The sequence below is a fragment of the Mercenaria mercenaria genome, unplaced genomic scaffold, assembly GCF_021730395.1.
Source record: "Mercenaria mercenaria strain notata unplaced genomic scaffold, MADL_Memer_1 contig_4344, whole genome shotgun sequence".
NCBI classification, from domain to species: Eukaryota; Metazoa; Mollusca; class Bivalvia; order Venerida; family Veneridae; genus Mercenaria; species Mercenaria mercenaria.
Window position 1 is genome coordinate 343 of NW_026462564.1, and position 72,089 is coordinate 72,431.

At 34.3% G+C, this 72,089-nt stretch overlaps 4 protein-coding genes across 8 annotated transcripts in view; all 4 read right to left on the reverse strand.

Moving 5' to 3' along the window:
• Positions 1-2,133: 2,133 nt before the first annotated feature.
• On the reverse strand, positions 2,134-9,045 carry LOC123554389 (uncharacterized; the record flags this gene model as incomplete). The annotated part of the gene is made up of 4 exons (XM_053534996.1): positions 8,876-9,045; positions 4,305-4,453; positions 3,116-3,344; positions 2,134-2,559 (listed from the first exon to the last, which is right to left on the reverse strand). Coding segments are annotated over exons 1-4 (847 nt in total), but the record flags the coding sequence as incomplete, so codon positions are not given.
• A 2,391-nt stretch (positions 9,046-11,436) lies between these two features.
• LOC128553807 (histidine-rich glycoprotein-like) lies at positions 11,437-13,175 on the reverse strand. The gene is made up of 2 exons (XM_053534997.1): positions 13,089-13,175; positions 11,437-12,609 (listed from the first exon to the last, which is right to left on the reverse strand). The coding sequence occupies exons 1-2, from the start codon at positions 13,173-13,175 to the stop codon at positions 11,437-11,439; spliced, it is 1,260 nt and encodes a 419-aa protein (XP_053390972.1).
• A 7,206-nt stretch (positions 13,176-20,381) lies between these two features.
• LOC123554391 (uncharacterized) lies at positions 20,382-29,419 on the reverse strand. The gene is made up of 7 exons (XM_053534990.1): positions 29,266-29,419; positions 26,279-26,329; positions 25,752-25,892; positions 24,898-24,972; positions 24,364-24,450; positions 23,687-23,797; positions 20,382-23,462 (listed from the first exon to the last, which is right to left on the reverse strand). Exons 3-7 carry the CDS (start codon positions 25,870-25,872, stop codon positions 23,446-23,448), a joined length of 411 nt encoding a protein of 136 aa, XP_053390965.1. The 5' UTR covers positions 25,873-25,892; positions 26,279-26,329; positions 29,266-29,419; the 3' UTR covers positions 20,382-23,445.
• A 14,082-nt stretch (positions 29,420-43,501) lies between these two features.
• Positions 43,502-72,089, reverse strand: part of LOC123543595 (uncharacterized) — a 29,733-nt gene continuing 1,145 nt past the window's right edge. The window contains exons 1-7 of one of the 5 annotated variants that reach the window (XM_053534991.1): positions 66,710-66,768; positions 61,168-61,363; positions 58,962-59,060; positions 58,686-58,760; positions 58,375-58,461; positions 51,899-52,018; positions 43,502-51,702 (exon numbers count right to left, since the gene is read on the reverse strand). In XM_053534991.1, the coding sequence (XP_053390966.1) occupies positions 51,686-51,702; positions 51,899-52,018; positions 58,375-58,461; positions 58,686-58,760; positions 58,962-59,060; positions 61,168-61,288 (519 nt within the window). In that variant the 5' untranslated portion in view covers positions 61,289-61,363; positions 66,710-66,768 and the 3' untranslated portion in view covers positions 43,502-51,685. Of the gene's footprint in view, positions 51,703-51,898; positions 52,019-58,374; positions 58,462-58,685; positions 58,761-58,961; positions 59,061-61,167; positions 61,364-65,431; positions 65,490-66,709; positions 66,769-72,089 lie in introns of those variants that run through there. The other 4 variants (XM_053534994.1, XM_053534992.1, XM_053534995.1 and 1 more) reach the window with 4 other exon arrangements.

The following is a 72,089-nucleotide window of genomic DNA, read 5'->3' on the forward strand; positions in this document are numbered from 1 at the left end:
CAGACTGTTCGTACGTACGAACAAATGATAGTGAGAAATGAAAAAGACTTTTTAAAGCAGTTTGGAATTTTGTTCGTACGTCCGAACAAATCTGGGCTGTTTGAACAGAATATCAGAATTGAAAAAAAATATGGACAGGATTTGTTCGTACGTACGAACAAAATTCCAAATTGCATTTTTTTAAGAATAAATTCTTTTTCAGTTCTCTCATTTGTTCGTACGTACGAACAAATGATAGTGAGAATTGAAATGAAAAAGAATTTTTAAAGCAGTTTGGAATTTTGTTCGTACGTCCGAACAAATCTGGGCTGTTTGAACAGAATATCAGAATTGAAAAATAATATGGACAGGATTTGTTCGTACGTACGAACAAAATTCTAAATTGCATTTTTTTAAGAATAAATTCTTTTTCGGTTCTCTCATTTGTTCGTACGTACGAACAAATCCAGGCTGTTCATACGTATGAACAAATGATAGTGAGAAATGAAAAAGAAATTTTAAAGCTATTTTGGAATTTTGTTCGGACGTCCGAACAAATCTGGGCTGTTTGAACAGAATATCAGAATTGAAAAAAAATATGGACAGGATTTGTTCGTACGTACAAACAAAATTCCAAATTGCATTTTTTTCAGAATAAATTCTTTTTCAGTTCTCTCATTTGTTCGTACGTACGAACAAATCCAGGCTGTTCATACGTATGAACAAATGATAGTGAGAAATGAAAAAGAAATTTTAAAGCTATTTTGGAATTTTGTTCGGACGTACGAACAAATCTGAGCTGTTTGAACAGCATGTCAGAACTGAAAAATAATACGGAATATGGATTATTGTTCGTACGTACGAACAGCCAGGATTTGTTCGTACGTACGAACAAAATTCCAAATTGCATTTAAAAATGTGAGAAATGAACAAGAATTTGTGAATTTTATTCGGAATTTTGTTCGTACGTACGAACAAATTTTGATTTTCTGTTGCTGTGGTCTGCACTTTCTTCAATTTTTGCTGTGATTTTCACCAGTAAAAACTCCGTATAGCGGCAAAAAAGAGGGACAGACCGGAAGATCCTCTTTTATTCCGGAAGCAGATGATAGATTATTTTCCTTGCATACCATATTCTTTAATTACCATCAGAAGTAGAATAAAACAAAGGTTTTCTCTTAAAGCACCTTTTTATTATAAAAGCGTATGATTTTACGCATTCGTTCAGGAATTACAGCACAGCCAGTGTGTGAGTCAGACGAGTTTTTCTTGCATACCGTGTTTTCGTCGGTGCTGAAAAGAAATTGCCTTACACCCTGGAGTGCAAGATGTCTCTCTTGAGAGTCTCATAACTGCTGAAACAGCTACTTCGGACCAGATATGCACCTTCAACCGGCAAATACAAAACGTAATTTCATGTATGTATGCGTGTTTGTGTATGTGATATGTAGGATGTGTAGGAGAGATGATCATACGGCATACTAAGATATTTTACGGATTAAAACATTATTTTTACTTTCAGATAAGTAAGGGGTAGAAAAGGTATATGATGTATGCTTAGAAATAACATACAGCTACATTCGAAAGTAAAAAAACAGGTGAGAGATGTAAACGGTGCAGCGAAAGGAGAAATACTTATTAATAAAAGAAGTAGCATAGGGTAGTGAGAGAAAAAGCGACGGGATGACTATAAAAGGGATACGAGGATATACGTTGAAGAAGTATGCATAGGAATGGTTTCAAACAATGGTGAACAGACCAGAGGAAGGATAACAAATAAAAGGTAGAATAGAGTAGTTATCATCAGTGATTTTCACTATTGTGCCCCTAATTAATTTAAGTTGTCTTTCTCTTCATTAGATCCATCCGGATGTAAAGTTTGATAATGTTAAGAATACTTATGAAGTAACTATCGCCATCAAACTTTATCTAAATATCTGTACTACGATAACTTGAGCCGAAAGTTTCGAATCATAATGTGATGATAAAAGAGAGAATAACTATAGAATGACTGGATATGTCTTTTGTATTTTAAGGTAGCTAAATCTGGAATGTTTAGCCTTTATATTTCTTTTGGCAATTCTAAACATTACTGCAAAAATATCCCAATTTTGCTAATATGATGCATGGGCTATGACTATTATGGCATTTTACCTTTTAAAGAAATCCAAACCATTGCTGGTGAGTCCCGTGCACCGTTTGCGTGTATGTCCGTCAATCTGATATATGACGTCATCCCTGGTGGCATAATTAGTGTTTGCTGGGAATTGCCACTGCTTTCATAAAAAAAGTTATCTGCGTAATGCTTATCTGACTCCACGCACTTTTCACTTCGCACGTATGAAGAAAAGAAGGCTGAAGAGCAATCGGCAGACGTTTGATTTTCTCGTTTGTAATGGCTTTCCAGTCGGACGTCTAAGGTTGTAAATATAACATTCTGTTGTTCTCCAAAATTGCTGACATTGCACCGACATTCTTTGCTGGCCTTTAAAGGATCAAAGTTCTCCACGGATCCGTCAAACATAATCTCAGCGTAGCTGGTTATAGAAGATCCGCCACATAATGGTATTTTTGATGATACTGAGGAATGAAGAAGAAAGTTTATTTTAGTTCTAAAACAACGTGCAATATACCCTAGCATTTAATTGTCTTTGATTATGTCGGAATACGGAACTTTATTGTAAGATTTGTGTTGGCTTTGTGTGTAAGCGCGTGTATGTGTATGTGTGTGTGTGTTTGTGGTGTGCGCGTCTGCGTGCTGTGGGCTTCGTTTTGGGGAGGCTGCGTTTTTGGTACGTGGCATTCCCTGTTTGATATTTGTCTTTGTTTTTTTTTTGGACGGATCGGTATAGAATCGGAAACGGTATTCCGAGGCCCCAGGGTCCGCATCCCGGTCTGGCTACTGACACGTAATCACTAAATCTGAGTGTGATCGTATACTCCACTACTTGACTTTTGTAGTATTATTGCTTTAAGTTGTGAGAAGGTTAAAAGTGTCTTCAGGATAACGAGAAATTTATCATTGCTGACCGCTGCTGATGTATGTATACGGGTCAATGCAGAAGATAAAGATACAGAAAATATAACTTAGCGAGCGAACGAACAATCCAATAAAGAAAACATAAAAATAATGTACCTTCTTGACAGTCATATTCCAGATGAACAAACGACGAATAAATGGTGAAACCATTAACGGTTGTTTGGAGCTGTTGCCAGGGGGGATGGATTGCCGTACAGCCCTGTCTACCAGAACAGTTCGTATATGTATTGTATGTATTCTCTAGATTAAAATCTTCTCTTATCTCGGTTCCTCCCAAGGCACAACAAATTGAGGAAGACGAGCAGTGTTGTTCGGTGCCACATATCTGTAATACGATGGCACAAGTTGATTAATTATATTCATGTGACAAATATCGCAATAATGCATTTCCTTTTACAGTCATATGCAATACATCATGTGTTAAGTATCGTTCTGAAAATCAAATATCGCGATATCTGTCGAGGCTGAAAAAGTTGTAAAAGCACAGCACTGTCATTGGTCGTTATATATCTACGTTTTCGACTGAAATTCATTTGAACAACGAAATTGTATTTTTCTCTATGTTGGTTTTTATCTTCAAAGATTATAGCTTACCGAACATATTTGATAATAGGCAACGTCAATGCAGACATGTACCAGATACGTATCAAAAGATTAAGCATTAATTGCAATGTAATGTAGTCTGGAAAAAATGATAATCCTCGAACCTACCGGCTTTTGGCTAGAACTGGTTCAGGGTCATTTTTCACGAACGTTGAACTTATGAGTGTATAATAATATATATTTCATACATTCCTTACATCTGAATTTTATAGTAATATAGTGCCTGCTTATTATATCTTTCAGATTGTTCTTATACTAGACAAAAGTGAGATGTCGAAAATAAAGGTCGTGATACTTTATTTAATAAGTAAACCATTTAAAAAAGTAATAACCATCAAAAAGCGATAACGTACAAAACAGTAAGCCTTCATGAAAATAGAACTAGACACACTGTGTCTTTTGTACATTTGATGATTTTGTAACTGAACGACGACAGAAATAATTGATAAGATGTCATATAGGTCTTCCGTATGCATTTACTTAGCATACAGTTTTAAACAGAGACGTCAGACATTTTACCTAAATGGCTAACCATAGTGTTTTACTTCATGGTCCTGTGTAAAAGAATATTAAAAGTTCAAATATAACACATACTTAACGGACTGATGACTATTCATTCCAAGAAGATCTTTTGAAAGCAGTTTTTGTACACAAAATTTAAAAAGAGAGATAAATTACTTACTGGGTAAACAGTGGTATTTTTATATCCAACAAACAAGTTGCGTATTCTGATGACTTGTTGCGACGCACATTGCATCGTGTAAAAGTCACAGCTTGGATCTGTGCCGTAGCATGCTGATGAAGCAACTCCGTAAATGACATGGACAGCAACTGATAAAACAAGACAATGTTGTGATAAAGCGAATGCATATTAACTTAATATCTATCTTGTTTTACTTTGATTTTGAATTAATTTCAGGCTAGTATTATTTACTAAGCTGAAGGAAAAAAACGAAAATAAAGCCAACATACTTGTTATGAATTATCCTGACGAAGGCGTTAGCCGCAACGTTGGTGCGATAAATTACTTTACACAACACTTACATACGTGTTGAAATACCGACCGCATTACTTAGTTGAAGAATTACTTCACAAGACTGCATTTTTAAGACTATATTTTTGAATGATGCACAAGAAGAGCAAGCATCAGAAATGTAGATAGTAAGGAAAATATCACATCTCCGTGTGTTAAAATAAGGTTTATAAATATTAAACAGTCGTTACTTGGTTTACTTCCAAGCAGTCATTATAAGATATCACGTATACCACGTGTTTTTGCTTTAACTGGCCGAATCTTTTAACAAATATGGTCCCTAGTGGTATTTGAATTATTTCTATTTGTGAAAAAAAAGTTAGGAGAACGTAAAAGTTTGAAGCAATTCGCTAAGACTAAAAAGGTATGTGGAAAACAACAAGAGAGAGAAAGGGAGAGAGGGAGAGAGAGATTGTTCTGTAAAACTAGATGATATCATATGTTTCAAACTGAACTGTAGATAAAAGTATGAAATGCATAAGACCTGGAAAAAAATGGCTAAACTGGCCGAGAGGTTCGAGTAGTCGAATTCGAGTCACGTGCCCATCATTTGTGGGTTCTAGAAAAAAGGACTTCAAATTGTATTTCATTCGACATAATTTTAACTCTGTTTTGACATTTCTTGAAAAATTATATTTTAAAGTATACAACTTCATGAAATGTTTGTTAGCATAATAATAGCAAGAACAAGTGCAAATGAATATTTAACCTAAGATTCCACCAGTAAGAGAAATGCAATGGATAAAAACAGATTAATAATTTTTGCGTCTGAAATTTTAAACAACAAAATATAAGTTGTAACAAAATACGAAAATGTCCGACCACAGTTGCCATAATTCAACGAAAACGATGAGATGAGTATAATGAGTCACTGTACCTGGTTTCGCACACTTTTTACACACTTCTTGAAATAAACTGAAATATGTGGAAGCAATTTTTAATTCTGCATTTTCAGGCAGGAGAATATATACATGGCTCTTTATTTATGCACTAGGTTATTCTTCATGTGATAACTGCTCACCACTGGTAGCTCTCCAATATAGGCAGAAAAGTACCCATTATTCGGACATATTTGTACCCGGTTTCGCACACCGTGACGAAAAATTCTCTAATTCTTTGTACAATAGGGATATTGGTTGAATCAAAATTGCACAACACTGAAACTTCGGTAGAAACTGTATTTTTAGCTGTCGTTATCATAATGATGTCGCTAGAACATGCACAAACGAGGTACTCTCAGTGGTTTCTAATTTTATGCTGACTCGGTGATATTTTTACTACACTTTTATATATCATCGTCTTTTATCAGAATGTCTGCTTGTCGTTAAGAAAACTATAGGAACATTCAAAAGGAGACCTGGTCCCTTGATTTCACCAGTTTAAATTTCTCCTGGCAAGTATTTCATTACAAGAAACGAAAAATTCTTTGGTGTGCGAAACCGTGAGAACTGTGCGAAACCCGGGTACACTTACTCTACTACTGTTTTGAACTCTCTACTTTAAGCCGCACTCTAAAGAATAGCTTAATAAGTAATATGAAATTAGGCACTGCCTATCTGACGGGAAAACCTAGTCATAAAGAATCTACTTTCTGCATTCATTTATCTTTTTGATATTTTCAGTTTTGACAGAAAGCCTGACGGTTTTGCTCTTCAGCCTTTTGTAATGAAAATTATGAACAAAGGCAAATGTTTTAAAATGCTTGGTTTAAATGAATAAGATCAGATCATTTCTTCAAATGTGTCAAGACTACTAGATAGATGACGGAAAAATAGTTGGGTGCACCGAGTCTAGTCCCAAAATGCACCAGAGGCCACTAGTCCAGTATATACAGTTGGCGCTATGGGCCAAAACGATCATGCTTTGCTGTCGATTCGTTTCTCTAATACAATAATTTTCTGAATCCGGGAATGAAAAGTTTCTTTAAGTTCATGTACACGTAACAATAGTTTAAAAAAATACACATTAATCCTGTGTAACGCCACATTCAACTTCATAGTATCAGCTCATTTAGATTATGTGGGCATCATCAAGTCAGACGTGACAGTATTCATACATAATAGAAAACTTAGAAAAAATCTGGTATTACAGATTCTTTTTATGAAGTTTGATGTTCTATTAAGTTATCAAAACAATGTCAATTGCTTGCACTAATGATAATCCATAATTCCTGAATATCTAATATCAGTTTGTTATAATTCTTAGACTACAATGAAATTAAAACTCAACTCCGGACCTGGCTCATGCAAAGCAAGAATGGTAACCACCGGACCACGGGGGACTATGACACATTTTTGATAAAATTGTATATATAAATACTTTTTGTTACGCAAGTGTGTCTGGAATCGTTTTACATTGGCATTTTTTTTTTGAAACTACCGGCTTTTCTATATAAAAAATTAAACTGGCGGTGATTTTGTTCTTCAAAAATTATTGCACATTATTATTCAATATTGAAACTATACAGTAAGCTTGAATCATAAAAAAAACGTTCCACAAAGAGACCCGAATAAAACCGATTCTAATACCGCGAATTTTCAACTCGTTAGAATACGACAGAATAAGAATAATTTGTTTTCTTTCGGCGCCGTTAAGTCTGCTGACGATTGTTCAAAAGAAACTTTATTTTGTCAAATGGCGTCCTGAAAATTATTCACCGCGGCGCAGCAGTTCCGGGAATTACGGGATAGAAAGGACAGCCGGTGAAGGTAAAGAAAATATTCCCAAGTTGAACGGTATGTAGGTTTACTTCGGCATATATACACGTACACAATATCTATAGACGGAAAAAACCTTCGGTTTCCCGTATTATTCTTAGGATGCACAGGAGTATTATTTTGAAATGTATCATTTAATTATTCTCTTCCCTTGAAAACAATGTATCCGCACATAGAACAAATACTCACACAGGCATTCAAGTTCAAACTCAATATCGTCGAAAAGATATTTTGAAGTTGACTGTATTTACATTTTACTGTTTCGTTATGAATACAGTCATTGTTAGATTTCACATTCGACTGCTTTTAAGTACTCTCAAATGATTATTTTGTACTTAGAAATTACGCATTTCGCATTTAATGTTATGGTAAGAACAGTACGAACAGCTTCGGAATATTGATATACCCTTAAAACATTGCAAAAAGCATTGCACAGTTTTTGTGAAATCTATCAACGTATTTTGTTGATATTCGGGGATGTATTGTACGTGTATATATACTCTCATCCACAAAATATACTACTTAACTTTGGGTTAATGGTCGTATCGCATTAATTTTTGTTGGAACTAATTATTTATGGTATCAGTTACGTTTGGGAAATTGCCGTATGTGCATTGTTTTCGTTGAATTTAATGTCGTATGAGCACTAGTCCACGTTGAATAAATTGTCGTTATTATGTGTGTATAAGTTTTCCTTGGACTAATTGTCGTATGTGTATTAGTTTGCGTTGAATAAATTGCCTAATGTGTGGGAGTTCGCGTTAGATAAATTGCCGTTATACTATATGTTTTTGTTGTCGTTGGATCAATTTTCGCATGTGCATTCTTTTCGTTGCATTAACTGCCGTATGTGCATTCGTTTTTGTTGGATTAGTTGTCGTATTTTTTAATAAGATTAGTTTTGATGCGTGAAGGGGGACATTGAATTAGATGCTCAATATCAGCAAATGTAAAAAAGATTTATTCTTAACGTTGTACTGGTTTCGTAGCCTATGCCGACTATATGTCCGAAATAGATAAACTAAATATTTCTTGGGTTAAGCCAAACCTGAAGAAAAAATATGAAAATTCTTTTCTGATACTATGTAAAAAAAGAAAGAAAAAAGACGGTAAGGATAGAACACATATTGAATGGCACTCGGACCTCCGGACTTTGTTGGCAATAGTTTTGTCTTATGAGCTGCAATCATTCGAAAACTGTATATGCCATGCATGTATTTTTTTCATTTTGCAAGTAAAATCATATCATTGGAATCTTAATTTTCTATATTGAAGAGCTAGTTTTGATATTGTACATAAGCAATAGTTAATAATATGCTTTATATATTCAGAGAAACATGTTCAACTTGATGTATCCTATGTCCAGTATAAGTGGTAGATATTTTTCACAGGAACGACAGGGCTTTTCAGTTCAGGTAGCGAAAAAACATGAATAATAATGATATTGAGAGTAATTGTGATGATGAAATATCAAGAACAAAAACAATAGGGATAAATGCATACCTGTCATCATTGTAGTTAATATCACCAATAATTTAAAAACCATTTTGGGTGTCCTTTATAATGTCTTTACGACAAACACATTAGTTTATGAAATTTAATAGCCACAATAAGTATTAATTGAATTCTCAAGTTTTATAAAGCACCAACTACGTATGGTTCTCTAATCATTCGTAAACAAATGTCATTGTTAGTTCGCAGGATAACACTAAAGTTATTCAACTGACACGTCTGTAAAATATTGTAAAACTATTTTAATGCTTAAACATTCGAAAATAAATTTACTTCCTATTGGTACAGTGTCTCTTTGTGATTAAGATTTATGAAATATGACTCGGGGAAAGTCTTAATTTAAACATCAGGAAGTAATGACATATATCAAATGAGATCGAAAGAGTGTCAGTTACAATATGTGATATACTGGCAAAAAAGTACAGTTATGATCATGCTTGTCACATAACTTTGAGTGAAACAATGTGTATATTGTGTTGCACATTCTGATGTTGCTCAGACTTGCCAAGGTAAAGTACTGTCTGTGAGACCTGGTCGAGTGTAGCTATGTGAATATTGTGTTGCAAATTTTGATGTGGCTCAAACTTGCCCAGATAGACCACTGTCTTTGAGGTCTGGTCGAGTGTAGCAATGTGTATATTGTGTTGCACATTGTGATGTTGTTCAGACTTGCCAGGGTAGACTTCTGTCTTTGAGGTCTGGTCGAGTGTAACAAGGTGTATATTGTGTTGCACTTTGGGATGTTGTTCAGACTTGCCCAGATAAACCACTGTCTTTGAGTTCTGGTCGAGTGTAGCAAGGTGTAAATTGTGTTGCACATTGTGATGTTGTTCAAACTTGACATGGTAAACTACTGTCTTTGAGTTCTGGTCGAGTGTAGCAAGATATATATTGTGTTGGAAATTGTGATGTTGTTCAGACTTGCATGATAAACTTCTGTCTTTGAGGTCTGGCCGAGTGTAGCAAGGTGTATATTGTGTTGCACATCGTGAGGTTCTTCAAACTTGCCATGGTAAACTTCTGTCTTTGAGTTCTGGTCGAGTGTAGCAAGGTGTATATGGTGTTGCACATTGTGATGTTCTTCCGACTTGCCATGGTAAACTTCTGTCTTTGAGGTCTGGTCGAGTGTAGCAAGGCGTATATTGTGTTGCACATTGTGATGTTGTTCAGACTTGCCATGGTAAACTTCTGTCTTTGAGGTCTGGTCGAGTGTAGCAAGGTGTATATTGTGTTGCACATTGTGATGTTGTTCAGACTTGCCATGGTAAACTGCTGTCTTTGAGGTGTGGTCAAGTGTAGTGTAGCAAGGTGTATATTGTGTTGCACAATGTGATGTTGTTCAGACTTGCAATGGTAAACTTCTGTCTTTTAGTTCTGGCCGAGTGTAGCAAGGTGTATATTGTGTTGCTCATTGTGATGTTGTTCAGACTTTCCATGGTAAACTTCTGTCTTTGAGGTCTGGTCGAGTGTAGCAAGGTGTATATTGTGTTGCACATTGTGATGTTGTTCAGACTTGCCATGGTAAACTGCTGTCTTTGAGGTGTGGTCAAGTGTAGTGTAGCAAGGTGTATATTGTGTTGCACAATGTGATGTTGTTCAGACTTGCAATGGTAAACTTCTGTCTTTTAGTTCTGGCCGAGTGTAGCAAGGTGTATATTGTGTTGCTCATTGTGATGTTGTTCAGACTTGTCATGGTAAACTTCTGTCTTTGAGGTCTTGTCGAGTGTAGCAAGGTGTATATTGTGTTGCACATTGAGACGTTGTTCAGACTTGCCCAGATAAACCACTTTCTTTGAGTTCTGGTCGAGTGTAGCAAGGTGTATATGGTGTTGCATATTGTGATGTGGTTCAGAATTGCCAACTTGGTAAACTTCTGTCTTTGAGTTCTGGTCAAGTGTAGCAATGTGTATATTAAGTTGCACATTGTGACGATGTTCAGACTTGCTATGGTAAACGTCTGTCTTTGAGGTCTGGTCGAGTGAAGCAAGGTGTATATTGTGTTGCATACTGTGATGTTGTTCAGACTTGCCATAGTAAACTTCTGTCTTTGAGGTCTGGTCGAGTGTAGCAAGGTGTACATTGTGTTGCACATTGTGATGTTGTTCAGACTTGTCATGGTAAACTTCTGTCTTTGAGCTCTGGGCGAGTGTAGCAAGTTCTATATTGTGTTGCACATTGTGATGTTGTTCAGACTTGCCATGGTAAACTTCTGTCTTTGAGGTCTGGTCGAGTGTAGCAAGGCGTATATTGTGTTGCACATTGTGGTGTTGTTCAGACTTGCCATGGTAAACTTCTGTCTTTGAGGTCTGGTCGAGTGTAGCAAGGTGTATATTGTGTTGCATATTGTGATGTTGTTCAAATTTGCCATGGTAAACTTCTGTCTTTGACTTCTCGTCGAGTGTAACAAGGTGTATATAGTGTTGCACATTGTGATGTTGTTCAGACTTCCCATGGTAAACTTCTGTCTTTGAGGTCTGGTCGAGTGTAACAAGGTGTATATTGTGTGGCACAAAGTGATGTTTTTCAGACTTGCCATGATAAACTTCTGTCTTTTAGTTCTGGTCTAGTGTAGCAAAGTGTTGCACATTGTGATGTTGTTCAGACTTGCCATGGTAAACTTCTGTCTTTGAGGTCTGGTCGAGTGAAGCAAGGTGTATATTGTGTGGCACAATGTGATGTTGTTCAGACTTGCCCAGATAAACAACTTTTTTTGAGTTCTGGTCGAATGTAGCAAGGTGTATATTGTGTTGCACATTGTGATATTGTTCAGACTTGCCCAGATAAACTACTTTCTTTGAGTTCTGGTCGAGTGTAGCAAGGTGTATATCGTGTTGCACATTGTGGTGTTGTTCAGATTTGCCATGGTAAACTTCTGTCTTTGAGTTCTGGTCGATTGTAGCAATGTGTATATTAAGTTGCACATTGTGATGATGTTCAGACTTGCCGTGGTAAACTTCTGTCTTTGAGGTCTGGTCGAGTGTAGCAAGGTGTATATTGTGTGGCACAATGTGATTTTGTTCAAACTTGCCCAGATAAACCACTTTTTTTGAGTTCTGGTCGAATGTAGCAAGGTGTATATTGTGTTGCACATTGTGATGTTGTTCAGATTTGCCCAGATAAACCACTTTCTTTGAGTTCTGGTCGAGTGTAGCAAGGTGTATATCGTGTTGCACATTGTGGTGTTGTTCAGACTTGCCATGGTAAACTTCTGTCTTTGAGTTCTGGTCGATTGTGGCAATGTGTATATTAAGTTGCACATTGTGATGATGTTCAGACTTGCCATGGTAAATGTCTGTCTTTGAGGTTTGTTCGAATATAGCAAGGTGTATATTGTATTGCACATTGTGATGTTGTTCAGACTTGCCATGGTTTACTTCTGTCTTTGAGGTCTGGTCGAGTGTAGCAAGGTGTATATTGTAAGGCACAATGTGATGTTGTTCAGACTTGCCCAGATAAATCACTTTTTTTGGCTTCTGGTCAAATGTAGCAAGGTGTATATTGTGTTGCACATTGTGATGTTGTTCAGACTTGCCCAGATAAACCACTTTCGTTGAATTCTGGTCGAATGTAGCAAGGTGTATATCGTGCTGCACATTGTGGTGTTGTTCAGACTTGCCATGGTAAACTTCTGTCTTTGAGTTCTGGTCGAGTGTAGCAATGTGTATATTAAGTTGCACATGGTGATGATGTTCAGACTTGCTATGGTAAACGTCTGTCTTTGAGGTCTGCTCGAATATAGCAAGGTGTATATTGTGTTGCACATTGTGATGCTGTTCAGACTTGCCATGGTAAACTTCTGTCTTTGAGTTCTGGCCGAGTGTAGCAAGGCGTATATTGTGTTGCACATTGTGATGTTGTTCAGACTAGCCCAGATAAACCACATCATTTGAGTTCTGGTCGAGTGTAGCAACGTTTATATTGTGTTGCACATTGTGATGTTGTTCAGACTTGCCATGGTAAACTTCTGTCTTTTAGTTCTGGTCGAGTGTAGCAACGTGTATATTGTGTTGCACATTGTGATGATGTTCAGACTTGCCATGGAAAACTTCTGTCTTTGAAGTCTGGTCGAGTGTAGCAAGGTGTATATTGTGTTGCACATTGTGATGTTGTTCAGACTTGCCATGGTAAACTTCTGTCTTTGAGGTCTGGTCGAGTGTAACAAGGTTTATATTGTGTTGCACATTATGATGTTGTTCAGACTTGCCATAGTAGACTTCTGTCTTTGAGTTCTGGTCGAGTGTAGCAAGGTGTATATTGTGTTGCGCATTGTGATGTTGTTCAGACTTGCCATGTTAATCTTCTGTCTTTGAGTTCTGGTCGAGTGTAGCAACGTGTATATTGTATTGCACACTGTGATGTTGTTTAGACTTGCCATGGTAAACTTCTGTCTTTGAGTTCTGGTCAAGTGTAACAAGGTGTATATTGTGTTGCACATTGTGGTGTTGTTCAGACTTGCCCAGATAAACCACTTTCTTTGAGTTCTGGTCGATTGTAGCAATGTATATATTGTGTTGCACATTGTGATGTTGTTCAGACTTGCCATGGTAAACTTCTGTCTTTGAGTTCTGGTTGAGTGTAACAAGGTGTATATTGTGTTGCACATTATGATGTTGTTCAGACTTGCCATGGTAAACTTCTGTCTTTGAGGTCTGGTTGAGCGTAGCAATGTGTATATTGTGTTGCACATTGTGGTGTTGTTCATACATGCCCAGATAAACCACTTTCTTTGAGTTCTGGTCGAATGTAGGAAGGTGTATATTGTGTTGCTCATTATGATGTTGTTCAGACTTGCCATGGTAAACTTCTGTCTTTGAGGTCTGGTTGAGTGTAGCAAGGTGTATATTGTGTTGCACATTGTGATGATGTTCAGACTTGACATGGTAAACTTCTGTCTTTGAGTTCTGGTCGAGTGTAACAAGGTGTATATTGTGTTGCACATTGTGGTGTTGTTCAGACTTGCCCAGATAAACCACTTTCTTTGAGTTCTGGTCGAGTGTAGCAAGGTGTATATTGTGTTGCACATTATGATGTTGTTCAGACTTGCCATGGTAAACTTCTGTCCTTGAGGTCTGGTTGAGTGTAGCAATGTGTATATTACGTTGCACATTGTGATGATGTTCAGACTTGCCATGGTAAACTTCTGTCTTTGAGTTCTGGTCGAGTGTAACAAGGTGTATATTGTGTTGCACATTGTGGTGTTGTTCAGACTTGCCCAGATAAACCGATTTCTTTGAGTTCTGGTCGAGTGTAGCAAGGTGTATATTGTGTTGCACATTGTGATGATGTTCAGACTTGCCATGGTAAACTTCTGTCTTTGAGTTCTGGCCGAGTGTAACAAGGTGTATATTGTGTTGCACATTGTGGTGTTGTTCAGACTTGCCCAGATAAACCACTTGCTTTGAGTTCTGGTCGAGTTTAGGAAGGTGTATATTGTGTTGCACATTGTGATGTGGTTCAGACTTGCCCTGGTAAACTTCTGTCTTGAGTTCTGGTCGAGTGTAGCAATGTGTATATTATGTTGCACATTGTGATGTTGTTCAGACTTGCCATGGTAAACTTCTGTCTTTGAGTTCTGATCGAGTGTAGCAAGGTGTATATTGTGTTGCATATTGTGATGTTGTTCAGACTTGCCATGGTAAACTTCTGTCTTTGAGGTCTGGTCGAGTGTAGCAAGGTGGATATCGTGTTGCACATTGTGATGTTATTCAGACTTGCCATGGTAAACTTCTGTCTTTGAGGTCTGGTCGAGTGTAGCAAGGTGTATATTGTGTTGCACATTGTGATGTTGCTAAGACTTGCAATGATAAAATACTGTCTAATATTTATTTCATGGATCACCAATTACCAATCTTGAATCAAATGAGTATGGATTTTTCATAGAAAAATACAAACATTCAGTGTTAGGGCAAGGGGCTTATTTTACAGAGGATCCCGTCAAAACCGACCAGTACACAGGTATTATATACATCATACATGTTTATACAGAGTGCAACATTGTGCTTCAAAAACTGAATGTCGGAAACTTGTTGGATCAACCTGTTTGAAACATCATATAAACCTTACATATTATGTTTCAGTTAGTTAGAATATTTGCCAACATATTTGAAAGCGTGAGGAGGTTGTCGTTTCTGTTTAATTGTAGACATTTCAAAGACAAAATATATTAAAATGAATCTGTTTTTCAGGTAAAGGCGATGATGTTAAAGACCCACTATGTTGTATGATACTATGCAGAGTGCTGATCGGAGATGGTGTTATACAGGGACGTAATGTGAAGCTCCCTACAATGACGTCAGGTGCTACATCCGCCCCGTGTAAAACATGTTTAAAACCCAAACCAGACTGCCAATGTAGAAAATCTACAAAATTTGACTCTGTGATATTTGATGGGTTGTTATTCAGAGAGTTCAGAGAGTTCGTTGTCTACGAAACTTGTTCCTGCTTTCCTGCATTTGCTATTATATACAAGAGAGTAAAAAGTAACGTCTATCCTATGATTATCGGGTAGATACATCATTTTCTTACTTTTAATCGCATTATATAGCACTCTTCACGTATAATTATGTAGACGTTCAAAGCGCTTAACAGAATATATTCCGAAATAACAAACGAATATAAATCTAAAAGTACCTTATATGACTTTAACTAGACTTAATCTGAGATTTGACAAAACATGATACTCAGATATACATATAAACAAAAAGACCTAGAAGATATTGTTTTAAACTTGTTATGAAAAGATTACTCAATTATATCGCTAGAAATGTGTTTTACATACTTCTTACTAAACAGGGAGGTATGTCCATTACTATGGTTACAAATCTACAAAATTGACTCTGTGATATATACAAGTAATGGTATGTTAATTCAGAGAGTTGTCAATGCCAATTTGCTCATGCTTAATTTGTTGTATTATACAAGAGTGTTAAAGGTAACGTCTATCCTTTGCTAACAGGTTAGGTGCATTATTACTGTTATTACCGTGGATACTAATAAAATCAGTAAGAAAATCCGTTGGATGCAAAGAATGCAACCAAGCAAAGCAATAGCAGACTCGTTTTGACTGATCTGTTCATTAGAGGAAATGGAAACTGCAACATTCTTCACGCCCCCTAGCACCGGCTAAAGCGGAATTCTTTTACATAGGTATTGAGTGGACTCCATTTATATAGTACTCTTTTCATGTACATATGCACGTTCGAAGTATTTTACGAATAGATTCCAAAACGATCCAGTTGTTATACATAAAGGTTCAAATCTTTGGAACAACTATATAACGATACTGGGTTTTGTGATATGTTCCTACCTACCCTGATTACTCCCACCCCATATCCCTGTAATGTAGACTAGGGAATCGCATTAAGACACTTATAATTAATATGCATATTTTCTTACACTGTAAAACATACAAAAGGTAGAGACGAGTTTCTCAAGTATGTAAGCTATAGATGCGAATATGGAATATTAAATACATCAAATATGTAACAGATGTTGCATAGATAATAAGCCATTACATCTTACTAAGAAGCTAAGAATAAATGCACTTCAATTTCAAAATTTATGATAAGTGCAAACTGGACATGCTTGCGTTTGACACCAACACGTGAGGTTTTCATATTACGTCAACGTCTTTTACGTTGGAATTTTACCAATGCACGACTTAAAAAATATTCCACATTCCTTTTCGAAGAATGCATTTCTGCATATCCGAACAAACCTTATCGAAATAATATAATCAGGCTCCGCTTAGAACAAAAATACCACCGAAATTCCCTGATTATGGATATTTCATAATTGCGAAAATCTTCTTGGATCTTCTTTATTTGAAAATGTATAGCTTGGGCGTTTTCATAAACTCTTCAGTGTATAGTCCAATAGAACCGTTCTTCTGAATTTGAATACTGGGATCGTATTAGCTAAGTTCACAACAGTTGACATTGCATGCCGGTGTAATGAAGTATTTCGACCCCCATAGAATAATGACCCCCCGGTCATTATTCTATAGAAAAAGTGACCCCCCGGTCATAGTATTATGACCTCCAGATCATTGTACTATGACTCCCACACGTGAAGTAAACTGAACCTCATGAAGAATATTGACTCCCATAAAAAAACGACCCCCGATCATTTGGTCAAATTTAGTGATAACTCATGTATCTAAGGCCTAATTGCACTCGGTGGAGGGGAACATAATTATAGATTTGCCCTTGTCCGCCCGTCCGTCCTTCCGTTTGACCATTAGCCCAGATACCATCACTTGACACAGAAATCAGAGCATTCCGCAACGGGAAAAGGGATTCTATTTCTAGACGCTGTATCTTGGTGTATACATTTTTTTCAGGAAAATAACAATTCACAATACGTTCACAAAACACATCAGTGTCAATAATCCCTGCAAACTTCGGTATGAAGTAATTCTTCAGAAGAAAACTGCACAAGAAACTGCTAGCATAGAACTTAGTATTTGTAGAAGTTGCAATACTTAGCAGTGGCAGTAAAGTACGATAGCGGCAACAAAAGAAAGTAGTAATAGTAGTAGTAATAGTAGTAGTAGTAGTAGTAGTAGTAGTAGTAGTAGTAGTAGTAGTAGTGGCAGTGGTAGTGGCAGTTGCAGTAGCAGTAGCAGCAGCAGGAGCAGAGGAATAAGTGACAGCAACAACAACAGCAGGAGAAGAAGAGGTAGATGTACAAGACGTATTAGTTGAAGCAGGTATAATAGTATCAGTAGTAGCAGTTGTAGTAGTAGTAGTAGTAGAAGTAGTAGTAGTAGTAGTAGTAGTAGAAAAAGTACATGTAGTAATAGCAATAGAAGTAGCGGCACCAGTAGTAGTAGTACAATCAAAATGTTAACTATTGGCAATGGAGGGTATTAGAGTTGTAGATCTAGTAAAATTGTCCGTTAGGTTTGGTGGGGATCACTTTTTAATAGATATTATCGTCGAAAGTCTTTTTAGGAGCCGGTGTTTTACACGGAAAGAGTAACTTTTTTAAATACAATAATGTCCGGGAATCGATATTGTATGAGAGTTCGAATGTAGTAATTTCGGCAGTGAGTATTTTACATGGAAGGAGTCACTTTTTCTATAGAATAATAACCGGGGTCGTTATTCTATGAGGTGCGAAGGGAGTCATCTTTAAGGAGTTAGTATTTTACTTGGAGGGGTCAGTTTTTCTATAGAATAATGACCGGGGGGTCGTTATTCTATGGGGGTCGAAATACTTCATTACACCTGTGTCCATCTCTTGTACTCCATTACACATTTTATCTACTTTGTGCCTACATTCGAATCTAAATATTAAGGGTTTTTTCTTTCTTTTGCCCACGGAAAATCTTTCCAAATGGAACATAGTCCATGGGAAACCATTCCCATAAGAAATAATTCCAATGGGATAGCTGGAAGTCCCATCGTAAACAAATCCTTGTTTTACCAGTTACTTTTTTACATTCTTACGCGAACTGAATCTGAATACGTTTATGTATAAGTGCTCTTCAATTTTGCACCGATGTACAAAGTGTGTAATATGGTAGTATTCAGTAGTGCAAACACGACAAACCAAATGTGTATGATGGTTAGATTTATTCAACATAAATGAGTCGTATTTCCATAAAAGCAAAGTATATAGAAGGCAAAAATACAAACATTTCAACTAAGGTCATTTTGAAGACGCATGGTCCAGATTTATGTAACGTTTTTGAAATTCTAAAGGTTCTATCATTTAGATATTATAAATAAAGATATAAGTGATTCAATTCGTTCGTACTGTTATAAACTTTAAAAAGAGCACACACCAGTATCATATGCGGCTTTTCGTGCAAAAAAGATAAAAAAAATTGTTGTTTACATCAACCTAAAATATGAAATAAGGTTGAGATATGACGGATACTGCTTTCTGTTTTAAAAAATGTTCATACCATGTTATACTTGCCCTTTTGAATTTTAAACTCTCATTCTAATCGTTTTAATTCCTGTAATAAGTAATGATATGTGCAAAGCTGCGACATTTAGCGTAAAAGGAAAGTTTTCGGCAGACACGTTATCAATATCTAATTATCTTTAAATTTAGTCTGCTGAAAACAAGTATGAAATGCCTTACCTGAGCTACATATTCGTGGTCAGTGAATCTGTTAAGATTTAAATACTATTGCAAGTAAACTTCCAATGTTGGATTTAATCTGTTTGAGCAAACAGTCACGTCGACATTTCAAATAAACTAATAAATTTCTTAGCATTATTTGATAAATTCTTTGTGTACATGGAAGGATATGAAAAACGCAAAAATTCAATCAAAGATTTACCCAAAAATGTAAGAATCGTCGAACAAACAGATAAAATACTAAAATCACATATTTGACTGATATTACATAAAATACTGTGTATAAAAGTATAATAAAATACTAGTATATGTATAACAACAAATGAGAATGAATATATACAGTCTAGTGACTGTGTCTCCGAATTACACTATGGACTAAGCATGTATATCTGGCAGAGTGCTTAGTACAAAACTATGGAAAGATTTATAATCTGAAAGCGAGCAAAAAATAACACGATAACATACAGAACGATATGTGATGCATCAATTCTCTTTCGGTTGTCCTTCTTATTTAAATTGGACATACCTTATATCCGAACGATATAAAGAATAGCTGTTTTGTTTTATATATTTGTCAGACTATACGTGTGTTTTATAAAGAAAGCCGACTCAAATCACAGAATAACCTAATTACAAGTGAAAGCAATTCATGATTTTTGAAAACGATAACTGAAATCCGAAAACGTGCCCCTTTCCAGTAACAATAGACATAGCATCGGTGTATCTTTCATAAAAACCACTAGTAATCAGAAGAAAGAATAGTTTTCAAATAATTACAGGCTGATATCTATTTTTGTTTCATTTCCAGAGCTCATGCATTTAAAGTTTTTAAACTATCACGAAATAGACCTAAATCTAGCACATTTAAATATGCTGTCAAAATTTACATATACTGACTTTTTACAATACCGTCTCTGCAATAATTACAGTGGCAATATAATACAAATAAAGAATAAGTTGAAATTTGTGAAACAGTGCACATATTCTAAATTTCGGTATGGAACAACCTGTTCAGACCTAGTATTGATTCATAATATTGATTTACATAGTATTACATAATATATGATACTGTATAACAAATAAGTTTATGTATCTACCCAGTAAAAATACATGGTTTGCTAACAAAAACGCCTCGTAGTAGACAATCAAAGCCCATTTGTGAACAGTGCTTGCTTATGTGTTCGCTATTCACCGTGAAACTATCTGTTACCAACAAGCTTTTGAATTTGGGCAATTATCTCCTAGAAGTATCTAAATATATACATTGTCTAAAGAAGGCGATGTGTCTAGCTGTCATTCATACTAAATAGTTAAAAAAAGTCTACAAAGCTATCTGAGGTATTGTTTGCTTTCTGGGTTTTCTTTTAGAACTGATTTTTTTTTCAATAATAAAATTCTGTGTAATTTTAAATGTATGTAAAAAAGTGTAAATATATTTTAGCACTATTGGATTTTTGATTGCCTACAAATTTTACAACACCCCTGGCCAGTGAATAATCAGAAACTGTGTATGACGTTAAAACTATCTATGCACATACTAAGATAGTACGACAGAATTTCCAGAAAACAAACCTCTTCTTTCGCTCCCCAACTAAGATTATTACACCGTCAAGTGGAGAAAAAATACTATCCATTACCCTTTACTTTCACTTTACCCTTTTGTACTTACCGAGTTTTTATAATCAAGAGCAGCAGAAACGTTAAAAGAGGAAATAAACATTTAATGATTGAAATCAATCCTTGTTTCCCTATACATACATATTTAAGAAGATAAAAAATATATTTAATAAAGCCCTCTTTACCATACGACAAAACAGTAAAAAACAGAAACAACTAAAATATTTAAACATCATGGCTTCTTTTTGCTATGTTTAAATGCTCCAACTACAATCATCGCAGTATGACCAGCTTGTAGAGAGCGAGCATCTACTCAAAGTAGTTGAATTAAACATTTTTACAAACATACCTTCAAATATTTTGCAATACTGGTACAGGGATTTGACAAAAATATCCCTGTCTGGGGGTAGTATACGCAATTTAGAGGGTACTTATTTTTACCAAAAAACGGAGGACTCTTTTGAAAGTGATTAAATCTGTCAATATATTTAGAAAATGTGACATGGATTAATCCATGCTCAAGTAAAAGAACACACTAAAACATGCTGTTTTTCATTTAAAATCATCAGTTCATAACAATATTAGTATAATAGTTAAAATCTTTCAAAATAAACTTTTTTTTTTTTTAAAATAGAACTACAATTGAACATACTAAAACATATCATAATTAGAATAAAAATGAAGTACGTATTTTTGGCTGTAACATAACAAGTCTGTGTTTAATGGCACTGACCTCCTGATTTTGGCTTAAAAATAATTTTTCTTTCAAATTGAAGTTTTGTCATATTATGAACATTAGAATATGAGAATATGATTTTTTGTTTCTAATGCCAAATCAAGAAAAAAGATGATCGCGTCGAGAATCGACCCAGAGCGACACGGCAATAAAGAAGTTTTCCACTATCGTTTCCAATAGCACCATGGAGGATTTAGTGTTCAGTGTGCATTTAAATACGGATATTTAAAATCGAGGCAATTTACCTTGAGTAAAGCGTTAAACACGCTTTTCGATTTTGGTCACAAAAAGTAGTAAAAACAACTTTTTCTCATGTGTTTCCGTAACATATAGTCTGTCAGTAATTAAGTTTCAAAGCATTCTAAAGATATACAGCATTAAGGTACTTCTGCACGTTTGATAAACCGGACGCGATGGCGTATTGTCATTTTTCCGGAAAACGTAGAATAAAGACTGGATTCGACGTACGGAAATGAAAATCATTTTATGAATTAATCGCAACCTGTGAGTAAATTTATTATAATGACACTGTTGCTGCATTTCTAATGTCAAAACATGATATTAAAACATATCACACGTTAAATAGTTCAAAATAATGTCTTAAAATTAGCGTGAAATATCCGGTTTACTTTAATCATGGCCAAATATCTCAAAAATAAGCACACGTACCTATATATTTTATTTCCTCATATTATAGGCCTTGTTTTTTTATTTACAGCTGTGAGAAGTTTCATCAAAATCTACATTGTAGAAAAAATTCTATTCTCAAAAATGTTATGAAAGTTATGATTTTCCCATAGACTCCCATTATGAAATATTGCGTAAGGTCCCTATTTTTCAAATCAGTCTAGCAAAAAATCAAGCACACGACCCTATCTTTTTTATTTGCTGAATTTTCTAGGTATATTCTGAAGTTTTGAAAAATCAGAGTTTAATCAAATTCTACATTGTAGAAATAATTTCGATCCAAACGTGCAGAACTACTTAATTTCAAAATATCTGAAAAAATCCGTTTTTTTTTCGAACGATCTGGATGCCAGTCCCTTTAAAACATAATTATATATAAATATATATTTCTATACTAATGAGATTTTGGATATACGTACCAGTATTTCCCAGGTGAGATCAAGGTCTTATCATGGATATGAAAAGTCTCCCAATATAGTTTTCAAAAAGGTAAATAACAAATTGAGTAATAATACTCGTGTGTTAGAATATGACAAACGAAAAATTACAGACACGAATTCTCAAACTGAGTAAGAGTTAAGACATTGAATACAATCAAACAGAAGTGCGTATTACAAAGCACTTGGTCTAAAGCTACTTGATACTGTGTTCATCAAACAATTGAGAACACTGGTCGATTGTTTTATCGGAATCAGAGTCGTTTAAGATTAAATATTCTTAAAATCTAAATACAAGCAATGAACAGCTAAGTTAATATTAACTTTTATTTTAGATCCATGTAATATGTTTGCTTATCTCCATTCACGTAAATTACATTTTGGAAATGTATACCTCGTAGACTATTTTGCTCTATAGAATATGTATCCCGTTAAGAACATGTGTATTTGAAAATATTTTTTTGGCTTTTATAAAAGTGAAACATACTTCTGACTTCACAAGGCCTGTTTCATAAAGTACACATAACTTATCTTTCAAAAACATATCTCCACAATGTTTATGAACATTGTGTGCCTGGCATGCTTAGTTTGGTACTCCAGGTAACATTAAAGGCTTACTTGTGTCATATTTGAAATATAGCAGCATTTTATAGTTTTGACAGTTTTAGCTTCTTTTAAAATCTGACAATATTGCAATTATTTGAATTTATATGCTTGATACGACATTCACCAACGTACTTACGAAAGAAATATTAGATTCCAAAACGAAAATTTACTTGAGGGGTGTTAATCAAACTAATTACACAAACCTCATGTTTCAACGAGAAAGCATTGATGTTACTGTATCTTGTGAAGGATTTCTAAAAATACATGTATATTTATTCCTTTTTGATCATTATGCAATAATAATAAGTTTCGTAAAATCCATTGATCAACTTTGGCTTCTCTTTGCTGCAAATTTAGCCATTGCGTTTCTTTAAATTCTTCTTTTAATGTAACAACGGTTCTGAAGTTAAAAAGAATACCATGACCATGTCTTCCAGAGCCTAATAAAATTCCAGTCTTGGAAGAAACTTCGAACTAAAATAATGAACACTTGCTTCAAAAATGTTTATGATAAATTTATCGACGATATTTATTTGACGATAATTGATTTTCCCTTGGCACCAAGTTCACTAATAATTAAATTACATAAATAGCATTGTTGAATGTATAAATTTTGTTTCATACCTAGACTTTCAAGAATACTGTCGATTACTTTTTCATCCATCTGTAATCGAAGTTCGTCCGATTTGTTACTTAGGATCAATCTTGCCATATGTTTCTTTTGCTCTGTCTGATCTGAAATTTAGAAAAACTTCACATTTTGAACTAAGGAAGAACCATATTATAACTTTTTTCATAGCCCACGTTATCGACTGGTATCAACAAAAACAAAACGATATATTTTATATTTAGTTCTGTATATTTTTTTAAGTTTAATGCATCAGTGACGTTTCCATGACGTCACAAACATGACGACTTTGCGCACTTCTGACGTCAGTTATTGTACTATTTATTTGAATATCAAAACATGTTTCTTGCTACATGTTAATCTTATATAGGTGTGAACAGAACATAATGAAAGCTAGGAACATGTTTTGAGAGTTCAAATAAATAGTGGAATATACGGGAACAAAATCTGCCTTGAAAGTTTTGTATCCGCAATATTCTTCAATGTAAATCTATAAATTATACATGAAATGAAAGCTGACTAATCCCCAGACAATGATTTTCTCACACACGTAAATACCGATGACGTTTCATTTTGTGTTAGAAATGTACAAATGATATTGCAAGTAAGATATCATCTCGCATTTAAAGCTATTTTAGAGAAAAAATCTAATAAGGTCACTGTCTCAACCTACATTGTCGTTCTTCGGAAGCAGCTCCATCTGTCACACCTGTTCGTTGATAAGGCCAATGATTAAGAATCACCTGGCACCGAAGATGTTCTGGAATAAACGGTTTTCATAAATTACTTAAACATGAAAACTGAAAGCTTATTTTCTGCTGAGGATCGGGAGAGAGGGCGGGTAGGTAAAGGGTCGGGTTACGCCACACCGACATATTCATATGTCAAATGGCGACCTTCCAGCTTTTGATGGTAAAGGAAGACACCTGCCACCTTTAATCACAGGCGGGCACCAGTGTAAAACCACCGACCTTCCATAAGTCAGCTGGATGGCTTCTTAACAAGATAGAACTTTACATTCCAAGCGAGTTTTCGAACCCTGAGCGACCAAAGAAAAATCCAGATATATAAAAAAACGAGAAATATGTGATTAAATGTACACTTTGTCTTTGTGGTTGTTTCTATTCGCTTTTTTTATTTGAAACAATTTAAAGTGGAGCTGTTATTTATGTATAGGTCTGCTGTAGATTTAAACAAACATATTTACCTGGAATTTGTTGCAAAGCTTCTAGGAATTGTCTGTTCATACCAGCTGGCTCCGGCAGGTTGAGATGATATAATTCTGAAATGTATATTTGCAAATGGTTTCATGTGAATGTTCTTAAAAGACTTAACACATTGTTGTTTTGAATTCAGTAAATGTATTTCTGCACCAACAAAAAACTCAGATCAAGGCAACTGGCAAATTGAATATAATTGTACAAAGAGACTGTGTTCACTTTCATGATAAGGCTGGTATTGTCTTTCTTGGTAATGCACAAGTTTCTGTCGAGTTTTCTCTGGATTAGATGTACTAGCTGATATTTTGCTCAAATTTCTAGGCGTTCTTGTGATGTCTTTTTTGTCCAATGACGTGTGACAGCCCTGGTTAAAGCTTTTCTTATTTTGGACTCGTATCACCGGTATATTCCATACAATAACATGAATTTACGGCCTATCGAAGATATTTGTGTTATACAATTTGCAGTTATTAATGACTTCACAAAAACGGATTGGCCGATAGCGCGTTACTATGGTTATCAAGTAACATCTAATTGCGATACTATTTTTATCAGCGGAAATGCTAACGGAGAGGCTACTTGTTATAATGGTACCAGTTGTAATAAATTGAGCTTATGGGGAACAAAGTTTTAGAGGTCGTCTACGTATCTTTTGAACACTCCTCGAAAAAGTAATGCAAAACAGTTTATGAAACTTTTGATACTGTAGAATAAAAAGCATAATGTTGCGTGAAGTAGAAATGAAAGAGATTTTGCTCGTTAAGGTTAAGATAATGTTTTGAAAAATGTTTGAAAAAATGAAATACATTTGTAGTAACTGATAGAAGCAAAATGAATTTACCATTCATTCCTATTTGGCCATTTCTCAGAGGCGGCATAAGGCGTCCTGAAGGCTGTCCAGTTGAATCAACTGGGGATCTTGCAGACATTGTTTGTTGTTTACGTCTTAAATCAAAATTCATCGGTGGTGGTAGCGGTAAACCTGCGAAAGCACATAATTTCTAAATGTCCAGTCGTAAAACACTGAACAGAATGTAAACGTTCTCGTGAATTTTGTTTGTTTGTCATAAGCAGGTGACGCAGTATGTGTAGTAAAGAAAAGCAAACATTCAAGAAGAGTGTATGTATTCAAAAATGGGCTAGAAATGTAGCATTGTTTCTTGGTTTTCCTTAAAATGATTATTTAATTATAGTAAGCAAGCAAAGCAGAACGGAATTCCAGTGATACAGTACTTGTTAAATTAAAAAAAAACTATTTGCTTATTCCGTTACGTTTACGAGCGTATCATTTTCACATATTAAGATAAGTCATCACATTCTAATTAGATAACGTTTTCACCGTTCAAATAAAGATGTTAAAATTGCTACCTTGTCCACCAACAGCTCCGAGACATTCTTCTGCATCTTCTTCTTCTGTTTCTAATATTTGCAATTACAATGTTTAGCAAGAATGCAAATCGTTAAATTCAGCATGGCAAAAAATACTGGATGAAAATTTTTTTTACTGTTATGAAATGGTTACAAAAGGCACTTGAATCATATATATCTTTAGCAGCACCACTGCTTCTCATGAATCGTAACAACAGCTTCTGTCATATTTAACTTAGAATCCTCCATTTATTAGAAATTTACTATGTTTCTCTCAATGACTTGCGAACATAAAGAATACATTTGCTAAAGCATCCACGCTTACCAGGAGCCTACCGTGGTTTCCAAGTTAAATCTATGACACATTGTGTCGATGTTTAGATTTTTGAAATACAACTACGAATGTTTAAGCCAGTCACTTTGACTTTTCTTCCCTGCAGATGTAGGAAAGCGGGCTTCACTTCAACGCCGAAAATAAGAGAATGTTTCATTATCGTGTGGTTATTGTATATCTCATGTAATTGTCCGATAAACGTCGGAAGATTGGGCCTGCTTGACCGACTGGTTAATTATATTATTATTATTATTATTATACCAGATTTATATAGCGCCCTTTTCATGATCAATTTCACGTTCAAAGGCGCTTTACATAGTTCAAATGCAGCCACATATGCAGGGCGCATAATTCATCCTCTACTAGTACAGAAACAGAACGATCTGACCAGAGGGACAGAGTGAGACAAAGCCCCCACGACAGAGAGATCAGAAATCAGATACAGGCTTGTCCGGCTAACTTAGCCTAGCTCGTTTCGAATAGACAGCCTGGTTCTTTAACGTGCCCAGTGTATAGCACTGATACACGCAAGGATTGCCTGGGTTCCTGACCAGTACACCTCTAGCTGGGTTGGAAACACTGAAAAGGCCGCTGACTTAAAAATACTTGTTCCTCACAGCTTTGGCTTTGAAACCATGTTTGTTTCATAAAAAAAATATCCAACTGGCTTTCAGAAAGTCGTTGGTTCTACACAGGTGCCTGACGTTTCTGAAATAAAGCAAGAAGAGGGACACCGGGGTATTTCACCGTCAAAAACTGTATAATCTTAATATGACTTATAAGTTAATCGGTGTGACGTTTACACCACAAGCCCCTAAATAAAAAATAAAACAAATAATGTAACGTCAAAGGCTAACAAGGTCATTTAATCCAAGCCAGTCGATCGGCTATCTGAAAAGTAAAATGAACTACCGATCTTCTATAAGCCAGCTGGATTGCTTCCTCACATGAAAAATCAACGCAACAAGTGAGGCTCGAACTCGCATCGTTTATAGTGCAAGTGATTTGAAGTCAGCGACCTTAACAACTCGATCTCCGAAATGTAGTAATATTTTTTTCAAACTGCAAGAAAAATTTAATACTAAGCCGGTACAAGCTACTTGAAATTTTATTTGATTTTCATATTTTTTCAGGAAAACGTTTGTTTGTTTGTTTGTTTTGGGTTTAACGCCGTTTTTTCAACAGTATTTCAGTCATGTAACGACGGGCAGTTAACCTAACCAGTGTTCCTGGAGTCTGTACCAGTACAAACCTGTTCTCCGCAAGTAACTGCCAACTTCCCACATGAATCAGAGGTGGTGGACTAATGATTTCAGACACATGTCGTTTATCAAATAGTCACGGAGAACATAGGCCCCGCCCGAGGATCGAACTCACGACCCTGCGATCCGTAGACCAACGTTACCTACTGAGCTAAGCAGGCGGGCTATAAAAGAATAAAAGGGACTGGGATAGTTATCTTACGCAGACTTCACTTAATTGACACATTCTTAAATTCATACGGTGAAAAATAAGCCTTTGTGCTATTAGTTTTGTTTCAATTAAATAAGTACCGGGATATAATTTTCATTAGATTTGACATTTCTTTACCTATGTGTAATGAACGTAACTCAGTAAGAATGTCTAAATGATACATAGATATCATTGCATTTGATTAGTTTCTATTCAGTATATCCAGTGCCCCATTTCACTAAAAAAAATCATGTTTAGAACTAACTTTCAGTTAAGAAAATTTTGATCACATGAATTAAACCAGACGAAAAATAGAAACTCTGATTGTTCAAAGCATTCAAACAATTAAATGTCATGTATAACAGTCGTTTGTTAAATAAACCTTCCAATTTTTTGGGTAGTACACTTTTATACTGTGCTTATCTATACATGTACAAGGTGTGTACTACTTTCAAACCTGATAAGCAGTACTGTTAAACACGCATACAAGTTGGTTTTTATGTTTACATATATATTATGAAGTAATTGTTTATATGAGGGTCTAATATATCTTTAATTACTACATGTATTGTTTAAAGCAATTATATCTCTTTTTAGTACTTTTTGACGGAAAATACGTAATTAAATCGTTTAGAGGCAAACAGCGAATTATTGTGTCACGTACTTTATGTTTAATTCTAATTTGAAGCGTATGACCTAAATTAAAAAAAAATTAAAAATAGAGTTCAAAATAATAAATCGTCACGCGGGTCGATTTATTTCATAATAAACACTATAGATAGTATCAAATGATACAAATATAGGTAAAAGGAAAATCATGACCCAAATGAAATAATACATAAACAGAGAGAAAACTGACTGTAAATTATTTAAATTAGAAATGCAAATCTATAATTGTATATGTCAAGATTATAGTAATAATTTCTATACAGACACACTCTTTAAAAAATAGGTATAACATTAAATACAACAAACAATGTTAAACCATCCTACCTTGATGGATATTGTTGAAACTATGTTTATTTCAATATTAGAAATCAGTCTATTGAGAATTATTTCCTTTTAAAGTTTAAAAGATTGTGATGTATCCAATTCATAACAAAAGATACATTGAAACAAAACACATTGTAATGGCAACAAATATGTGTACAGATATGACAAAAGCATTGAATACGTATCGCACAAAAACGAAAATGTATACCTTTTCGTCAGTAGATCAGTTTCAATCTGCCGAAGACCTAATTGAATGTTACGAAGAAACCTAAATTCATTGAAAGTTTCTATGAATCAATATTCATTTGATCAAACCGAAGAGACTAAAGGTTTCTACAAATCTCAAAAAGAAACTACTAGTAGGAAATTCCCATAAAAACAGGAAGTTAATTCGGGAATAATACGAATATATCCTAAAAATGATATATTTGATTATTTGTATATTGTACTATTTTAAGCATTTAACTCATGAATGTTTTCAATATAATAAATAAATAATAATCTTCAAAGTATTATACTACTTCGTATTTCCCATCTAGTACTTAAAGTTAGTATTACTTTTCTCCGTGCTGGTTTTTCATCTTGAACTTTGAACTCTACGATTAACTCTCATTTTGGTACTATTTCCGTATCGTAACTGAATACCAGTCTCTTAAAATAAATTATGCAAGGCATATTTCAGTAATATTTTAGTTTATTTACGCTTGAAAGTGTTTCCTAATTCAATTTGCAGTTAGTAGTATCTAGTTGTTCATTAAAAATAAAATAGAACAAGGATCCAATAGGAATAGAAACTTTCCAAGAAAGCTGCCTCTCAAAACAAAATACCATAGCAGCGTGCGTATGTATTATACCAAATAGACAACAAGAACAAAGAAACACATTTAATTTAAGGTACACAGTGATCACTACCTTGGAACGGTCAGTGGCAAAGGCATGACCTCGGACCTTAAATCGGTTAATTGCACACCGTTACTCTGAATTTCCACAATGTTCCAATGATACAGATCTAAATGTAAATACCAGTTAACCTAGCTAGGTGAACTCTTATATACGTGTTGGTAAACCAAAGTACGAAAAGACGAAATAGGCCAGAAGACAAGTTTCTAAACAGCTCATTCCCAGTAGGCTTTAGGAAGTGCATCTACCTGTCTTGTCAGGCACAATCAAAGAGGACAGCGTAGCGTCTAACTGTAAAAGGGCTTGGCACTAGATATATACATGTAGTAGGTAGAAATATTTGGCTCATAACGTGTTTTAATAACGTTTTAACAATTGTCCAAGGAACGCTTACACTCCATGCAACAGAATCTTTCAAAATTGCTAAATAACGTCTTCATAAAACTCAGTATGTGATAAAGTTTGTTGCAGAAGTGTCTTCAGTTTGTAAGACCATATCTGAATTCCAAAATAACATTTAGCAAAATATCTACGCAAGCCCTGCTGAAGGAGGTTTTGTTGATAATATATTCATTACGTTCGTTGAAGACAGCTCTAGAAGATCTTATTTCGCCAGAGTTCTGTATTGACCAAGAAAGATGTTTCTTAAACTTTATCACAATGTCTTTTCATATGGACTTTTGTAGGAGTTAGACAAGATGTTAGCAATCTAAATATATTAATAGTGGTACAAAAGCTTGAATAAGCGTTGAAATAAGTTTTATACAGTTGTTTATGTAAAGCATAAATCCAATACATTGTGGAAAGTATATATTGCTTATCATCAATATGAAATATGAACTTTGAAATCTGAGCAATTTGATCTGTAGCCAAATGTTGTTCTGTAAAAGAAAAGGACTCAAATGTGTGTTCTGTGCTATTTGTTCATTGCTTAATACACCAGTCACACATACGGCGCGGATAGATACGTCTAGCTACGGACAGAAACGTAATAATCCGTATCGATCCGTACCTGAGCCGTACCTCGGAGTAGTCATTCGTATTAATCCGTACCAAAACGTGGTCAAAACGTATTGAAAACTTATTCGAAACTTGCAAGTTTCTCCAACTTTTGAACATGCACAAAAGTTTGAGCGAACCGTAGCCATTTGAGCGTGATTTTAGTCCAACCTGGCTGAAACTTATTCATCCGTAGTTAAACGTACTTAAACGTAGTTATCCGTGCTGTTACGTACCTCGCCGTAGCCGAGTGTAGTTATCCGAGGCTGCTCGTACTTAAGCATAGTTCAACATAGTTTAACGCAGACCCGTCCGTGCGCTGGGAAAGTTGCAAGGCGCAGTAAAACGTAATTCAACGTAGTACCTCGTATCTATCTTTACTTATTCGCGTCCTGTATTGTTTTGTTTGTTTCCTGTTTCTCCCCATTTTTGCCGTACTAAGATGTACTGCTCCGTAGTTATACACTCACAGACAAATTCTATCCGCACCGTACCTCAACGCACGGACATATCCGTATGTGTGACTGTAGCTTAAAACTTTATTAATGTAGGCGTCAAATGATTATCTTATTGACCGCTTTGTCTACTGGAACAAAACTTTTCCTTTAATGAAATTTTGAGATTTGGTTTCTGAGATGTATTAAAATACACTTGACTTTTTGGGAATGTAACTGTTTACTGAGTTTACAGAATTGATATGAGAATCAACAGTACTAAAACTAGAACGTTTCCAGGCTGTGATTAATTGGCATTGGCTTTCTCATGATGATACTATTTGAAAAAGTGTCTCGATTGATTATGCAATCTGACATCATACATGAAAGGGAATATGTGATTTCTTTATATTAATTCTTATTTTAACTACTTGTTTCTAAAGCTTGAGTCTGAATTATGATTTTTGCATTTAAAAGATATTAATTATCTACCTTAAAAATTAAAGTATCTTTTCTTTCGTGTTAGCGCAAGAATACAAGCGAAAAAAGTACTAATTTATACTGTCTGTTCACACAGTGTGACAATACTTCCGCTATCTGTATGAATATCATTACATTAACGGTGAGGTAACATACACTTTAGTGGACCTGTTAAACGAAATCACTTGTCTTTATTTTGTGTCAGTTTTATACATAATTTATGAATTTAAAATAGGATGTTTGTGACTACATATTGCTATATATAGGTCGAGGTCGGATATATTTATCAATGTGTTATATAACAAGAAGAGAATCATGCAATGTTAATTAAGGATGACAATTTCGCACAAGAAGAAACGTATTTTTATAAGTTATATTTTATTCATGTTCTGCTACACTTTTGTATCTTTATTGATATTTGATATGTACGGTGGCTTTCATTATAAAGATGGTGTTCCTTCTAGTAGACCATATGGCACAGAAATTGGTATGTTTTCCTTTCATGAACATTTGTATGATGAATACGGAACGTTAGAAGCGCACAAAGAAATATCTGGAATACATCATGGAAATAAGAATTTATATGTGTACCATCAACATTAATAAAGAAACTTGTTTAATCTCGTATCGTGGTAAGTGCAGTTTTCTTCTTTTATAGGACTGCCTCTGTATGTAAGACAGACTATAATGGGCTCTGGATTTGCATAATCGAAATTATGTCTGGGATTCCAGTTCGTTTAATTCCTGACAATACCGGCACCAGCCTGAGGGCGTTTATTGTAGTAATAGAACAATGCTTGACATGAGGAATGAATGCTGAAAATCTGTTAATTGTTTTGGTGGCAAACCGTGAATAAGAGCAACGCCATGAGAAAACAAACATAGAGGCTTTTCGACCAGCATGGATCCAGGCCAGCCTGCGCATCCTCGCAGTCTGGTCAGGATCCATGCTGTTCACTTTCAAAGTCTACTGCAATTAGAGAAACCATTAGCGAACAGCATGGATCCTGACCAGGCTGCGCGGATTTGCAGGCTGGTCTGGATCCATGCTGGTCGCAAAGCCACTATGTTGGTTTTCCCATGGCGCGGCTCAAATATGTTTTCAGACTGGGTGATTTACCAGCTAAGATGCTTACTACTATTTTGTATTTTTTATTCTTTGGCCATTTCACTATTTTCCCGATACAATTAAACGCTTTTACCAATTTCCCATGTCCGTGTTCAATTAATATAATATTTTCTTTTTTTCAGATTATCCAGCCGCGATGAACTTTGTGTATATTGCCTTGTTTTGGCATTTGCTAATATATCTCTTCATTTACACACCAATTACTGTTTTACCTCGTTTTTCAACGAAACGAATCTGCAATTTGAAAGAACAGACATTGGATATTTTAACGGCTTCTTTGTTCGCTTTCTCATGTAAGTACGCTTTTGTGTAATAATACTCTAGCTTCTTGTCGAAATTATCTGATATTTGATCTTTATGTTAAATTTATATTGTTTGACATTGAAGTCATCCTAATGTCATTGATTTACATCAAACTATCTGATATAACATTAAAACGTGCTAGTACAGAATACGTTATTATAATAAAAAAAAAAGGACAGATGTGTCTTAGCCAACTGTTAAGCACTCCGCTATCTCTTTCAGCCGTCGTTCCGTATTTTATTCCGGTATCAGTTAATCATTTATATTGTATTGTGCTTTTATTTGATAAAAATACATTATCGTCGTTAAAGCATTAATTATCATATTTCTATTGGCTTCAACATCGCCACATGATTTATAATTGTGTCGGTGCGCCGTTATATCCAACAAAAGATCAATATGCTTTGTCTGTAATATGCAACAAAGAGTGGATTAATATTAGTGTTACAAGGGTTATGATAGTATACTAGAAAATAGTATTTTGTATTACAGTGTGGGAAAGAAGCTGTAACGAGTAAAAGTATATCTCTCATAGAAAGTAATGCAAATGAGGAAAATAAAAAGAAAAGAAAGGAAATATTTGTTCGTTTCAATTTTGGCAGTTGGCAATTGTACGTTATATAACTTTTTATATGAAAATGACAAACATAATAAAATTCGTAACTTAGTTTAACAATTTGAAATCTATAATAGAAAACAAGAGACTGGATTTCACGAAAACCAGGTTTTACAAACAGCAATTCAATTCGTCAGTTTTCTTCGTAAATATAAAACAGGTCGTAATTCTTACAAATGCATGAGAGGCCTGATGTTCTTGAACTATTGTGGTCGTCTAATGATGACAGTTTCAAAGCTATAACACCTAGAGTATTAAAGGGTAAGAAAAGCCTGAAAATAAGTTAATTTTATATGAAAGCCATCATCAAGTCTTTCATAACGCTGAAAGAATTTTTAAAATCGGACAACTATTGAAAGCGATATGACAGTTTGAAATTTTAGAAAATGGCTGATAATGGAGGCAGCCATTTTAGTGTGTTTATGACGACATTTACACTTTACTGAAAAAAAACATTTAGCAAATAACCTTTTAAAAGACTAATTTTCATATGTTTCTTTAGTGTAAAATGTAAAACATGATAATTTCTTTCATTATAACTGGAAAAAGTAGAGAAATTATTTTACAGTATTAAGTAAATGCAGTTCAAATGTGTATCTAAAAATTTATTAAATCCGCCATTTTGTTTTTTGTTCCCATTGAAACAAAATGGCCGCCAATTTGACCAAATATTTAAATGCTCATAACTTTCTCATTTTTACTCCGACTTTAAAAAATTCTTTCACTTCTTTAAATGATTCAAGAAATCCTAACTGACGAAATTAACATATGAACAACGTTGCCTTTTCGTTTAAAGAAAAATTGACCTGAAAAACAAATATTAACAAATACCTTAGGGAAGTAATTCTGACAAAATGCATCAGAGTTATTGTTCATTTAATTATCACTAGCCTAGTAATCGTTTATAAGTTTAAAAAGTTTCTAGACTTTATTTCATATATTTAACAGATCTTCTAAATTAGCCAATATCGTAAACGTTACCTAAAACGATATACTGAAATTTGGCATACATCTAGAATGAACTTAAAACATATTATATTTTCTTCCATTTCACGACAACAACATATTTTGTGCTTTTTCAGGTGTATTTCATGTTTTGGGATACATTATATACGTGCAAGTGATAGGAAAAGAAATAGGATTTTCATGGCAGGATCTGACTCGAGTTGTCTACTTCGGGCTTGCAAATGCTAGTTTTAGTCCAGTGGTTGTGGTGCTTTTAATTCTATTGTATAAAAGACGTAAGTAAATAATTCACTACCTTAACCAATTTTTCAGTCAAAAATATTCGACTGTGACATTGTTTCTTGCGAAAAACTATACAAATAATTGATTATGATTTCTGTTATCAATCTTAAATAACACAGGGTTTTGCATAAAAGTTATTCGATTGTATAATATATAAATCGTAACCAAATTATTCCATTTACATAAATTTGAAAATGTAGTTCTGAAAGGATTTGAAACAAAATATACATCATTTAAAATGAGAAAACATGTTCTTTCAGGCATGCATTCGAATGAAAATGGCCTGGTATACGTGAAGTATAAAAAGATGAAATCAACAACAAAAAATAATCCTTCCCAGGCGGCAGAGGAAAATGCAGGCATTCAGAGACCCTCGCGATCCCAGAGTTCAGAAAATATCTATCGTCCTCCAGACACACAAAGTGTTGCTGGCAATATTCGAAATCTAGTTGAAAAACTTTGGAAACCAGCAAAAGTTGGTATTGGACGTGATGCAAAAGGACTCTATCATTAATCAATTGATATCACAGACATAACATTAATCGGTAACGACAGTGTGTTTCAGCTCTACGCCAAGAAAAAGAAGATGATTGAACAGTTTGCAGCTTCTGTTGGTGGAAAACTAAATCCTCCAGAAACATATGCTACTGTAACCAGTCCTATCCAGACAGCTGGGTTTGGGAATTTAGTAAAGGGCATAAACTGTGGAATCAATGAGTATTATTTGTTTCACGGAACACCAATTGCCAATCTTGAGTCAATTGAACGGTATGGATTTTTCATGGAAAAATACAAACATTCAATGTTAGGGAAAGGGATTTATTTCACCGAGGATCCCGTCAAAGCCGACCAGTACACAGGTAATATAAGCAGTATACAAGTTTGTTCAGAGGGTATCTTTGTACTTAATAAAAAGAATGTAGTCAACTTGTTTGATCAGACAATTTGTTTTAGTTAGAATATTTGCCAACAAATTTGAAAGTTTGGAATGGTTGTCGTTTCTATGTAATCTTTAGCCTGCTGGCGGCAAGTGATTCTGCCTTTTCGACCAGTGCAGACCAAGATCAGCCTGCACATCCGTGCAGGCTGATCTTGGTCTGCACTGTTCGCTATTCAGTCTGTAAATTTTCAGTGAACACCCCTTTGACTAATAAGTGGTATCACCAAAATTGAATGATAGACCAGTCCATTTTAGAAATTTAGCAGGATAAGGGTTTATTGTAAATACTAATATTCAAAGGACAAAATATCTTAAAATGAATCTGTCTTTCAGGTAAAGGAGATGACGTTAAAGACCCACTATGTTGTATGATACTATGCAGAGTGCTGATCGGAGACGGCATTATACAGAGACGTAATGTGAAAAACCCTACAATGACGTCAAATGCTACATCTGCCCCGTGTAAAACATGTTTAAAACCCAAACCAGACTGCCAGTGTAGAAAATCTATAAAATTTGACTCTGTGATATTTGATGGGTTGTTATTTAGAGAGTTCGTTGTTTATGAAACTTGTTCATGCTTTCCTGAATTTGCTATATTATACCAGAGAGTAAAAAGCAACGTCTATCCTATGATTATCGGGTAAATAAATGATTTCGTATTTTTAATCGCATCTATATAGCATTCTTTTCATGTATATATACACGTTCAAAGCGTGCTTTATATTCCGAAAATACAAATGCTTATAGATCTTAAAGTCTCATGACTCTAACCATGCTAACCATTTTGTTTACAAATACACAAAATACTCCCATATAGATATAAATCATGACTGTAGAATGTCTCCCCGTACTTAGTGTTGTTATATTTTCTGGTCCTTTGGAATTATAGAGTCCATTCAACATATGTGTAATAAAGTTTCGCTTAAGCCGATGCTAGGGGGCGTGAGCTGTGTTGCACATTTCATTACCTCTCATGAACAGACTCAATTTAACCGAGTCTGCTATTATTTTTCTTGGTTGCATTCTTTGCTTCCAAAAGATCCTTTTACAGATTTTATGACATAAAAATACTGTTTTACACTTTTACTTGAAAACATTACTAAATCACATAGCTATAAATGTGTCCTAAATTCTTTTAGATGTAGCAAGTGTATCAGCATCTCTAATCTAGACATGGAGTTCCATTTGGTAAAAAAAAATGATTGTGATATTTGATGGATTGCTATTCAGAGAGTTCGACAATAGAACTTGCTCATGCTTTCCTGAATTTGCTTTAAATCTATCATAAAAGTAGCGACTTCCCTATACTTATCGGGTAGATATATTATTAATAATATCATCATTTTCAGGGGATTTGAAAATATATACAGTCAAACCTGTGTTAAAGACCACCTCAGAACAGAGACCACATGGCTCCAAAGACCACATGTTTTGTTTCCCATTTTAACATTTACAGTGTATTTTAACCTGTGAATAAAGACCACCTCTCAATAAAGACTACATTTTGGCTCTCCCAAGGGTGGTCTTTATAGACAGGCTTGACTGTATACTATTTTTATTCATATATATATATATATATATATATATATATATATATATATATATATATATATATATATATATATATATATATATATATATATATGTTCAAATTTGCTAAAACAGAATGCATGTTAAAAACAATCGGGTTGTAACACATCACGATTCAAGTCTTCAGAACAAATGACAGTGTGTCTTGTGATGTTTTCCTTCCTCTCCGGCCTGTACACTTACACAGACTTTGAAATGAACATTTAGATTCTTATAATGAAAATAACGAATGTATCTCGGGTTATAACATCTACGGAATCCCGAGTGCTTGGCTGGTGCCAGGTAGGGCGAGGTTACCAACGGCTCCTTAGGATTCTGCAGAAGTAATAACACGAAATTAATATGCGTTAACGCTTTTCTAGTAGCATAAAACGTATAATTAGCTAAACAGAATATATTGTCCATCAACGTCATTAAATTGCCATGAAATAAGCGGGAATATCAGCGTTTTTGATGACGTGGACTTTATTTCCTTTTGTGGCCCTAATACATTTATGCTTTGCCAAGAAATGCATTTATGTAAAAAGATGTCTTAACATAGCTAGAGCGCGACAATTTCTCTGTTATGACATATTTAATTTCCAGTGAAAAACTCATTGTTTTTATAAATTGCTTCAGTAATAAAACTTGAGAAGAGTTCCAGGTTCTCTACCCCAAGTATGTAAGCTTTAGTTGAGAAATGCCGAAAGGTAAATCCACTAAATCTGTAACAAAAGTTTTCGTGCATATTAGCTCGAGATTCTTTTTTCAAATTTTGAACATGTCTCGACTCATTTCAATTTTATGAGTTTGTTTAAACTTGTTGTCCAATAAATCTTTCGTCTTTTTCAATTTCTTTTATTGACAAGAGCTGTCGGAGGACAGCAACGCTAGACTGTTCAACGGCCTTGTCAATTGAATGAGTATTAAAGTCTAAAAAGGGGCTTAATTTTGTAAAAATGCTACACAGAGTTATGTGACCTGTACAATGTATGTCAGCTCATGACAATAGACAATTGTGTAAAGTTTCAGTATATTCCCATAAGTGGGTACTGAGATACCAGCTTACATACAAAAGCTTAACCAACAACTGCTAAGTCGAAAAAGGGGCATAATTTTGTAAAAATGCAAAGTAGAGTTATAGAACCTGTGCAGTGCATATCAGATCATCATAGTGAATAAATGTGTGAAGTTTCAATCCATTCCCGTTAGTGGGTACTAAGATACCAGCTTACATACAAAACCTTACCCAAACATTTCTAAGTCGAAAAAGGGGCATGCAAAGTAGAGTTATGGAACCTGTACAGTGCATGTCAGATCATCACAGTGAACAAGTGTCGACGCCGACGCATGGTCGAGTCCAACAGCTCTACTTGTTCTTTGAATAGTCGAGCTAAAACTTTTATCAAGTATATGAAGCTTTTATGCTATCTAAGATATTTGGAAAGATTCATAAAGGACAAACGGGGTCAACGTTTTCTCAACGTTTTTGGTGCAAAATATTTGAAATATATTTTCCAATGTAATATGAAGCCACATTGGAATGGTTATGACATTTTATTTTAACTAATGTAGTAATATTAAAGGCAACGTCTTTCGTGAGTACGAAAATCAAACCTGATGAGGGAAACGTATTAATAGATAAAATATAAAGAAACATGAAAATAGAATATATATGGAACAACCTGCCGAGCCAAAACATTTAGACTATATTTCTTTTTCAATAGAAAAAAAGCATAAGAGACATGCGGGGTTCACAAATACATTTCTGGATTTGAAAAACCTGCTTCTTTCTTCTTATTGTCTGAACTAATTTAACCAATTATAAGAAATTTACTAATGACCCAAAGAAAAAAAAAAAAAAAAAAAAAAAAACAACGCAAGTCTTGGATCCGAACAGAAAAAGTGTTGTGATAAATATTTCTGCAAAATGAAATGTGAATCGTCAAGTTCGTCAAGTTCGTTTATCATCCATCATAACATATGCATTAATTACCTTGACGATGTACGCATGAATATATCGCCTTGCACAATATTATTATAAAAATTGACATTGACATTAGATATAGGACAATGGGATATTGAGTACTGCAACTCTTATAATACGATAACTATTTTAGCACGCTAATAAAACCTGGATAGAAAATAACAATTCAGGACACTTTTGACCCCACAATTTTGACAATAGAAATGACATATACATTGATATACATTCACAATAATGAAAGAGATAAGTATAAAAGTTTAAATAAAATTGAAATAAGGGTATAATAACAAAGGTTTGTCCCGGGTAATCAATCCCCAGGTAATCAATCACAATAATTAAAATCGACCTTGACGCGTTTCACTATGCATTAAGAATATGTTCGAACAAGGACATATAGTGGGACGAACATTGTGATTTACACTGGGTTTACAGCAATATGTGGGCCCTTATTACCATACACATTTATTTAACCACTTAAATTGTAAATAAGTACGTTCTCATGATTTCTTGTGTTTTTTTTGTTTTAACGCCATTTTTCAACAGTATTTCAGTCATGTAACGGCGGGGAGTTAACCTAACCAGTGTTCCTGTTCTCTGCAAGTAACTGCCAACTTCCCCACATGAATCAGAGGTGGAGGACTAATGATTTCAGACACAATGTCGTTTATCAAATAGTCACAGAGAACATACGTCCCGCCTGACGATCGAACTCGCGACCCCGCGATCCGTAGATCGACGCTTTACCTATGAACTAAGCGGACGGGCTACGTTCTCATGAGAGACTAGTTTAATACATGTATATAGAGCATATCCATAATTTTTCACAATACGACATCTAACCGTCACTGCAAAGATATACAATCAATACTGTTGGGATATTTTATTATTTTCGGCTGTTTTCTGTTCTTAGGCCAAAATGATAATACTGTGAGAAATATAATTTCTATGGGAATGGGGGCAGGGGCTGGTGGATGCGGGAGGGTAAATATTGGATTGGAGGGAAAATACTCAATATTCTAGCTAAATCGTTCCGATGAAATTTATTATCCTGTAAATGTGTTTATGCCATTTTTGATATTTTAGTTGTATTTTATGAAAGTCAATTTAAGTTAGAGTTTGTCTACCTCTTACCCATTTTTGCATCTTGAATATAAGAAGCAACTCGTCTACTATATCTTTCTACTAGTTTCCAATTGCTGTGCTTCCGGGAAATCTACCCTTACATTTTGATTTTTACATGCAGTCCTAGCTACGCCACAACATTTATTTAGAAGTGAATTAACACTACACTCGAGAACAATGTTTTATCCAAATGTAATTATATTACTTTATTTCAAAATACCTTAATGAAATTACTTTTGAATGTATTTCTAGTTTATTTCAACAGCACTGAGGGAAATTATACAGTGACCGTTATTATAATCAGTATTTTTCGTTCGATTAATTTACGAGTTTTTGTTTGGTGTTTCAGCATTCTTCGGACAATAATTTAACTCATACGAGTACCTAAATATCCGTACATATCGGAGAATGCCGAAATCGAACGGAACTTTCCGATTTCCATTACAGGTCCACTACGGTAACCTTAATTTAATTAATTGTTTCTTACTTTTTCCATCTCTGGTTCTGCCAGCCAATCAGATGCTATGTTTGGTTTAAATTTATCATCGGGGATATTTTTGTATAAGTCTAGATATCTTATGGAGCTATTCATGAGACTTTATTAACAATCACAATAGCAATCTTTATGCCGTGTGGTGGCCTTAAAAAGTCTCCTCTTACTTGGAGTCAATGTTGATACATTTTTCAGGCCATTTTGGAACATGAAGTCAAATCAATATCTGAGTAGTAGAATTCCGCTGGGGGGTGGGGGGCGTGAGGTGTGTTGCACTTTCAAATTCCCCTCATTAACAAATTCTGTCACACCCAGTCTGCTTATATTGCTTGGTTGCATTCTATGCTTCCGAAGGATCATATAGATTATCTTAACCGTCACAGCAATCTTTAAGTACCGTGTGGCTGCCTAAAAAGTCTCCCTTTACATCGATTTAGTGTGGTCCTTTGAGATCATACATATTGTAATTGAAGTCAGCTTAAATCGGTGCTAGAGGGCGTGAGGAGTGTTTCACTTTCCATTACCTCTAATGAGCAGATTAAATCAGATAGAAATAGTGGGGAATCGCAGGTGCCCAACACGAATAATAAATGAAAGTGTTGCAGGTTCAGTTTGATTGACACTGTTCATGGACGGTAGTGGAAATGCTCTATAGGTCTGCGTTGAGCAGAACTCAACATTTGGACATGTTACAAGTACAAAATACAATTAAGAGACATTCGCAGTTGTATTCATACGGCGGTGTACATGGCAACTTTAAAGATTTACAGTGTGTAATTCCATGAAAAGCAGCGAAAGGTAACCAAGTATATTAAGTATACAATTATTTTACTTGGTTGTATTTTATGCTTTCGAAACAATTACTATCATTACGCTTGAGACCCCGATTCTGCATTTTAGCAGCGGATGTTAATGTAAAAAATTCTGCTTAAGTTGGAACACGACTAGAGTTTCCCCTCACTTCTTTCCTTAACTAGTTAGATTCAGTTGAAGCTGTTGTCAAAAGTACACTGGAAGGCATCTGGATAGTAAAAGAAGACTGGTTTTGAAATCGACAAACATTTAATTGCGCTGATTATAAGTGAAACAGATTCTTTCTTCATATTGATATAGTAGCCATATTGCTTAGAAAAAACATCTTTACTTATTAGAAATATAACGGTTGTACATTTATCTGTGTTTGACTTTCACTTGGTTAATATTTAGCTGTTAACAGTATAGATTAAACAAAGATGTATGACCCTGACTTCTTAACGCTTAATGGTAACTATTTAACAAAAAAGAAGCAACCATCTCACATACCACTGCGCCATACAATATCAACTGTAGCTAAACATGGATGGCTAAGGAAATTGACAAAACAGAAAATATCCCTCGCCAAAATAATATACTGTACAGCAAAAGAAACTATCCTGGGGCCGTACTCATAAAGCATCTTAAGTATAAGTCTCTACTTAAGTTGAAGATTTTTCTTAAGTTTGTGGTGATTTCAGCTTAAGTCTTAGTAAAAACTTCATAAACTTAAGATACGTAAGAAATGACTTAAGTCAGAAAACAAAATTTCGTCGTGTGTACGATTAAAGTGTTGTTTTTCAGATAAAAGCACTTTAAACATAGTTGTTCATGTTGTATCTGTCTGAAATTAATGTTTTTTTTTTAATGTTTTCGTCCACAATAAAAGCCAAGAATTACTTATTTAATTGTTTTATGAATAACAAATATACTTAAGTAAAATAAATTTCTTACCTAAGTAATACTTAAGTAAATAATCAATTTCTTACACTTATACCTAAGATGCTTTATGAATACGGCCCCAGATATATAACTGGAGCATTTTTTAAATAAAAATATTAAATATACTAGTAACTTAGACTTTTTTTCATACCATGAAGTCAGAAGTCCCACAATAGCCGTTTTGCACGAAATTCACGTGCGCGTGTAATTAACGATTTTTTGTGTGTGAAATTTTATTGTCATTGGAAACATAAATGATTGACTCACTCGAAAAACAGCAGAAAGTTAAAAAAATGTTGGTTGCATGGCACGACTGAATCAAATTCAGCACGAGCGCGCAATTGGGATGTTACAATGCGGAATATATAGCCAGAATTTCGTGCACAACGGCTATTGTGGGACTACTGACTTCACGGTTGATCATTTTTTAAATTTTAAACACAAGAAGTTCTTCAAGTGTAATGTGGTATGAAGAATACAAGTCAAATTTATAAATTTAAATGGTTTATTAAAAATACACTAGTTACACACCATAATAGTTTCTATTGCTCTTTTGTATATATTGTAGAATATACAAATATATTACTCTTAGAAAATCAACAAAATTTATACTGCAATAGTTGTTTCTCTGGATTTATTCATTTCTGGCACGCAGAGTTTTAGCTCACCTGAGCACAAAGTGCTCAAGGTGAGCTTTTGTGATCGCCCTGTGTCCGTCGTCGTCTGTCGTCAAAAATTTGACTGTTAACACTCTAGATCATACAATTTTAGTACAATCTTAATGAAACCTGGCCAGAATGTTACCCTCAATAAAATCTTGGACGAGTTTGATATTGGGTCATCTGGGGTCAAAAACAAGGTCACCAGGTCAAATCAAAGTAAAAGCTTTTTAACACTCTAGAGGTCACAATTTTGACCCAGTCTGAATGAAACTTGGTCAGAATGTTAACCTTGATGATCTTTAGGTTAAATTCAAGGTCAGGTTGACTCAAAAACTAGGTCACCAGGTCAAATCAAAGGAAAAGCTAGTTAACACTATAAGCCACATTTAAGACCTATCTTAATGAAAGTTGGTCAGAATGTCAATTTTGATGATCTTTAGGTCAGTTTTGAATCTGGGTTGGGGTAAAAAACTAGGTCACCAGGTCAAATCAAAAGAAAAGCTTGTTAACACACGTAAGGCCACAATAATGATTGTAACTTCATAAAACTTAGTCAGAATGTTAACCTTAATTATCTTTAAGTCAAGTTTAAATCTGGGTCAGGTGGGGTCAAAAACTAGCTCACCAGGTTAAATCAAAGGAAAAGCTAGCTAACACCCTAGAGGTCACATTTATATCCATATCTTAATGAAACGTGGTCAGAATGTTAATTTTGAGGTCAGATCTTAATCCTGGGTCAGGTAGGGATAAAAACTAGGTCACCAGGTCAAATCAATGAAAAAGCTTTTTACCACTCTACAGGCCACATTTATGACTGTATCTTCATAAAACTTGGTCAGAACGTTATTCTTCCAATTTAAGTCTGGGTCAAGTGGGGTCAAAAACTAGGTCACCAGTTCAAATCAAAAGTAAAGCTTGTTAACACTCTAAAGCCACATATATGACTAACTTCATGAAACTTGGTCAGAATAATAATCCGGATGATCTTTTGGCCTTTAGGATCTTTAAGTTTAAATCTAGGTTATGTGGAGTCAAAAACTAGGTCACCAGGTCAAATTAAAGGAAAAGCTAGTTAACACTCTAGAGGCCACATTTATGACCATATCTTAATGAAACTTGGTCGAAATGTTAACCTTGATGATCTTTAGGTCAATAGGTCAGGTGAGCGATACAGGGCCTCTTGTTATGAAATACATGTTACCTGTTTTCAGTTCTAGTAAATATAAAAAATGTTAATATGGCTCTAAAAGTTTCACACTATGAAATACGATACTATACCAGCTGAAATACACAAAACAAAGCGACAATTGAAAAGGATGTAAGATATTTACTAATAATATACGAGGGTCCTTCAAAAATTTCTGTCATTTGGTACGGATGTATTAAGTGCTACGTTTTGTCTTAATTATTTTTATTACAAACCTTCAAAGTATTCTCATATTACAGAAACACATTTTTGTAAACTAATTGCGAAAAGCAGATAAATAGTCTTCTCTTGGTGTGTGTTTGAGGCACCTGTCAAGGGAACTATATTTCTTTTCAGAAAGCATTTTCTTAAGCCTTGGAAATAAAAAAAAAAGTCACAGGGGCTCAGGTCAGGTGAATAAGTCGAATGTTTTACAACTTCCACCTTTTCAAAAGCCAAAAAGACTTAACAACCTCGCACTTGTAAGTGGAGGCGTTGTCGTGCATAAGATGGACTCTTGACCATCCATTTGCTTAGACGTTTCTTAACGTATAACTTTATCACTGTTTTCATTAAAGAGTTCTGGTAAAAATGTCCAGTGACTGTACGACCAGATAGACAAGGCTCTTGAACAACTGGCCCACTAGAATTGAAGACCATTGCGTACAACATCTTATGGGTCTCTTGGCAAGACAGGGGCGTATCTTTAAACTTCAATTGCTTATTATCAATCCTTCTCTGTGACTCAAACATGTGCATCCAGGTTTTGTCATCTGTAAGCAAGTTGGAAATAATCCGAATATTACAGCTTTTGTATGTTTTCGTAAGTTCCCGGGCACATTTATTGCGTTGTTTTTTTGCTCATCAGAGAGCAAATGAGGTACCCACCTAAGGCAAACCTTTCTCAGTTCCAAACGCTTTTTGTCAGAATTGTTTGCACACTGTCCTCTGATATGCCAGTACAAGTGGGTATATCTTTCACCGACAATCGCGCATCCTGTATAAACACAGCTTTTACAGCAGCGATGTTTGCCTTGGTAACAGACTTCTAAGGCCTATCAGAACGGGTATCATATTTGCCAGTTAATAGTTTCCCAGCTTTAAAAGCTTTAACCAACCTAAACCTATGCGCATTAAAATGGCCTGAGGTCCATATATACCACGAAATTCATCAAAGATCTGCTTTGAATCTATATCAAGCCTAATGCGGCATTTATTATCTATTTATTTCAATCGTTGCGTCTATGTTACAATGTGACAAGTAAAATTTCAATATGAAATATTTCGGTCATTTGAAAAGCAACAGATATCGTTAGCTATTGGACACACAACTCAGGTGCAATGAGGCGTTTTAAAAAATACCTGGGATAAATCTATGAAAGTCCATTTGTTACAGAACTTTTTGCAGGACCCTCGTAGAAAAATATACATTTGTACTTATCACTATCAAAATAGAAAAAGAAGTACAAAAGTTTTACAAAACTATGCAGTCACAGTTTAAAACAAATGAAAAACAGTCATGTAAACAATCACAATATTGTACGAGTACATCTATTTCTAAAGAATGCATCTCACCCTAATGGCTGTGTAAACGTTGCTACCTTGACCATGTCAACAACATACATGTATATAAAAACATTTATTTAGAAATAATTTTGGGTCATATTTTTTTCCAATTTAGCTGTCCATCATAAAACTTTCAATAAATTTGCAAACAAGATAATACTACTGAATGTAAATGCGTACGTAATTTGTTTCGATGTATGTGTTGGAAAGAGGTACATATTGTGGTGCATGTGCTCCATCGAGTGTTAAATGGTCTATTGGTGCATCTAGTTTGGTGTACTATGTGTTTGTCAAGCCTTGCTTTCTGTCCAGTCACATCGCTGGCTAGCCTTATCGAAAAGGAAGCTGAGAGCGTAAGTTATCCCTGTCAGTACACAGACGCTCAACAGACCTATGCAGTGTCTCCAGGCTGGCAACACATGTTTAATTGAGCACCTTGCGGTCTCGAGCTGAACTGCAGGAGACTCTGAGGAGATCTGCTCCTAGACATGCGGCATTTCAGGCCCACTGGTGTTTGTACACACCTGATTTATGGATCAAATCTCCCAACTGCCTTGTGGGTACAAGGAATAGTTAAAGGCTAAAGCAGACAAACCTGCCAGAAAATCCGGAGTGGAGTCAAAAGGCGCTAAGTTGGCAGACAAGACAGGTGTCTGGCAGTTCCTACATCCAGATTCATCTCCAGACGTTTTGACAATTTATTCAAGACTGGATCCAGTTCTCTCTGGACGAGAGAATCCTGTTGATGCAGCGCAATTTCTTCCCACTATAAATTAAATCACGCGCAAGTCATGACTTTTTATAGCAATTGAAACCTTCAACATCCGAAGCTCTGTTTGGACAGGCCAGCAAGTGCGGATAAATTGCAGTTACAAAACTACACGCAGATGGCTCAGCAGCAGAACTCGGTACCTACCTAAGCGGTTGAGCAGCCCTCTCTAGGAATGCTCCGCTCACCTCCAATGAGGAAGGGGTAAGAATAGGTACCCTAAACATTGCATGTTTCAATATAGCCTGATCACCTACCCGCTATTGACAGGGGTCCCGGCAATGCAGTCAAATGAAATAGAGAAAGAATGCAATTTCGTTTACCGTAGGTACATGACATGAACGCAGTCTACTTGACAACAACAACACAAACCGGTCGGATAGACGTGCGGCACGTATGGCCAAAAAATAAGCTCGCAGTAATGTAAACATTGCTGCGCTATCTGAGACGAGATTTGCAGATGAAGGCCAACTCATTGAGAAATGAGCCGGTTACACCACTTACCGCAAGTCCCGCGAGCGTAGGCTTCTCCATCAGGTCAAATATTGTTATGAACCTGACAAGCCTACCAAAAGTGATAAATGATCGGCTTATGACCATGCATCTTTCTTTTAGCAATATAACAGACAAGCGACCATTATCAATGTATATGCTCCGACCATGACAAATCCAGATGAAATGAAAGACACATTTAATGGAGAGATTGAGGTCGTCATCGAAGGCTTGCCCAGAGCAGAGAAATTCATTGTCCTTGGAGCTACAGTAGGCTCAGACCACCAAAATGGGATGGAGTCATTGGAATGGTATTGGAAAATGCAACAGCAATGGCTTTCTCTTCTTACGGACATGTAGTTCCTATGGACAGATAACCACAAACACCTCGTTCCGTCTTGCCAACCGCCAGAGGATAACTTGGATACACAAGGATCAAACCTGTCACCTCCTTAACTACAACATAACAAAAAAGTACAGACATTCAAGATGAGCATGTGACAAATACAATCTGTGGTTGGAAAGAATGCGTACAAAGGAAGCTAAAGAAAAGCGTTTGCTCCGCAAAACACCGTCCGCCAGCACCTTGACACCAGTTACAGACCATATGTGTCCCACTTGTAGCCGTAATTTCCATGCCGCCCGAATTGGACACATCAGTGAACTTCAGACCAACATAACCCAATCAACAGCTTAGAAAATGTCATGGTCTTTATCAAATATCAATGGACGAAAAACATAGGTTGGGTTTTACGCCACACCGGCACAATGATATATCACATGGTAACTTTCCAGCTTTAGAAAGTGTTGGAAGACTTTGGTTGACCTGCCGCTCCGGTCATTATTTTATTACGGTTGGGCTTAGAACCAACGACCTTCTGTATGCCAGTTAAACGGCTTCTTGATATTAAAGAACTCTACGTTCAAAGCGAGGTTCGAACCAATTGTGGTGAAGAGCAAGTGATCCGAAGTAAGCAACATTATTCTTTGGGCCATGAAAGCAGTGTTTCGTTATATGTAAGCTTCGGCTAGTAACAGGTTATGAGAAAATAGAAGTTATAGCCCTGCACTTTGTCTTATTGATTTATATTGGTCTGACAAGTTTCCTTAACTTCTCTTCAGTAGTTCCAAAATTGTGTCTTAATAAGTATTGTAAAAATAATACAAAACTGATATAAGTTTAACTATGGGAATTAAAGAAATATCTTCTGCGCTCTGCACTTTCATTCTGGCCCCTTAACATAATGGTTGGATTCTTCAAAATCTATTAAAAATTGGAAAAAATATTGTCAAGGTACATGCAACTGTTTGAAAACTAACGGGAGATAATTTGAAAATAATTTAGGATCTTGTAATTTTTGCACTCTCACTCTTGCATAACGCTACAAGTCAATATACTAAATGACATGAATTACATTTGGTAATAGCTGAAGGAGGTTATAAATATATGCTCAACGTATTAATTAAACTAATTTGATAAGTGCATATTCTTTAATGTCCATCCATTGCCCATGTTGACTAAAAGAAAACAATATTGGAATACCCTGAAATCCCAAAAATAAGCCGCGGATTATTTTAAATGTTCGTAAGGATTTGGTGGCTTATTATGGAAACCGGCTTATTTTTGAATCCGGCGAACTTTTGCGTACATATATCCGGTAACGGTTTAAAAACCAGCGTATTTTCGAGTACCAAAATACTGCAGATACGGATGTCATATTTTTTGCTTTTTAGTAAAAACATCGACGTCGGTAAATACTTATACTTCTGACATACCTGTTTTGTTACAATTTTTAATTGAAGTAATCAGAGGCTAACAGATAATAACACATTAAACAGTTTTGTCAAACAAATAGACCTATGATTTAAATTAATAACTTACACACCACTTGCATTGTTTTACAATGTGAGTGGTTTTTATTCCAAAGTGTGTTTTATTGCTATTACATATGGAAATAAATCTGCTATGTACAGGTTGGTAACGTTTGCTATCTTATATGGTTTCCTTACAAGATTCATTGATACTATTTCTAAAAAAAATAAAATAAAATGGGCGGCTTATTTTTGAGTGCGGCTAATTTATGAGCCCTTTTTGTCGGTAGTGAAATGATGGCTTATTTTCGTATTGAGATGAAGGCCCCTGGTTCGAATCCTGGCTACACCCTTTACGGTGTGCAAGGCACTTTATCACGATTGCCTTAGTCGACCCAACTGTAAATGGGTACCAGCAAATTGCTGGGGATAAGGTATAATTGGTTTTAACGGTTCTTAAATAGGGTCGCTCAAAAGCTCTACAAAGCTTAATATGTTATTTGTTTCACAAAGCGACGATAAATACAATTTACATTTTTTACCTTTACCTTTTGATCGGCTTATTTTCAAAACCGGCTTAATTTCGGGATTTCAAGGTATATAATAACGTTGTTTACGCAGCAATATCATCTTAATTTCATCCAAATAGCGTCATATTTACTTTAAGTTGTACTTACAAAAGAAAATATAAAGGGAACAACTCTGAATTGACCAATAAACTTAAGCCAAGATAAAATAGTGGTCATAAATGAATGACAAACTAAATAGGTCCTTTACCGAACTGCTGATTAGCTAGACAAAATATAACCTACATTTGTTTAAAACTCTTTGTATTGGATATACAACATGCACACTCTTCTCATGGCTTACACTGAGAATTATTTTATAAGTTGTGCTGAGGCCCTGCTACAAAGTTTAATGATATGTACATTCCTTTCAAGAATTTTTAAGAAATTTAGAAGCATTACCTGAAATATTTAAGTTTTGGCTTTTAGTTAAAAAAAAACTTGTTCTCAATAATGATAATTTGGTTTACACGAAATCTGATATATTCAAGCGTAAAACTTATCTACAGCAATGAGAAATTTCAAAAGAGTTAAACTGGTATCACGTATGTGTAACAACGTTTATAGGTATACTGTTGTCATAATTATCATTTCAGTTAATCATTTTGATAAATAAGTGTTTTTGATTTCATAAGTATTTCTTATGCTTTACTCATTTTGAAGCATTTTCAGGAGAACTTTGTTGCAAATAGTCACTGTCATCATATGTAAGTATAAAATTTTAAGGTAGTGGATAGGTAAAGATGCATTCCGATTTCCGTGTAATTACGTATTTATAAGCGATTCGACATTCTCTTGACCTTAACACGATCATTGCCTTACGTTAAATTAAGAAAAATGCTGACAAGCATATAGAGAATGCATAATTTGACGATTTTCGTTACAGGTTCACGAACTTTAATAAACTATAAGGTATTTTATTTATTGTTGTAAACGAGGTAAGTGGGTCATTTAAGAAATTCACATTTGTTTTCAACTTTAAATTGTTTGCATAACTTAAAAAAATTGTTGGGGCCTCTCATTTACAATTTTTGTCAACAATTATCATCCAAATTGAGTGCATTCGTGAATGGACAATGTTGTAGGCGTTTGTTTACATTATAAAATCTGTAGTTACTTCTTTCAGATCATTTCTGGTATGGTTTTGGTTAGTCTTTCACTCAGAAGTTTTAATGCGTTTTAGACTCTTGGCTAGTATGGTTTTTTAATTAACTGAAAGATAAAAGAAAGTTAAGTTTAGGCTCTTTCAAAGTATTGATAGTAGACTAAACTTACACTATATTCTATTCAATTTTTGCCGCTGCTGATACTTCTGATATGAACATTGGTATTTTAGAAGGCCATGTTTTTTAACTATCTTATATTTCTATTTTAACATAGAGAGGAGAAAAGATATGAATATAATCAGTTAATTGATCCACTTAGCTATCACTGCAAACCGACACAACATGAAAGAAAATGAAGAATTTGAATTTTTCGGTACCATACTACTACCGGTATAAGGGGATTAAACATGATAAAGGTAAACTAGAACATTTACAAATAAAACGTTGTCATCTTATATAGAAAAACAATCCTCATTTCTCTTCGTAGAAAATATAAGCCTGGACTTCTTCTTTTAAAGATAAACGGCCTCTGAAATGCAGAAATTAAGATATAAATAGCAGGAAAATCCCGAGTTTCTCATTTGTTTACAACAGTTTTATCAAATACCTAGCTAACCAAACACTACGCAGAAATAGCTTCATGCAAGCAAACTTTTCTTGAATTTAATTAAACAATCGACTGAAATTACAATATGTCTTTATTCGCCTAGTAATATGTTATTTACCTAGCCGTTCAAGTATCATTTCTATCATGTTCTCTTGAAGTATTACACCCTCAGCACGAAGAGTCTTTGATATACCCAGCAGAACTCTTCTGGCTTTTTCCTTTTTCCTTGCTTTCTCATCTAAAAGTATAGAATACATGTAGTACATGAAGTACATGTAAATTTTAGAAGGGTACATATTTGGTTTCTAGCAGGCATATGGCTGATTTAGAAATATCATATTCCTACTGGTATTGGTTTGTGTTGTCGCACAGCATTTCAATAAATTTCGTATAAATAATATCAAGTGTTCCAGTGCTAAACAGGTTCAAACTCACATTTTTTTTTCACACGCTCATTGTTGCGTATTCCGTTACAGCAAGATAAAATACATATACTGTTGAAATCATGAAATTCATATGATGATTAGTTATCATTATTTGACAAGTTAAGATAAAGGTCTATCTTGTACTGGCTAATTTGGAACTGCAAAACAAGTCCATCTTGAGATTGTTTGCAGAGTAATGATGGCTTTATCTATCCATTCATTGTCCAGTTAGACTTAGCTTACAGAGTTATATATTTTTAATAAATTTTTCATGAAGTTAGATGAAAAATAAAATTATTATACTAGAAAAGCAAAAACCAAGACTGTTTGAGATAACTGTTTGTTTCAGTGATGATTGAGATACCTTTTACCGAGTGCACAGCAGATGCAATATTTTGGCATGTGGCATAGGGCCAGTTCGTTTCACTTTTTTCAGGTGTAAGCCGTTTCGTCGCAAGCAACCGGCTAAGCCTTTAGTATATATAATTTGTCTTGAAATGGGTAAACCTACGTGTATGTTATGACAGAATTCGTGTGAGATTCTGAGTTTCAACTGTACATTATATACATTTACATTTTGTCAAGATGTTGGCAATTGATACATTTTTCTTGATTGCCGAACAGCTGGTTACCGATAACCGATATTTATAAATGCTGTTCTTTTAACAAAGTTTTTTTTAAAACCATCATTTTGTTCTATTTCAGACCTCCTTCAAAACCATGTCAGTAGTCCCCAAGTGATTTATCAGTAGTTTTGTCCATTTGTCAGTATTGTAGTTACTCCGTATAAAATAGAGAAAAGTGAAAACTTCACAGGTCGCTCAACACGACAAAAACGAAAATGTTGCAGGCTCGGTTTGATTGAGCCTGTTCATGGCCGGTAGTGGAAATGCATGCTACCGTCCACGCCCTCTAGCCCCGGGTTGAGCAGAACTCAACATTTACACATGCTAAAAGTACAAAAAGCAATTTAAAGACATCCGCAGATGTATTCAAACGGCGGTGAACATGGAACCTTCAATGATACACGTGTTGAGGCGTGTAATTCCATGAAGAGCGGCGTTTGGTCCCCAGATAAAGTAAAGGGTTTGCCCCAAACGAGAAAACAATGGGCAGAACTAAACAACTGGAATTTAGGAAGGGGATCTGAGGTTATAGAGCCTGCGTATCACAGGAACTGTCAAAAGACAAAATTAAAAAGCAGGCACCATATCCAAGGGGTGATTAAACAATACCTAAGGCTATGAAAGCGGGAGTATTGGAACCACCCAGGCCGAAATGTCGTGTTGAAGCCATATGGCAGTGTATGTGCTTAATATTGCAAACAAGGTTTCCTTTATTTTGGCGAAATATATTGTAAATTTTTAATGTCCGTGTACTACACTTTCAATTATCCATTTTGATCCATGTAGACAGACATGGTCCAGACTGGGCTGTAAAAAGTTTGACCAATTTTTACGCGATCGGTAGCAGGCTGGGTGTGGGGAACGATGTTCGTTCCTGCTTTGAATTGCAGTTAGATTTTGAAATGGGCATTGTGGCAGCTGGTAATAGGACACGTGTATCAAACTAAAACGTGGCAATATTGGGGTAGGGAATGGAAGTATACCCCCTCCTGCAAGAAGGGTTTGCCGGTATGGGGGTATCACCCATAAGAACATTTTGAAAATGTAGACCGTTCATACAGCCTTTGGTGTATTTTCTGACTTAAAATAATATGTTTCAATTTTTAGATATAATCTAGATTCTTATTATAATATCCAAAGTATGAATGACTGTCACTTCATATTTTTACTTTCAGGCCATGCCTAAGGACTGTAGAATATAAGGCTGAAATATTTATATATGTATGTGTTTTAAAGATAAATTCTAGAATAATTTCTGTTACAGTAATATCTATCATGTCTGTTACATGATAGTTAAAATTTCAGAACAAGCTTCTCGATAATTATCCAAAACTATTATATCCTGATACGATTATACTTTTCTAAATACCGCCCAAATCTCAAGTTTCAACAATATGTTTTACAAATTGTGTTGATACGAAGACAGTTTAGCAGCATTTGGCAGTACGTGACAAGTTTACGGTGACATTTCCTCTTATAACAATCATTTCATGAAAAATTGCAGTTTCACAGACAGCAGACGTTCTACTTTCGATTTCAAAAACTACAAGAAAATGCATTTCAATATTTCGCCGACATGTTCCTTTCTCGAAAATTAAAGGAATGCAATCATTTCATCAGTAGTAATTAAAACAAACAAGTAGGAGCTTCTTCTTCCAAAAAATTATCCGCTAACTGACTGCAAAATTCAACCCATGTGACAAGATGTTTGTTACCTAAAACGCAGAATGCGTATCGGTATCAATCTTTTACGATCTGCATCGAAGGCAAATTATCCGAACCAGTCAAAATTCTAGAAAAGTTACGATTTAGAACAAAGTTATGTGTAGACATTTCTGTTTTCGCCACTCGCGATTTTACATCATTTTGATCTGGCCGATCTCCGTAGTATTTTGGTAAATCGTACTCCGTATTTTCAAACGCAAATTCGTAGAAACTACGGACAACAGATCTGCCTTTACTCTACGTGTTCGCCGACAAGTGCCAAGAATGACGTCATGATACTGAGAAACACTACCATATGATCAGGATTCATCCGGGGAAGGGTCTCGCGGAAGAATTAACGTATTGAACAAGTCTTATTCGGGTCATATAAAATGAAACTGTCATAATTTAATTTCATCGAAGTGGTAAACTCATTGATAAGAGACATTTCAATGCTTTCACACTTACCATACTCAATAAAATACTAGCAGTATGTTCTGGAACTATATTTTGTCTTTAGATGGATGTAACGCGAGCTTGGTAAATCTGCGTAATTCATGAAATGCACAGCAACAAATTTGTTATTTGCGCAATGATTTTGAAGATTACTTTTTGAAACGAGCAGGGTAACAAATGGATAGATTTGGCTAATAAATTCAATATGCAGTTTCTATTTGAATTTGTTAAAATAATATTTGATGTTCTGTGACATAAGGGCATAAAATTAGTCACCATTATCATATGCGCAAAACTAGTATTACCAAATCCCATATAATCGTTATTCGTGCTTACTCTTAATGAGTTACCACGGAAAAAAATATGTGGCTTTATTAGACTATGGCACAAACACACTTCATAAGTTTGTCTGATTACATCGTATACTGGTCATATCAAATGAAATTGACATTATTATAACTAAATTTCATTCGCTCAATGAATTCTTTGAATAAAGAGACGATCTAATGGGACCACATCAATGTATTGTGTTGTTCGGTCATTTAAGAAGAATGAGAAATGGGCCGACAGTAAGGACTCGTCAAACGCTTTCAGCGTCAGCCGACTAAAAAATTAAATATCTTTTACAATAAAAACATTATATTATAATGATAACCTGATTTATAGCGTCAAGACCACACTACACCAGTCCAATTACGGTAATGCGCACATTCCACAGGATGTCGATTAACCCAATAATGTTAATTTTGATGCTATTTTATATAAACATCCGAATTATACTACACATTCGTACATTTGCATATAGATTACAAAAATTATGAATGCATCTCTAGATGCTGCGTATGTGCCCAAGGCGTTCAAACATTCACGAATAAGACCTCTTCTAAAAAAGCCAAGCCTAGATTCTAATGTCCTAAAAAACTATAGACCTGTGTCAAACTTGCCGTTTCTGTCTAAAATCTTAGAAAAAATGGTAGATGTTCAAATTGAAAATCATCTGAGGAACAACGAACTCCAGGAAGTTAATCAATCTGCTTATAAAAAATTCCACTCAACCGAAACCGTCCTATTAAAAGTCCAAAATGACATTCTTCAATCGTTGGATAAGAACAATGTGACTATTCTTGTGATGCTTGATCTCTCTGCAGCATTTGACACTATTGACCACGGGACGTTGATTCATCGCCTTGAACGTCACTTTGGTGTTACAGGCAAGCCACTCGCATGGATGATGTCATACCTTAGTGACCGCTACCAGACCGTATGCATAGATGGCGAGCTATCACAACCAGTGCTAATGAAGTACAGTGTACCCCAAGGGTCTGTCCTGGGGCCAAAGAACTACACAATGTACACAAAACCAGTCGGAGCTATCTGCAGAAAGCACGGACTGAACAATCATTTCTATGCGGACGATTCGCAATTATATCAATCCTTCAAACCAATTAACAAAATGTCTATTGAAGAGACCATTCATCGCGTTGAAAGTTGTTTAAATGATATAGTAAGTTGGATGAATACTAACATGTTGAAACTCAATGCTGTAAAAAACAGAATTAATCATATTTTCATCTGAACACAAGACACAATCTGTTTCAAATATATCTGTGAAAGTGGAAGGCTCTGAAATCAAACAAACAGGCAGTGTCAGGAACCTCGGTGCTTTCCTGGATTCGAACATGAGGATGGAGCAACATGTGAATAGTGTGTGTAGGAATTCCTATGCACAGTTGCGGCAAATTAACTGCAATATGTCCAAAACACGGCAGCTAGAATCGTAACCAGAACATCCAGATACAACCATACAACGCCTGTTCTGCGTGAACTCCATTGGCTTCCTGTGCAGTGTAGGGTAGAATACAAAATTATAACACATACACATAAGGCACTCAAAGATCAATCACCCGCTTATGTAGCGAACATGCTAGAAATATATACACCATCCAGAAATCTGAGATCGCAGAATAATGCATTAAAACTAGTGGTGCCCAAATGTCGAACAATACGATTTGGTGATAGGAGCTTTCAGACAGCTGAGCTGCTGCGAGGTTATGGAATGCCGTCCCATCTGGCATAAGAGAGTGCAAGACCGTGCAAAGTTTCAAAAAAGCGCTAAAGACGCATTATTTCATACAATTCTTTGGCAACTAACATCTCACTGATTACCTGATTTATAATGTAGGTACTTTGCCGGCCAATTAATTACTTTAATTAAGAACTCCAGTGTGACAGAATAATGTTGGCGGTGTTTTTTTCTGTGGGATGTATCATGGATGTTCTCCGGACCGTTTAGGTTGGGATTGACCCAATCCTCCGGGACGGTTTGCATGTTGTGATGCATTTCGCAGACATCATACCGTTTAATTCTGTCTATTCAAAATGCAAGATATCTTCTGTTCTATTCTGCTCTGACCTGTGTCTTTGATAGGTCAGTTAATTTTTTATGATACTGTATTTTTGTTTCATGTTTTGATCTGCCTACCTTCCAATTTAAAATGCTTGGTATCTTATTACAGTAATGTAATTTTAATTTCTTCTATAATAGTTCAATTGCCATTTTTTATTGAACATTATATAAATTCCTTTATGTAAAGCACTTTTGTACGTATTTTTATATGAAAAGAGTGCTATATAAATGTGGTATATAATAATAATAATAATATAGATCCCCGTATTAATTTAACCTATAATATGAAAGTATTAGATTAAATTTAACTTATAAATAGATCCTTTTGAAACATAAAATGAAACCAAGCGAACTAACAGAAGACTCGATTTAAGTGGACCAGCTGCTGAGAAATAATACAATATGCAACACCCATCATGCCCTAATAATCCCCCTGCCGTAGAGCCATATTGACCAAAACTCTGATATACAGTAAAATTAGATTAACTGTAATATTGAATTTAACTGAATTAACTATATTAAATGAATTAAGGACCAGATATGATTACAACATCAGTGATCATCCTCGGTACTTTAAGATTAAGCAAAATAATGTTATTAACAGAAGCAAATGTTTCTTTAGCACGAGATGTGTTTCGATAATTATATTACACGAAATATGACATATTCTTTTGTAAACTGCTTTCAACTTGACGGAGAGTTAGTTACTTTACCATGCATGCTTACATTTACTTTTTAGACCAGATTTACAGACGTTACATGTATCTTAAAGAACGCATAAAGCAACTCTTCTAATGTTATAGTTATGGTTTAGTTTATTTACAAAAACAATATCGAGACTACTGTCTAAGAATATAATAAAAATTAAAAAAAGTACATAAAATGAAATAGCTCAAATATATTCGACAGCTTCATGGAAAGGCATGTAGTACATTGTATTAGCAAAGAACACCAATCTAATGTGTAACATACGTACATTGATATATTTCAGAATTATTTCCTTCCACAACACTACTTCGTTGGACAGGAATTCGGTTAAAAAGCAGCATAGGCCAAAGGTGCTCTGAAAACATATGATCATCTAAAGTATTTACTACATAATTCGAAAGAATCTTTAGGGTTTTTGTATCAAAGACCTCTACAGGTTCGTTCTTAAATGACAGTATACCTGTTAACAGGGATGTAACTAGAAAAATAGATTAAGAACGAAATGCTTTGTAAAAAAATAAAACTATTTATATTTTATGGTTTAGTTTCTACAATCAATAAACTAAATAAATCACCCACCTGGGTATCTTCGCAAGGAATTCAGAAATTCTCTGTCAATAACGGATGGATTTGGAAGGTACTGAGGCACTCCGTCTGAAATATATTTGCACGAAATTTTAAACATATCAATCATAAATACATGTAGGGAAGATGATTCAACTTTTTTGTAATTACTTTAAATTACCTTTAGGACCGAAAGGATATACACTAAGGTAGACGGATTCAAAAGTCTAACATAAAAACATTTTTACATAGTAGATTGGTAGCCATTTGTAAAAACATAAATTGATTAACCATTATTTCTGCTGGCCCCGTAAGACACTGTTTCTGTATTCACATCAAATCGTACTGACTCTGTAAAACTCCTTGTTCTTGACTGTGAAAACGAAATGTCTGCAAAATAGTATGTTAGAAATGTCTTTTTAAGCCATAAATATTCAAATTTTTTAGACATTAATTACGGTTATGTTGGTAACGATATGGTAGCTGTTTTGCTGAGTGTTCTCCAACCTTTTGTACGGATACACTTCATATAGGTAAGTATTTTGTTCTGTAAGTAGATAACAGTTTTTCTGTCTGCATATGAGACATGGCTTTCCTATGAATCCTACTCTTTACTTGTCGATAAGATATAAAATACTTAGGAAAAAAAGTACATACCTTCGGCAGAAGTTCTGTAGGTGTTAATATGTTCATTTATAACCATAGTTGCAATCATTGTATTTATTTTGATTCCCATGACGTATATACTGCAGTTGATTCGTTTTATTGATTGAGGATAAATTTTGTATAAATAATTTATATTTATTGTTCTGCAAGCCTTTCCAATTTTGAATCTTATTTTAAAATGTATTTTACCATGATAATTTTTTACTGCGTCCTCCTAAAACCGGCATCATTTAAGAAACGGTCGGTTCTGTGCAATGGTTGATGAAATTGTCTTTGTTTAACATGTACCTGTCAGAGAAGGTGTTGTTCCAAAGACGAACTTATCGTCAAGCTGCTTTGTTAGGCTTATCCCTTTAACGTTTCATTGCATTTTCAAAACTCAAAATACTATGGTTTACATAAGATCTTCCGATCAAGTATGAAATATTGCATTTTCAAAACTCAATATACTACGGTTTACATAAGATCTTCCAATCAAGTATGAAATCTTGTTATAAACTTTATATAAATTATTGTGTTGCAGTTTCCATTTGAGTATAAATAAATTGTAAGCGGTTCATACGACTAAGTAATTTTTATTCATTTCGTATTTCTTGATATACAAGTTATTATAATAAGTTCATATGGCATAGAAGTATCTGTTTATTTTCTTTCATAGACGCTTATTTAGCAATAGCTTAAACATCCGAGTGAGTGGACCTTATACTCGATTAAAAAATTAAAAAATCATCTCCAACTTTGCCGAAAACGAAATATTTCTTAAATGTATTAGAATACAGTTAGTCGGCTGAATGCTATAGTGTTCAAATTCCTACCAAACCGTCAAATTGTAAGATAACAACAGCTGCAAAATTAACTTCTATTTATCTACAACTTTGAAAATGTTTATGTCAAGGATCATTCTAATTTCATTATTACCAAGTCCTATGCTTAGTATCATTACATTGTTCTTGCAATTTGTTGTTTGTCAGTTGGACACGGACAAGTCGTGGAAGAATAAAGTCATATTTTTATTACTGTATGTGTTTTCAATATGCACATATGTTTAGTATTGATAAATATACTATGTTTCTTACCGTTGAAACGTATCAGTACATGGAATAAATACATTTTAACAGCACAGTTGTTTACAATGTACTTAAGGCATATCTTTGAGGTGATAATACTATGACATATTTAAGAGACACATGTTACTGCCCATCAAGGATTAGAACATTATTATACTATTAGTAGGATTAGGAGAAATAATTTTATGGATTACAAAACTATTGGAAAGGCAATAACTGTTACAGCGATACAGATTTTAACATGGAGAGAAAAGGGCACTCAAAACCCTTTCAAATGGTATATCACATTCACTTTGTTCCGAAAATGGACATCCAGCACTATAGCATTCAACCGATGATAAGAAACATTGAGTATTAAATATCGTCTTTCGCATAACATTCAAGCCAAGGTGATCAAATTGTAGTTAACTAGTTTCAGTTTATAACTAGATTACTTTCAGTATCTTTGATGTAACATTTCGTACGAAAAGCCTGCCAAGAATAGTTTTGCCGTATAATTCAAAGGTAAAGTGAGAAAGCTACTAGTATCATTCTTTACGTTTTTGGTATGACGCGGTCATGGATCGAACCTACGCCCTCCCGCACTCAAAGATATTTCTCTACCACTAGCCTTACGTGGCGGCCGTACTACAGTTAATTTCATTAAAACATTAAGTTACATTTTAAGGATTTTGACTGTATGAACAAATCCTCAGTTGAACATTGTAAACTTATTGTTGATATGAACTAAGCAAACAAACTGAAACACTACTTCATGTACTTACTCGACTCTTCCGGTCGTCTACAACCCCTTCGTAAGTTCGTCTCAGCTTCGCGCTCCTTGTGCCTCCTCTGCCCATTCTGAAAATGTTTGTCCGTTGGGCTGTTTAGACGTCTCTCTGCCATCTATTCCGAAGACAATTTGTTGTTTCGAAAAATATGGTTTTCGGTATGTGACGTTTACTTGGGAGACTTTTTCTGCTAAATGTAAACAGGAAGTGGGATGAAATGTTCTGAGAATTACAAGTTTCATGAAACAAATATTCCTTTTGGTGCTTGACCAAATTAATTAAAAGTACAAAATTAATTATATTACAGGTGGAATAAATGAAATGAATTAAAGCAGAGCATATCCACAAGAATTCGTGCCGTTTCTATCCGAGGACATGTTCCTTTCTGCGGAAAAAGCCGTTTCGGGACAAGGCTATTTGTATACTTCCCTCTTAAAGGAGTCAGGCAAAATAATAGGCACACATCTTTTACACACAATGGTTTAGTCAACGCTTGCTACTCAAAATTGTATATATGTCCATGTTCTTTCATTCCGTTATTCAATAGATCATTTAAAATTCACACAAACTGCTACTGTGTAACAGTAACTGTCCATATTCTATTTGAATAGAATATTCTACTTTGCCTCTCAGTAGTGTGTTCACAATATATTTCTACTATTTGACCGAGTTACATCAATGTTTACCCTAGATATTCAAGCTTCACACTTGGTCTAGGTTTTATAAAGACAAACATTAAGGCCAGATTTGATACAGATGTAGTAGCAAATGTAGTTAAAAAGGTTATTCCATGACTTGCATAGTGACATATTTCTGACCAAGTTGTATTAGAATTGAGCTAGAATTGTGACCTTGCAAAATCACTGAGGTACTAAATTGTGTCTTAATCTGTTCTTTCCAGAGGCATTTGTATACATGAGACAAAGATCAAGGTTATCCACTGGACAACTTAGCCGCTAATTTTTCAAGTGTGCACACACGCTGTACAGTGCACTAGCCTTGCATTGAAATCGAGAATGGCCGATATGAAATTTCTATCTTATGCGTTTTTCTTCAAAACAATTATGACACAAATTGGGCTACAGTTACCGTAAGTTGATTTGGTAAAATATAATATACATTTGTAGATAAGATATATCAGAATCTATATGATAAATACATTAGATACATTGTAATGAGAAGGAAAAATTATCACATTTATCAAATTTGTTTTGTAGATGATTTTGTTACTTCAAATACATTAGATATGTGGCATACATTGTTTAATATCTATATACGTATTTTGATATACGAATAAAACAGGAGCCTATCAGGTGACACACTAGATAAATTTTGTGATAACGCGTCTTTGTTTCTCTTCAAAACATGATCAAGTTGCTGTGACACCCTGTTTATTCGTGTATATTGTCCCGTTATGTAAATATAAAGTTATCATCTGAGACTGTCAGTGATTTCGTTAGGGTAGTCTCTCATTAAACAAGTAAAGGTAATTGTGCAATAGTACGATGCAAAATGGAAAAGGATACGATGTGATGGTGTAACAGTACGACGCAAAAGCGCGATATAAATTTGGCACTTTCACATCAAGTTCTCGTGTCTTTTCACATAGTGTTATCGTGTCATCGCCCTCTCGATTAATGGCAAAACTACGATGTTAGGACGAGAAAAAGTTAAATTAACATAGCATTCTGCTACTATAGTAATTTGGCCATTCGGTGGAAAGAATGATACACTATCATTTCATTTCATCATCTGATTTATATACACATCAAACAGGTGTTCAATATGTTATGGTTTGAGTTTAGTCGTATAATTATAAAGTTGACAAGACTCCAAATCGTTTAACTCTTTGCTATTCTCATTTGATTTGTTATTAATAACTTTAAAAATCAAAAATATTGATAAATCTGAATAAATCTGAATACAGTCTCTGTCAAACCTTACAAAAAATTTATGCACCAAGCGAACTATTGGTCTTGTTTACAAAATAATAACTTGATAATAATAAGAGTTGGCCTACATAGAAGGTAGTCATAACAAGTATGTATAACAACTACGGTTTCGCAATCTACACTGTACTTAAAAATAGATATATAATGAATGTCTATTGTCCGACGTTAGGCCGTGACAGATTTATTATTGTTTATAACGGCACGCCAAGAAGAAATTTATTTTTCCACTTTGCAGTGCTGCTAAGCAGATGTGGCGACTACATAATTAAATATAGGTTCAAATTGTCAACTAGAAATCACTAAAAAAAATTTAGAGAGAGAGAGAGAGATTATACACTTATCATAAGTTGAGAAAATGCGCTCAAATTAATTGTTATTTTGTTTTCTAACAATCCTTCTTTATAAAGCGGTTTAGATCTTTTAAAAAAATAAGTAGCGAGTTAGATTTTTGCATCATATGTATACAAGTAAGGCTTTTTACCTGAAGGGAAAATACGCATGTATAAATGTTATAGAGATATTATTTAAAACAATTAAAAAGAATGTCTTTATACGAGTAAACGAAGCAAATTCCTTTTGTCAGTGCAAATAAGGAAATGTGTATAACATTATATATATACAAAAGTAGAAAATTACAATTGGAAGTAAAACAAACAATAAAAACACACACAAAATATTTAAAATAATTAGGGCTGGGACAATTTCAAAATTTTGAAACCGCATAATCATTTGTATGTAATCGAATCGAACCGGTTAATCGGCCGCTTTATTTGAAATGCTGTTTTCTTTCCTGACGACAGTATAAAGGTACTTTCAGCAGCTGACTTCATTAGGAACTTACGGATTTTATCGTTTGGAAGCTGTGTGATAATTAATAAGTCATATTGTGGTGTATTTTATTTTAGATATATCATGACACGCAAATCTGAGACTACTGATTATGTTCAAGTTGATGTGTTTTAGCGGAAATTTACTGCGGCTTTATGTGTTGGTCAAAGAAATGTGTAAAGATAAAGTACGATTCGTGTTGTTTATTGTTTGAGAGCGATTACCGGTTTTGCAAAATTAAAACCGGTTTCACCTAGTAATCGAATCGGATCCGATTAACTGAGTAATCGTCACAGTCTTTAAAAAATACAGATTAGTATCAATACGTCAAGATAAACCATCTAAATACGTACAAAATTTGACTGTTAATCTCAGACAATGTTACAGGACAGTTGTCCTCGCAATGTGAACCTAGAACACACGATATTACAACGGAATAGTGAACCAAAAATGTTTATATTAATATATACTAGAAAGTACAGAGAAAACTAATTAGCTAAACACACGTGTACTTTTGCAGAAGGCAGAAGAACATGAGAAATATTTTGAAAGAAACAAAGTAGACATGGCGTTTATCGCAGAGGGAGATAGTTTCGAATTCGCACTTGTATCAAATGAAACCTTACGCTTTAATAAATTTTTAATCACTGGAATAAACATAATTGTTCTCCGATAAAGATAAAACTAACAGATGTCATCATGAACTCATACAGGTATAATTACTTCAAGACATTGGAGAATGTTATATAAAATACCACACAAATAGAAACATAGGATCAGTAACTATGCAGATTTTTCAAACTTCTAGGAGGTCGTTGGTCAAAACTTTAAAAGCATCCATTTAAGTAAAAGCTATATTAAAGGAGACGTGTTCTTTCTCCCTCTCCGTGAGGGGAGATATTCCTTAATAGCTTATAGATAGTATACATCAAGTATGAGTTATTTGGTAAAGTTAGTATACAAGTTTTTAAATATATAAGTCTATACGAAATGTTCATTTCTCTGAACTGATGGAGTTAAGGGAAAATTGTGTATTATTTAACATACCTTTTAACAAAAGTCCAAAACAAATCAAAATCGAAACAAGACCTCAACTATATACATGTATAATTCGTATACTGCGACGATACAGAACGCTGATTTTCAATAACTACTGTCATTGAATTTTATGGAAAATACATTTAATAAGTAATTTTAGATAAAGATTTTAAATTAGTGGTTCTGCTTCAATTTATGCACAAAAGCAAAATGAAATCAGTTATCTGGGAAAGCTTTTTGTGTATATAAATGTGTTTGCTTTTTCTGTGAACGGGTAGCAATGAGGAAGTCTTTCCCTTAATTTTGTTTACGATTAAAGCCGTAAGGAAAACATGCTGAATAATATTGCTGATCTAAAACCTAGGAGATTTTGTCAATCTAAACATTTTTGACATATACATTTAGTTGAATTATGGTATAGAAAGAAATATTTAACATACCTCTTAAATAAGTTCAATGTCAATTGCAAGTGGCCGAAACCGAAACAAGACTTAAAATAGATAAAAGGCGGGTACGTAAAATAGATCAAACGTCTATTTAAGGTATCAACAAAGGTCATCCGTATTTGGAAACAAAACAATTGACTGGAAAAAACAAGTTAAATGGAATTCCAGGATTATACCCTATATAAAGGAACATGTATACTGTTTAATAATATAACATTCATATATTAATGATTAGATGAAAATAATGTCTATAATAAACAAACAAACAAAGTTCGTTATAATACTTCAATATCTTAAGAAAAAATCAAATGTGACAGATTGTATTGATATTTTATCAGAATATCCACCATTCAATATCCTTAAAACGATATATGTACGTTTATTTAAGTAAGTGCCAGGATCGAATTTTCACCAGATTTGACATTTCTCCGTCTGTGGGAAATGAACATAACTCAGTAAGAATGTCTAATTACTGCATCGATATTTATAATTAGATATTTTTTATTCAAAACATCCAGTGCGCACATTTCACTTAATATATAGTTCATTTTAGATACTAATTTTCAGTTTAGAAAATCCTCATCAAATGAATTATACTTGACGAAAAATTTAAAATGCGATTGTCACATGTAAATACTTAATTATAAATTTTAATAGTCGTTCTTAAAAAACTAGTTTTTCTTTATGGTAATACACATTTATACTGTGCCTAACTATACATGTACTAGGTGTGTACTACTTTCAAACCTGGTAATCGGTATTGTTATACACACATTCAAACATAATAGATATTTCAAAGTAATTGTTCATATTTTACAATTTGCTTTCGGGTCTAATATACCTTTGATTACTGCAGTATATGGCTTTTGTTATATTTGAAGAAATTATATTCGGCCTTTAATACTTTTCAGCTCATAATCATTATTCAGTCGTTTAAAAGCCAACTAAACCATGACAAGTTGTGTTACGTGCTTCAGATTTTATTTCTAGGTAAATTAAATATAGATTAATCATAACACGGGTTTAGCACATGATAAACGCAATATATATTGGACTTGACGTATATGAGTAAAAGTAAAATCGTGACTCAGAGGAATATGATTATATAAGGTATTTAGGTAATAAATGTATATCTATCTACAATTGCAGATGTCAGGTTTATGCCAATTGCTATACAATGTTAAGACTAAACCTGAATTTATTGAAAGTTACGATGATATCTATAATAAATTCGTTTGACCAAAATGAATAGACAAAAAATTTAATACATACCCCGATGAAAAAGAAACCAGAAAAGACACCTGATGAAAAAGAAACTAGGAAAGTACCGCATTGAACAGGAAGCAAATTAGAAAGTTTAAAAATAGATATAATTGTATTGATTTATGTGTATATTTTACTTTTTAAACCCTAATAAATGTTTCTTTATATTTACTTCTTCGATATTATTATAAAGAGTACTAAACCAACATATCGGTGAGACCATTAATTTAATAGTTGTTCGTATTTCTCATGTCGTACTTAAATTTTAAATTAGTACTTTTGCATGGCTGGTTTCAGCATCAATTTTGTTCTCCACTACATTTAGGTACTATTTTTGTTTCGCACTTTAACACCAGTTTCTTTAATTAGATTAGGCCCAAAATATTTTAGTAACACAAGTCTATTTACACATTGCAGTGTTTCGTAATTCAGTTTTGGAGTAATTATAGTCGTTCTTTACATAACAAAATGCTCCAGTAGGAATAAAAACGTCCCCAGAACGCCTTCTTAAAAAACAAAACACCCTAGCAGCGCACGTATATATCATACAAATTAACCAGGACAAAACAAACCGAATTGGAAAGCATAGTAGCAGAAACATCACTTGGGAACTTAAATCGTTTAATTTTAATCCCCGCTATATTCTAAAATTGTTACAAGACAAATGTAAATGAAAGTTATCCAGCAAGGAGAATTCCTTGCATGCGTGTCGTTGAGTAAGATTACGAGAAGACATATAGACTAGAAAAGAAATTGCAAAAAAGCTCTGTCAAAGCGGGCTTCAAGAAGTGCCTATCATACCTGTCAGCCTGTCAGACACAAAGAGGAAAGCGTAGCGTCCAAATGTCCAGGGGCTGAACACCAAACATGCGGTGCATTAAAAATTATTGGATCATAACCTATTTAAGTAAACTGTTAATAATAACCTAAGAAACACTTTTATTACGTGAAATAGAACCAATAACATATGATAAAAGTCAGATTGTGATAAACTTTGCAGCAGAATTGTCAAAAGATTGCTAACAAATATTTATTTAGTGAAAAATTTACAGAGACCGAGGTTTTGCTTGTAATTGATTACGTTCACTGAACACACACTCTAATGAAATGAGAACTATAGTAGATCCTATAAGATGCTGCACGTGGTACCTCCCAATCCAGATGAAGGAAATAATCAATACTAAAATTGTCTCTTGTCATAATTATCTACAACATTATTGCATATACAAAGATGTTAATAAAAAAACAAGCGACATTATCCTCAATAAGTGATTGCCTATTTCTATACATGAATAAAAAGTGGAGGATGAAATGACTTCAGACAAAATGTCTTTAATCAAATTGTCGGGAACACTTGCCTCGCCATGGGGACCGAACTCTCGACCCATGATCTGTATTTCTGCGCTCTCACCGTAAGGCTAAAAGTCGTTTTGATTTATCAAATTTCAGTCTGTGTTTGCCAACATCTCCACATAACTTGACAACTGACTGATTAACTGTGCAAGCCGTTGTCGACATTACTTGCGTTATAAACAGCGATTCTCACTTAGTGTAAACGGTTTTTACTTCCATCTTCAATGTCCAAATGACACTATACTTTCGCTGCTTGCTGCCGTGGCGTGTTGCTGCACTTTTGGCGTATTTTCAGGTAAATAATTTTAACTGTTCTTATTTTAAAAATAATTATGTTACATTAACTTCAGAAACAATGATCAACATCAGATAACGTAAAAAAGAATATACATTTACTACTGGCAAGCATAACAAAAATTATTGCATACCATGGCACTACTCTGACTATGAATTACGATTTAAAGCTTATTACATAAAATGCAACGAAGTAAACGTTATAATTTTTTTTATTATTTATTTTCATATATATTCCTCACATGATACATATAATTCCATGTCTAACTAAATGCTACAGAGGAAACAATAGCAAGTTCTTAAAAAATATCATTTGCTCTATGTGATGAAGTTTTATAGTTTGCAACAAAAAATTAAAAAAATGAGAAATAATTTTCCGAAATAAAAAAATAATATTGGAATAGAGAGAAAAAAATGTTTTCTTTTTGTCGTCCAAAATATTTTGTTTTTGTCCTTTTTCTATTTTATTTTATTTCCTTTTGTCGTCTCCAGTTTCTATTCATTTACACATGTTCTAATTATAAATTAACTGTCAGAGGAATATGTATATATTTATAAAAACATGCATACACTCATCATTTTTTTTTGCCTTTAAATATGATTTTCATCTATAGTTGTATTAAGCATGGACCATTTTCTTTCATGATAATTCATTTTACCACACATGAAAGCTATTTCTCTTTCTGTACTAATTCTTATTTTCAAATAATGCATAAATGACTCAAAGCATGGAACTCTTTTTCTAGTTTTCATTTGAAATATATAATACCTCACCAAATAAATGATAAAGTTTAATACACTATTTTTCACATTATTTTGCAAAAAGCCAAAACTTATACTTTCTATATCAAACTTTACTTCAGCTTTCTTTTGTTTAAGAAATTGAGTTAAGTTGTTCCACAAAAGTTGTACCTGGCAACATTCCCAGAATAAATGCTCTAAGTTTTCAGGTTGCATATTACAAAAATCACAGAGGTTTGTAGGGGATATATCCATTCTAAATAATCTTGTATTTCTTGGCAAGATTTTCTTGATGTATTTATATTGAAAGTTTCTGATTTTTGTATCTATTTTGGCTTTGAAAGGTTGAGTATATACTTTTTCCACTCAATATTGCTTCTGTTCAAAATATTTTCCCACTTTTTTCAGACTTTATTCTCGGTTTTGGTTTATCTTTAATCTGCCTCTCATACATGAATTTATTTGGCGTTTTTGATGTACAAAGTTTAGTTATAAGATTTTCCCTAGGAGTTATATCTTTGGTTTTAAGTTGTTCTTTAAAAAATGAAGGCATACTGTTTATAAGTTGATGATACTTTAAAAAATCTTTATTTTCTACATCATATGTATATTTAAAAGGAGAAGGTTCACTTTTGCACCAAAATGGCCTAAAAACAGAAAGTCTGTAAATTTAGTAAAGAACATTTTTCTTTCATCAAGTAGTATTGTTTTATCAAACTGCACAAAATATTTTACAATAAATTCATTATAGAAGAAAATATCGGACATACCTGACAATAATTTTAACATTATGGGTATGGGAAACCTTCAGTTTTTAATCTAATTTTCAAACATATCTGAATTTTTTGCTATGAGCACAGCTGTCGACCACAATAAAAAAATAACCATAAATTCTGTGAAATAAGGTGTACCAATGGTCAAAATATTTTTGTGGTCCTTGAGTGTGCTCACTACTAAAAACATACCCATATGTCCTAAATATGGTAAAAATTGCCAGTTTTCCCAAAATTCTGCGATTTCAGCAATATTCATTGACATGTTGTAAATAAAATAATAAATTTATTTATAAAAACTAAATTCCTTATAGTAGATAGACATTTTGGCAGCAAACAATATATAGTTCTTGCAAATTACAGCCAATTTGAAAAATTTAAAAACTGCATAGGCCATATAAGGCTTAAGTGAACTTTGTCCTTTATAAAAGAATAAAAGTTATTGATTCTGAGTGTAATCAAATAAATCTTTCACATATTTGATACCTTTATCATACCAGTTTTTGAAAAATATAGTTTTGTTTCCAATTTTTATCTTTGAATTGTTCCATAAAACTTGTTTGCTAATTCCTTTTGACCATTTTGTTCCCTTTACTTTATGCCATGCAATAATGATATCAGATAGAAAATCATGTGTTTTACCAATTTGATGTCTGTCACTTTCTTTTATACTGCTTTCAAAAACTAGTTTTCCTCCTAGTTTTTTCCAGATATTTTTCATAGAAAACTTCCCATAGTTTGCTTGTTTGATTTTCATTAAATCTTTTCACCCAGCAAGATTTGATGGCATTAAGAAAGCTGTTTAAGTCAACCATTTTGGTCCCTCCTTTATCATAGTCCAATTGCAATATTTCCCTTTTTATTTTTTTCTGGTTTTCTATCCCATATAAAATTATACATGGCTTTTACTATTTCTTTAATTGTTTCTATTTTTGGACTTTGGAGAAAACGTTTTAAATATCAATGTAAAATATTACGTGTCTGCAGGGCCGAAGCCATTACTTTTTTTACTTCTAAACTTTTAAAGGAAACGATAAAATACATCTCTAAATCTCAGTGATATTGTCAACGTTACACAGTACAGTAAAATGTTATACAGGTCAACAATGCACAGTACACATATTATATCTAATACACAGTACATCGTCGGCGCTCATTTATGACCGAAGAACATTAGCAAAGCTGAAATTTTGCACATAACTTCTTTATATATTACTAGATAGAGCGTTCGCAAATAGCTGACGGTATAGGGAGAAAAGGGTTCACGGTATGGATTTATCAAATTATAAAGTTTTCATTTTATCGCAAGTTTAAGCTTTTCTACTTACGATTGACTCATTTTTAGCTTGTCAAAGAATATACACAGTATCTAATTATTACAAGTAATCCTATTTTTCTTCTATAGTAGAAAGATACAATTATAGTATATCGGGGTTTTATGTACCATGTTGACGAAAATTAATCACGTTTTCGTAGATACTTTATCATAAGATGTCAATATGCGTTGTACGCATCCTCACCGTGTGTGTGCCTAAATGGATTTTTCTTTAAATGCTCGTCACTGATAACTATTAACTTAAAAGCAGTAAAGTAAAAAGTCTCCTTTACCGCTTTTGCTACACTATAGTAGAGTTACTGGTAATAAATCCTGAAAATAGATGCTCGTCACTGATAACTATTAACCTAAGGACACGTCACGACTGAGATACACAACTGGTATTATAATTATGATTGCATCACTGTGTGTTGCTCTAATTAGTGACAAATGACTGAAACAATATGAATTCTTAAGTGATTTGGATGAACAAAACGACAGTAAGGTTACATTATATTCTACATAGTCATAGGTGACTGCCGTTTTGGGACACCGGGGTATTTAAACGTCATCAGAAGCTGACAAGTCTCCATATGACTTATAAGTGTGTGACCATTATGCACCCACGACACTAACTGAGAACTTAACGTCGAAAGCTAGCAAGATCGTGAAATCAAAGCTGATCGTTGGGCAATCTGGAAAGACGTATAATTTCTTCAAACTTAGTATTAAGGTAGTATACTTACAAGCTATATGATTCAACAAATCGAGAATTTAATATGATTACTACAGTTCTTTAGAAAAAGACGTAAACGCAGGTGGACTGGGATAGTTATCGTAGGAAGAGTTAACTTAATTGACATCCTTTCTTAAACTTTTATAATAATAAACCTTTGTGTTATTACTCCTTGTT

Coding starts and splice junctions, on each gene's coding strand:
- LOC128553807 (XM_053534997.1), bottom strand. CDS start 13,175: ATGGCAAGTCTGAACAACATCACAATGCGCAACACAATATACACCTTG. Junction 12,610..13,088: donor AAAGACAGAAGTCTACTATG/GCAAGTCTGAAC, acceptor ATATTCGAGCAG/ACCTCAAAGACAGACGTTTA.
- LOC123554391 (XM_053534990.1), bottom strand. CDS start 25,872: ATGAATTTTGATTTAAGACGTAAACAACAAACAATGTCTGCAAGATCC. Junction 24,451..24,897: donor AGCTTTGCAACAAATTCCAG/GTAAATATGTTT, acceptor CGTTTATTCCAG/AACATCTTCGGTGCCAGGTG. Junction 23,798..24,363: donor TGCTTCCGAAGAACGACAAT/GTAGGTTGAGAC, acceptor TCTAAATTTCAG/ATCAGACAGAGCAAAAGAAA.